At 35.1% G+C, this 72,089-nt stretch overlaps 1 protein-coding gene across 2 annotated transcripts; it reads left to right on the top strand.

The window, feature by feature from the left end:
- Positions 1–30,401: 30,401 nt before the first annotated feature.
- Positions 30,402–49,266, top strand: LOC149231515 (disease resistance protein RPV1-like). 2 transcript variants are annotated; one of them, XM_089379212.1, is made up of 5 exons: positions 30,402–30,863; positions 45,155–46,068; positions 46,167–47,295; positions 47,412–47,768; positions 47,874–49,266. In XM_089379212.1, the coding sequence occupies exons 2-5, from the start codon at positions 45,530–45,532 to the stop codon at positions 49,032–49,034; spliced, it is 3,186 nt and encodes a 1,061-aa protein (XP_089235338.1). In that variant the 5' UTR covers positions 30,402–30,863; positions 45,155–45,529; the 3' UTR covers positions 49,035–49,266. The 2 variants fall into 2 exon arrangements, with proteins under 2 accessions (XP_089235338.1, XP_089235337.1); XM_089379211.1 differs by lacking the exon at positions 30,402–30,863 and adding an exon at positions 42,036–42,374.
- Positions 49,267–72,089: the final 22,823 nt, after the last annotated feature.

Here is a 72,089-nt window from a genome sequence, read left to right as displayed (position 1 = left end):
AAAATAGGACACTAGAAGAAATTATAACTAAGACAGTGGCCATGAATAGAAAAGACTGGGTGGAGAAGCTGAATGAGGCACTATGGGCCTATAGAATCACCTGGAAAAATACAACTGGGTTTACACCTTATCAGTTAGTATATGGCAAAGAAGTTATGCTTCTAATAGAATTTCAAATACATACTTACAAATTGGCTACAGACTTAGTAATAGAACTGTCCGAAGCACAACAAGAAAGGATAATGCAACTAAATCAGTTGGATAAGATGCGGTAGCAAGCACTGGAAAGGACAATAATTATCTAGCAGCAAAGGACCCAATGGAATGACAAGTTAATCAAGAAGAAAGGGTTTCAAGTTGGAGAGTGGGCATTACTCTTTGACTCAAAATTCAAAGACTACAAAGCCAAATTTACAACCCATTGTGTGGGTCCCTATGAAATCACCAAAGTATTTGAGAATGGATCAGTCAAACTCACTACAATTGACCAAGAGGATTGAACATTTCTAGTGAATTGACATAGGCTAAAGCTCTATCACAAGCCTGTCAACAAAGAAGATTTCATGAAGAGTGTCACAACAAAAGGATTTACAAATATTATAGCAGTCAATTGTAATATCTAAGCCTTAATTGTTTTTCTCTTATCAAAAGTTAAAAATAAAAATAAAAAAACAAAATAAATGTTAAGATATGAAAACTAGATATGGCATTCTCTAAACACGAATTCTTACGAGAAAACCAAGAAATTGGCTTGTAAGAATTCCCTTTCATTCAATTTGAATTTCAAATTAAAATCATTTTCCAATTTATATTTCATAAACATGACTTGAGGACAAGTCAAATCATCGATAGGGAGGAGAAAGCCTGAACTTGTTCATGCTTTTTCATCTCCTTAATTTCATCTCCAACAGAGGAATAGATTTGTCTTTACATTTTCTAATGGATTCTCAACAAGAAATGATTGTTGTTCAGTATTTTTCAAAGGATTTGATCAAATTTTAAACTCAAAACATATCAGAAAAAGGGACCTGTTATATACAATTTCTCAGAAAGGGACTTGTTATATACAAATTCTCAGAAAAGGGGCATGTTCTATGCACATTATCATAATGGGATTTGTTAAGAGGAAGATTGCATCTACAAAGAAGAAGACTGCACCTAAGAAGAAGAAGATTGCAAAGAAGAATACCACACCTAAGAAGAAAGAGACTACACTTAAGAGAGAAATGGACACCATCACATTCTTCTATGCCTGAACATATCAAACAACAAAAGCTAGCTTCCAAACAAAGAATATCAGAGGGCTGTAAGAATTTTCATTTTAATACTTTTAATTTCTTTTATTAATTCCAATTTTTAAATAGTGGTTCATGATGTTAATTGATTTTAGTTTCTAATATCCATCCTATCCTATATCATACATGCTCATTTTTATGTCCTGTAAGAGTCATTCCTACTCTTAAAAACTAGGTTTCTATCCTATAACTATATCCTATTTTTATCCTGTACATTAGTCCTTATTTTCTATCCCGTACATATTCCTAGACTTGATCCTTAAAGCCTATCTTTTATCCTGTACATACTCTTCTAATTCAACCAATTCAACCTACAGTCATATGTGCCAATAGACCTACTAAAACTAAGCATGCATGCTCAGAACTAATTAAGTCAACAACTACAGATCAAAAGCCATAAATTAGTAGCTACAAATCAAAATTTTGAAAAATAGGATTAGATCAAAAGATGAAGGATTTATAAAAAATTTATGGTTTTCAACCTAAAAATTTTAAATCTAGAACATAAGAAAAATGATCGAAAAAGGGTATGATGACAAAATGTCATCATAATAAGGATAAACACATAGTTCAAAGAGATCATAATATCTGAAGCTCTCACGATTTGTTGCTTGAGTTCATTATAACATACCCTATTTCATCATTTCAATTATATATGACTGCTGCTCATAAGCCATCGGGACAATCATTAAGTAAACATTGTGTAGGCAAAGGTTATCATCATCCAAATACTGAGTGTAGACAGGGGCTCAACATCAATTAAAATGTCATATGAAGGAACCAGAGACTCATCATGTAAACGTTGTGTGAAGAAATCCAAGGAAATTTAGATGCTGAGTGAAGGAACCAAGGGTTCATTCCATCATTGCACGCCATATGAGAACAGAGGAATCCATCATTAATGCAAACGATGAGGTAAAGGAATGATGTGTCATGTTTATTGTTGAGAGCCGAATTTAGAAAACGTTTCTCTATTCCTTAAAAATAAAAACCCCGAATGACTGAAGAACCTTGTCTCTGGAGATTTGTGTATATGAATACAAGTATGTTGAAAATAACAATGTCAACATACGAATCAAAAGGGCCACGGCATAAGGAAAATTTGACAAGACCAGCTGAAAGGAGTTCCCAGTCCAAAAATAGCAACGTCTTCCACTTGAATAGAGACAAAAAGGCATACGAATAGCACTCAGGACATCGTAGGCTCAGTTATTTCTCGTAGAAATTTTGGTAAATTATCTTACAGCATAGGGTAAAAGTAGTAAATTTTTCTCACAACAACATTTTTCTTACAGCACACAGTAAAAATAGGTAAAAAAAAATTCTCATGGCAAATAGAACAGAGCCATAACAGTTCGACCTTTCCAAATTGCATGGAGACTACATAGACATCCTTAGAGAAAAATAGTGGTTAACATTCTTAGAAAAATTCAATGGCCACAATGAGTTAACAGCCATGGAATTGGCCTCTTCATTCACTAGAGAAAGAGCCACTATAGGGAACTTACCTTTTAGAGTCTTAGAGGATACAATTTCCCAGGCTATAGGCATAAGTCCAGAGGGGGAAAAGTATTTCAAAACAAAGAAGTTTTAGGAGAAAACATGGACACATTTGATATCTAGGTCAAGGGTATCATCAGTTAACTGGAAAACAGGGGTTCCTAGGAGTTGGCTCATTCATCCATGGAATGAAATGGTTTATGTAATTCAAAAATTCATAACTTGGGAAGGCAGATATAGTATAGTGTTTATTTACCATATCAAATTGTTAATGCATCTAAGGGGATATTGTATGATAAGCTTGCCTTATTTTATTTTGCGCAGTCTAACTAAGATTTCAAAAACAATACAAAAACAAAGAAGTAACATGGATAGGAGACTATATCATTTTGGTTTGGTGAAAATCTTGATTGAGTTTGAATTGCAAAAGATAGGTGTGACATGGAAGAAATTTTTGGTAACTAATGAATTTACAGTAGAAGAAGGAAAAGAAGAACAACCAAATCCATAAAAGGAGCAGCAACATCCAGAGATATTGATTGGTGTAGATAATATAGAGGAGGAATTTTCAAAGCACAGGTCTAGTATCTCTACTCCATCGAGCAGCAGTATAAAGACAAGAAGAATGGTAAGAAAAGAAATTGAAAAAGCTAAGCAAGATAAAATCTTTACCACCTACACAAGAAGGTCCAGAAAGACTAAGTTTGGTCAAAAAGAGAAAATGGTGGAGGAAGATGACATTCTACAATAGCCCCAGTATGATTACATACAAGGATTGGAAATGAAGGACAAGGAAAAGGAACAACAAGAACAAAAATTCTCAAGTAAGAATAAAAGAAAGTTGGAAAGGAAAGTTGAGAAATTACAGCAGCAGCTTATGGAGTCCGAAGTTTTAGAAAGAGTGGTGAAAAGAGAAAATGGAACACTCAAATTACAAAGCAAGAAATTTCAAGATGAGAATGAAAAGTTGAAAAAGAAGGTTAACAAACTCAAAGATTATAAAATGAAAATCTATAAGAGGGCCTATAAACTCTACAAGCAAAAGAAGGTAATTAAAACCAAGTATCAAATTTTGAAGACAAAATATGTATCCCAAATGGACATCAACGCTTTACTTTAGGAAATAGAGGCAGAAGGCAGAGTTCGACAGGTAAGAACTCATTTGCATGAGGGCATGCAAAATCCTCAGTTTGGGGGAATGTTGGTATCAAATTATGACTGTCCATTTCACATAAAAATCCTCTTTTGTTCATCATTTTTTACCATCTAACCTTCATATTTCATCCATAACCCTTAGAAACTAAATGATATGATGTCATTATCATTATTTTTATCTTGAAATTAATTTTTGAAATTATTGTGTTAAAAATGACATTTTCCATAAAATTACAAGATGTTATAACTTCTTGTAACTGCTCCATGGTTTGACATGTTGCATAATAGGTTGGCAAATTCAAATATTGTGGACATGGACCTAAATATACACAGATGGTGGATTACCTATCCACTTTCAAATTTGAAGAAAATAGGTGTCCTAGGTGTCTGGTCAACGCTGGTCAAACCCGACCACTTCAGCAGAATTTCCAGATTTTGTGAACAGAATTTCTATTTTATTTGATATTTTTTACTAAATGGAGGATTTGAACCAATTTCGACCTCCTTTAATGTAACTGATAATATTTCATTAGGATATTGGGGAGGATGAATGGTTTCTTTTTATTATGGAAATTGGTGATAAATAGCTCAAAGGAAGAACTAGATGGTTAGCTTTTTTATTTATGAGAGACTTGGAACAACCTATGTGTGATTTTGTTTTTTCAAATTTCAATTTAGAGCTATAGCATTGAGTTCAACCCAGCCTCTCGGATCCAATAATCATCTTCACTTGAGTTAGCTTACAATGTGCTTGCGAAGTGTGGAAGGGCCCCCACTACGGAGTTGGCACACTCCTTATTTAGTTTTCTTTCTAAATTGCATTGATAAATATGATATTTAGAGTTTGTTATTTCATTTATGTGCTGCAAGTTTATGCGATTAAAAGTTTTTAATTGAAATATTTGTATTTGTTGTGAAATATCCTTGTAAAAGGACTCAACCAATATCCATCTTAAGGGTTAACAAACATGCATGTTATCTCATGATTTTTATTTCAGAGTTAATTCATAATTCATGATTTGGAAAGCAAAATCCAATTAGTAATTAGTTGAATGAATCTTGTAAAAGAATCCCTTACTATTTGATTTCTAGAACTACTCACCTTGAATATTGCTTTGAATAGCTAAGACTTAGAAATTGTTTTGAAAGGGACTCTATAAAACAAAATTCTTGTAAAGGAATTGTAGAACCCCTAACAAAGGAATTAATACTCTATTTTTGTTACCTAGGCAATCAGAATTTCATTAGATTTGTTTTCATCTAAATGGATGCTTAAGTGCTTGAAAAGACAAAGAAGGACCTCTTGTAAGAGAGCATTGTTAATTTCATTTCACTAGGCTATCATTAGAACCCTAGATCCTTCTAGATCTATATACATTAGATGAGTGCCTCTAAGTGTACTTTCTCAGGTTGATAAAGGAATTAGAGCTTAACTTACCTTAGTAATTAAAGTCCAAACAATGAACAATTTGTGGATTTCACGAGAGCCATCTCAACCAATAATACAGTCATTTTACAATAGATTATTTTATATAAATAACATATTCATCCAACACCCTTTTCACAAAGATGCTACATTAAGCTTTCTTAAAATGTATGCTTGAATTAGTTGTTCTGATCATAGAGATTTTCACAAATACTTTCACATTATTCATCGACACATTAATTCTATCTATAATATGATGTTTGCTCATCTTCACAACAAATTACTAATAAAAAATGTTTCTCCTAAGTGTTAGTGGTATCTTTAGCTGATAAATACCTCATATTTTTTGTGTTCAAAATTTATTTCATGTCATTTTAAAAATTCCCAATTAAATTGAACTCTTATGTTATGTACCATGTGCTTGCAAGGATTGCCATTATTATGAGACACTTATGTTAGTGTAACTTTCTTCTTAAATTTAACCTCCCGCTACATTATTTACAAGATATATAGAAAAACAAATTTCGATTGTATTTCATTGTCCATATATCTCCCTTGATTATTACCTTCCACATTCCCCCACTCTTCCTATCGGTGTTACTTTGCACCTCTTGATACAATTCCTACTTATAATGCTTATACATTTGATGGTTTGGTTTTTTAGAGAAAAGGAGAGACAATACATGTTTTCATCTTCATTCATCCATCATTCTCGTGACACCTCCACTACTTGTATTCTCATTCTTATACGTTTGATGAGTTTTTTTGGCTAAGAACATTATATATATATATGTGTGTGTGTGTGTGTGTGTGTGTGTGTGTGTGTGTGTGTGTATGTATGTATGTATGTATGTATGTATGTATGTGGCAACAATATATATGTACATCATACTATTTAAATTTAAAATATTAATATAGTAGCCCCTCGGGGTAGGCGAGTTGGTAATCGCGTTGTGGCGTAGTTTTTCTGTAAAGCGGACTCCATATTTGAGGTCACGAGTTCAAATCCCTGGACTTACTTGGAGTTGTGTTATAGCGAGCAGGCTCAGTTCCCAGGGGTTATAGTGGCAACAACCAGAATCGACCCTATGTTACACGAGTTGCAAAGCTGTCCCAATTGTCGATTCCCCTATCACCAAAATATATATATATATATAGTAGTATGGAAAATATTTTGAAAATCATATCGAATGTGAGTATACTATGGACAATCTAAGAGAAAGTGTTTTTCATCTTCAATCCTCCTAGGATCACAAAGTTGACATGATGTTTTTGGAATTGACTAATGTCCAATTTCACTTTGAAGCTCATACAAATTAGTCCTAATCTTGGGAAATGTTCATTTTTTTTAACATTTGTCAAGAAAAAAATACAAATTTGATTTTGTAGTTTGGGGTTGCTCACCTCCTTATAATATCATAGTTTCTTTTTTCCCTCCAACTCTTCATTTCCCCACATTTTCTCCTTAAATTTGGAAGTATAATATTTTAATATTTTCTGAATTGTGCAACATGAACTCCTACTTTATTACCCAATGGTCTAGCCAAAAGTAGGCATCCTTATCCCACCCTTACCTGAGTCAAAGGTGAGGGTTTTGGCTAGAGTTGGAAACAATTTTTGAAAACCTCCTCGCATCCATATTGTATAACTTCTTATTATACATAAAATACCTAATCATAGTCATGCCTTCAGTGAGGGAAAAGCTTGCTTCAATCAAGAGGATATGGTAGGGATTATTTCTTTAGTTTTGAGGTTCTAGGTTATGAACTTATTTTAGATTTGTTCAATCTCCCTCTATGGCTCTCTTGATATACTACAATCCCAAACCTCACATCAATATATAATAACATTAATGAAAAGAATCTCAAAGAAAAAACTAATTTTTATGCCAAATCCAAAGATATGCCAACTTACAATTGCCTTCAAGCCCATAATAAATTTTGCAGCCTCCTTTTATGATAACTGTCAATTTCTAGATATTTATATGAAAAAATCTCCCCAAAATACTATTATCATAAATAAAAATATCATAAATGATATTTTTAAATTTAATATACAAAACTATATTTTACTTTATTAAATAAAAAAATATTTCTCAATATTCATTAAACAACAAATCTACTTCTTTCTTAATTAGATTACATCTCATTACTCCCGTACCACTAACCATATTTGTTTTTGTAAATATCGGACTATATTTATATGACGAGCATAAGTAGATCATTTTCAAAACTTCCATCTATAAATCTCACTCCTTAGGAGCCATGTGAAAATTGTGGATCTACAATCCTGAAATACTAGTACATTCACAAGTTATAAAGCACAAAAGACTGGCTTTTACATTCACCCAGTATAAGAACAAAAACTTCAAGGAAAACATTACAAAAACTACAGATAATTATTATAGGCTAGAAGCCTTCCAGCTAATAAACATGAGAGAGAGGTACAAAATGATAAAAACCAAAACTAGGAAACCAAAGCCAAGTCTTCCTTCTAGTATTCCATCTGAGAAAAATAAGTAGTTGGACTCTTCAATCCAAAATGATAACCGAAGAGGAAGAAGTTGAATTAGCTTGTGGGGATGGTTGAACAGGCACATTGTTGAATCTTGATCCTTCCTAGTCCTCATTTAATTCAGTTCTGAATTAGAAACTATATAACGCTCAATGCTATGATGTCTCTAAGAATACACTTGATGTCTTCTTGGCTTGTGAAAAACTTGTAACTATCCACCTTCTTATCTTTGATGACCATATTAAGTATTGTCTCTAACTAGTGATGATGAGTGATAGAGTAAAGAAAGTGTATCCTTCTCCGATGGAACTTTCCTAGATCCAAGATCCAATTGAGGCTACTGCCTCCTATGTTAGAGTATGAGAAATAAGCTCTCTATACAAATTATTTGGCCTCGAGTTGAATAATTTCCTTGCAGACCTCTAAGGGTTTGACATAAAAAAAAATTGCTACAGACTCCCATTTAAATAACCTCTTGTGCCTTGAAGAAGAGGATCTTGAAGAAACCACCTGATGATGCGATGAACGTAACCTCAGGGCCATAATAGTTATGTACCTGTAAGAGAAATGGGAAATACATGCAAAACCAAACCCTGCAACTAAAATCAATCAGTAGAACACCCTATGATATAGGAACCATAGAGTTTGCAGACAAAATTTAACAATAATAGCTTCAACGATGAAAAGGGACCTATTAAAACCAAATTGAAAAAGACTTGGGATACCAAATGCCACAGACAAAAACTAGACACTAGAAGGAAATCCTTGCCATTTCGATATTATCTGGAGTTACCGAGGGAAGGACTGCAACAAGCTCAAAGGAGGTTCCTAACCCAAAGTTATGTAAAAAAAGGATGGAGAACATTTACTCACAAGCCTAATAGCCACTGAAATTTGAAATAGGATATGACTTGAGATGTAGGTAGGTGAGAGTGAATTGAAACCTGTGCATATTTCTTGAGTTACAAATCTCACAACTAAAGATAATGACACAGTGAAACTAGGGCACATGTTTGTTTCAACAATATTGTGCCCTAATGACCAAAGACGTCCAAAGTCATGAATTTTATACCACCAAACAATCTTGACGAGACTCAACAGACAGTGAAATCACCAACCGAGTTTGCAATATGTCCTATGTGTTAGAAAACTCATAGCAATTCAGAACCATACATACCCTAACTTAGAGACAAAAAAATTGAAACATAAGAGCTATACCTCCAGGAAGTTACAACCCCAAGTGAAGAGGTATGCCCATCCGCAAATTGTTGATAAAATTATCAGTGTGGGAGGACACACTGCATAACATAACTCTTTGCCACCTTGAACTCCTGACCATGCATATATAATGCAATTGAGACATGAGGGTGATCACAAACCAATCGAGATTTAGATAGATGTAGGTATTTCAATCATAGAGGTTTGCTTGTAACTTATGAGGCATGAAGTGCTTATTAATGAGCTTCCTTTCAATGTCAGTCTAAGAGGCAAGACCATCCAATCCTCTCGAAACCAAACAACCTATCGTCACCATGACAAAGAAAAAGGAGTGTACCAACTTCATACCACACGCACTAGTCCCATTGCCCATACTATTAATAACTAATGGAAGCACATTAGTAAATGTGGCTGATATACTATGACGATGTCATTTTCCATCATTTATATGTCAATCAACTTTTATAAAGGTGGCCAATTAATATAATTTATTAATATTTATATTAGTACTAATATTAATATTAATATTATATATATTAAAAACATTAACGTCATTAATAACATTAAAGTAATATAAAACATAAAACCTAATTTTAATTACCAAATTATAAGCTCAATGTGATGTTTTTATATTCCATTGATAAAATAATTTTACTTTTCCTACAATCACAATGACTAAAATTAACTAAATACTAATTTTTTATATGATTGACAAGAAGACAAAATTCCAAATTTTGATAAATACACTAAAATGCTTCATAGAAAGTATAACAAAATTTTTCACTATACCTTATCTATAAATAACTATGAATAAATTATATTAATCACCAAATAAAATATATTCTATCATGAAATTGTATTAAGAAAAAAACAATATGTGAAATGTCTAAACAATATTTCAAAAATGAAGATTAGAAAATGAGTTAAACATAGAAAACACTTAGCCAAAATTAACTTTATGTAAGAATTAAATCCATGAAGTCTACATCTAAAACATCCAAAATAGAATGCAATCATTTCTAAAAACTTCTCACATTGAGTTTAACAAATTGTTAATCATAACAAAAAATTAATAAACTAAATATTATAAACTAATGGATGTGCACTCAATGGCCACTCCAAATAAAGCCTAGTTGTAGTGCTAAAATAGGAACAGACCAAAAAAAACTAAAAATCCATTCACATGGCTTCTATATTATTCATTGGATCATGTACATAACGAAAAATATTCCCAGATTATCAAATATTAATCATTCATAATTTAAAAAATTAAAATATCAACCAAATTCTAACCTTATCACTTATCTTTCTTTATCAGGAACACATGACTTTATCACCTGATTATCTTTACCAGTGGGTTTCACATGCCCATACTATTAATAGTTAGATTCAAATACTAGTGGTTGAGATGGGGGATTTTCCGGAACACTAAACTTTCTCACCTACCTTTTTTTTTTTTGTAAAGCTTGGTAGGACATTCTGTTTTCTGTTTATAAAAGACAAGTTTACACCACATAGATGAGATAGGTGGCCTCAACTTGCCCAGTGGGAAACCAAGTTTGTTGGCCACCTATCCTCATTATATGCCATCCAAAAGTAATATAGTTTAATGCAATATACCCAAGCTATATATACATCTATATCATGATAAGTGTCAGAGTTTCTGTCTATCATAAGCATACATTAAAAAAAGTAAATGTTATCCGCGAAAAACCAAAAAACATTCAGGAAACTGACTATTCCTTTTTATCCTCTAAAACTAAGTCAACCGGGGTCAAGTCTTCAGCTGAGTCTCCTGGTGCTTCTGCTAGCTCGATAATACAAGGGATATGCCTTTGAATACAATCTAGGTGAATGTCCTGCTTGAACAAATGGAACTGGATGGCCTGTAGGTCTTTCTTGTAGTTTGGCATGTCTTGGAGGGTCATTGCCATCCCCATTGACAGCTACTCCATTGTCTTCCCCATGAGGCTCTTCATGAGCCAATACAAGTATAGAGTCTGCTTGAATTGTGTGAGTCTCCCCCAAGTGTTCCCTAGGTCTAGGATTACCTCACGCCAGACCTCCATTTCCTCTTCTGAATTCGCCTCCTCTTTTATCTGTGCCTCCCAATCTTCTAAGATCTTCCTCATTCCTGCATCTGTCCCTATCCTATACGTTGTTGCTGCTTCATTGATAAGCCTTTCTACTTGATTTCTTCCATGTCTAGGATCAGAGGTGCCCGAGTCAGCTGCACGAGGTAGCTCCCTTCCCCTTCTGCCTCATCCTCTTCCATGGGCTAGTCTTGCCATTTCTCCTATTGTGTGAACCTATTCACATACATTTTGGATCAGATCACAGACATTAAGTTTCAGACTTTCCTCAATGTTGTCACTTCCCCTCTTCTTTACTTTCCTACCACACTCATATTTGCCCCGGTGACCTTCTGCCCATGGCTGCAATGCCTCTCCTCTGTCATGACTATCATCATCTCTCCCCTACCAAGCAATAGCCTCTCTGCCTTTTTGGTGTTTGCCTCTCTCTACTCTGAGCCTGGGGGTAGTGGCCTGGTGACCAGTTCAAGTGAAACTTTTGGCACGGACTGCCCTCCCCTCGAGCCAGATACCACTAAAACCATCTGCTCCTCTCTGTCACTCCCAATTACCCTCCTTCGCACCTGCTTATCTACATGGTCTCCTTCCTCATTGGTTATCGGGAAATCCAGCTTAACTACAGGTGATTCCTCATGGTCCCATCCCTGATGGTCTCTCTCTTTGCTTCAACCCCCATCCACTTCCTTCCCAGCATGCCCAGGTCTCTCCCACCTATTTCCCGACACCCCTCTCTTCTTATATCCCTCATCCCCCTCCATGGAAACTCACAATCATAATTGCAAAAGACGAGCAGAGCCAGATAACATACCTGGTGCCGCTTCGAAGGTGTCGTTGCAGGTATTTAGGTTGAAATTCCTCATGTTTCTCCATCTCTCCTCTGCATCTATGCTCTCCCCATCACCCTTCATTCCTTCATAATCCCCTTCCTTCCCTCTCTATCCCATTCATCGTCCTTCCCACCTCCATCACTACCCTAGCACTAGCTGCCACTTCTCCATGCCCCTTTATACATTATCATGCGGGAGGCCACCACACCCATCACCATGATTGTTTGGGTTGCGGTGGGTTGTACCCAGCATTCAGTTATCCTGACAACCAGATCTGTCCTGCATCCTTGGGCACTCACCCTGGTTGGGGGAACTTTCTCAACTACTTTTATTTACAAGGGAAGACATGACTAAAATAATAATAATAATGAATTGTACATTTAATGGTATTTTAAACGGTATGTAATTATTTTCATTAGTTGAAAATATTATTTTTTAATGGTAATTTTTTTAGTACTTTTAATTTAATTTATGAAAAAATTGTTAAATCAAATTTTTTTAAGAATAAAAGCTAATTATCTTCAAGAAAGAAAATCTTAACATGTATTCATATAGAAAGGCCATCTTTACATGAGAATAAAAGTTAATCCTACATTAATAAATTAAATAATATTCTATAAATTTATACATATGGTTTATTCCATAATTTACATTTGGTTTATTATTAATTAATATTTTTTTAAAATTAACAATATATTTTATGATTTAATAAAATTAATTTTTCATTTTTTAATATATGATATTATAATAATGATTATAATAATATAATTTTATTTTAAAATGATATATAATTTTCTAAATGTGTATTTATATTTAATTCAAATGGATTAATAATGTAAGTATATCATTTTTTTAATTGATATTAATAATTTTCTGAATTGATATTTTCTATGTTTACATCAATTTATTTATTCACATTAATTTACATTATTAATAATTATAATGATGATGATGATTAACATTCACCAAGACCATTATGGTCTATTGAACCTCAAAGTTAGTCTAAATGTGATTCTTCAAAATTGTGTTTCTGTGATTAAAAAGAAGAGAAAAAGAGCTCCAAGCTCGTTATAGATGGATTGGATTAATAAGTCAAGAAGATTGGAAGTGTGGCAGATGTTAGTGAATTGAGAGCAAATGTGACTAAGAGTCGCACAGTCTAAAAGGAAGTGCTTTTCATCTTCCACCTTCTTAGTATCGCAAATCTGACAAATTCTATCATCTTAGGCAGTCTTGGGAATAGAGCACTGCCCGGTTTCACTTTGAAGCTCATGAGAATTAGTTCTTATCCTAGTGGTGTTCATTTATTTTTAGTGTTGGTCAACAGAGAGAGATAATTTTATTTATCAAGGGTGGGGTTGATTACCTCCTTATGTTATCTTAGCTTCCTTTCACCCTCCAAATCCTTATCATCCCACAACTTGTCCTTAAAATTGGAAGTAATAGTATCTTTGACACTATCTTTTCTTCCCATGATCTCCTCCTTAATCCCCTAATGGTTGAGCCAAGACTAGGCATCCTTATGTCACCCACGCTTGAGGTGAAGGTGGTGGTTTTGACTAAAGTTAGAAGCAATTTTTGGGATCCTCTTGGATTCAATGTTGTAAAGCTTCTTCCTATACATCAGATGTCTAAACATAGTCATACTTTCAATGGGGGACATACCAGCTTCTATCAAGAGGATTGGATAGGGAGTATTTCCCTTGATCTTTAGGTTGTAGGTTATGAACTTCTTTTGAATCATCTCAATCTTTCTCCACAACTCTCTGGATATACTGCAACCCCAAAATTCACACCTATATAAGACAACAGGGGTGACAGGAGTCTCAAATAGGAACCTTTTTTACTCCAAATGAAAATATTGACCGACTTACAATTGTTTTCAAGTTCACAATAAGCTTTCTAGACTCCAATAATCCTTTTCTTAATGTCATAATTCCAGTTGAGCTTATAAGGAAAGTCAATACCCAAATATTTGTAAGAAGAAACCTTCTCTAAACAATGGTTATCATAAATGAAACTAACCTGGGTGGTATTTTTTAATTTAATTATCATGACTTTAGTTTTGTCGGTCTTAACTTTCATACCCATCTTGGAGCAGTAGACATGAAGAGCCTTAAGTTGTTTTTCTAGGTCATCATGGCTTTTTGCAAGAAGAACGATACCATTAGCATAAAGGAGAAGAGTAATGATTATACCACCAAGCTCGGTGCCCTTGCAACCAGCAGTTTCCAGACACTCCTCAAGCTTATTGATGTAGATGCCAAAACGGGTAGGGGATAGGGTACATCCTTTCTTAACCCCGATATTGCATTTAATTTCTTTAGACCATCCTTTGTGGATCTTAAGCTTGACAATGACAGTCTTGTAGAGTCGGATCACAATAATCCTCAGTTTAGGAGGAACCATGATCTCTTCAAGTCTCTCCTAGAGCTTATATCGAGGAAACAGTGTCGAAAGCTTTTCTAAAGTCCAAAAAATAATAAAAGAGATCAGATTTACTATTGCGACATTCCTCTACAATAGTCTTGAGAGTAACAAGATGGTCGATAGTTGAGTGATGTCTCCTGAAACCAGCTTTCCCTTTAGCTCTTTTACCATGGTTTTCAATGCAAAGGCTAAGATTCTTTTCCAAAATGAACCCATATATCTTGGCTAGGATGTGGCTAATCATAATGGTCCTGTAGTTAGAGGGAATGCTTTTGTCCCCATTTTTAAAGATAGGCACAATAAGAATTTGTGTCCAAAGCTTATGGAATCCATACTTTACAGCCAAATTGAGAAGCTTGTGGAGATGAGGAATGAGGATAGATATTCCCACTTTAAAGATCTCAACTTGGTATCCTTCAATATCCTTAGGTTTCTCATTAGCGAGTTAATCCCAGACTTAGCGCCTTCCAAGGAAAAAATATCATCCTTAATAGGAGTTTTTAAGATGATACCCATGGTGTTTGGAGAGTCATACAACTTCTTATGGTAGTTGTCCCAATTTTCTAGGGAGATAGAATGCTCATCTTTAGTTTTACGAACAAGTACATTTCGACAAAACTTTTTGGGCGCAAGTTTAGAAAGGTGAAAAAGATTCTCTTGTCTCTTATTAATATATGGCCTCTTCTTCCTCTTAATGAAAACTCTAACATAAATATATCAATTTCTTTTATTGATCTTAACAATTTTCTGAATTGATATTTTCTATATCTATATCAATTCATTTATTCACATTTATTTATAATTTTGATAAAATATCATTTTGCCTACTATTTTGGTTTTTTTCTCCATTCTATTAGTTAATTTAAATAATACAAAGAAATCATTCATAATTTAAAACCTATAAAACAATATCCATGGTAACAAATATATATAAACCAGTCACATTTTAAAATAAAACAAAACTCCACTCAAAAATCAATCAAATTAAATAAAAAAAGAACCATAAAAACACACTTTCTTTCTTTCCCATTTTTAAATCAAACAAGGAGGGCTATGAAGCAGCAAGTCCCTACCAATGCAAAAATTCAATCTTTTGAATGTAAATCGTTAGTTTTTCAAACATGCTGAGAGACTTGTACAAATATAGACAACCAAAACAGTCAGTTTTTCAAACACACTGAGAGGCTTGTACATGATATAGACAACCAATTCCAAGTCTAGTAAAACAGGCATCCAGACACAATAACTTCAAGCTCGCTGGGAAATAAGGCTGATAAACAACCCACATTCCTGCCTTTAGTGCAGATGAGAAGAGTAAGATACTGGTTCATTCAATTTGATCGCACAGTTTGTCTTTAGCAATAGTGATTGTGCATAGGCATTTTCGAGATTGTCATGGCTATAAAAATCTTCTCCCCCAACACATAAACAATCTTTGAAGATTTCATTTACAAAGTGCTTCATGGGTACTTTTCAATGCATGTCTAACTTGCTAGAAGATACAAGTCAACAGCTAATTTCACTTACCATGTAAAATCACTAGAAATCAGATACATGTGAAAGATTTGCCAAGCAATCTATACAAATTGATAACTCCAACTCTGCTAAATATTCTATTTGTCAAGAAGAAGGTGCAATATTTTACCCTATCAATAGTTTTTTGGGAATCATATTTTTTCCATGATGCTTCTCTTGGGTAGGGACTAATTGTGTTCTATGTTAGAATGGGAAAGAAATTTTACTCCTGCAAGTTGGCTTGGTTTCGACCACCATTGCACAACAAGTTTCGAGCAGTGTTGTGAGACCTAGTTAAGACCCTTGAGACTTTCTATGTGTCTCTAGCTCAATCCTGAAATGGGTAATCAGTATAAGCTTGGCCTGAAACTTGACTAAAAGTGGAAATTGCCAAAACCCATTGAACCCTTCTCAAACTTGTCAGAGTTTCTGAGTCATATGCCAAGTATTTAAGCGAGCAATGGCACTCATGCTTAATTCTATCACTAAGTTGACAGTTATAGTCTTCCCAAGTTTTGAACCAAATCTTGGGACCCTTTTGTTTTGACTAAGTAAACTAGGCTGCCTAAGGAGAAGGATAGGATTAGAAGTCTAAATAAGTGGAGTTGCATCTTCTGTAGGAGCCACTAAAGATTAGATACCACTAGATTACTATTAGGGGATGGCGAGCATAATGCTCATGTGGCATGGGATCTCTGAGTCTCACATAAATGTACCCATCAAATAGAAACTTGATGCACTAAGAGAATATGGATGGAATCCTGTTCATGTAATGTATCCACGCCTAGTCAAATATTTGAAGATGAGTGGATTATTAAGAACAGTCATTCCAGTCCAGTGTAAGGTCCTAATGTGATTAGTCACAGAATAGTTCCCATTGACATTCTCTTCTTGGATTTCTATCCACAACAAGTACTCGTGGTCACTGACATGTAATCATAAGTGTAGTAGAGAGAAAAAGGGGCTTGGCATCAAACTAGACTCAAGCTAGAATCACAATTAGATTAGTGAGTCTATTCTTGACTGAACATGTACCCACTTTTCGCTCTATGAAAAGGGGTGTGGATCCTTGACTGCGATCAACTCTTTTTTAGAAGGTTGTAGGGTCAGGGTCTAACCATTGGCATTCTAGGACCTCTCCACACAGATAGAAGAGCGAATTCCAAGGACAGTATATTGCTATGCTGCAATGCCTGTGCATGCAATTCAGCCTTTATAAGCTCAGAATCATAAATTTTTGAGGGTGGGGTGAAACAAAGCCCCAACATACCCATAGAACTTGGCTAAGAAAATAGTGGTGTTTACTTGTGACAGTGTGGTGCTTATCCCTTAGAGGTAAGGTCTTAGAATGTAGGATTCGTTGCAATCTTTTGGTAGGACTCGATAGCAATTGCAACTCATACTCATTATATCTTCTCATATGACAAACGGGAAGAGCATGAATAAGAATATTGCATTCACAATATGTGCACTCAAGGTTTGGCAATCTGATATGTAAAAAGGGTAAAAAAATTTCATGTATTCCTATTTCATAAATTATTATTTTGTTATTCGATTTTTCATGGTAATCTTGGGAGATTTTTTAACCAAGGTTTTAAGCCAAATACTTAAAACAGAACGCAAATGTTAATCCATGAACAACTATTTTGAATAGAAAGATGTATCATCGCTTACAAATATGATAGAACTACCACTGAGGTATGTTAGAACTCCCACTGATTTATTTGATCGTATTGAATGGCTAAGCAAATTGAAGTTTCGATACTGTCACTTGTACGGATACTCCGTTAACCTGAATTGTAAGGTCATAGTGACAATAGAAATCCAACATAAATTCAACAGGAATGACAATTCTGCTTCCAAAGGGGAAAGGAGGGATAGCATGTTCTCCTTCCAAAGGAGGCAGGAATAGGCTTAGATGCTCAAAGTTCAAAGCCTGAAGAAGATATCTAGGATGACAGGTATTTTTTAAATCACCAAGGGAGGGCTTTTAAGCATGTATGCTATCCCAAAGTCTTGCATCGTTGTCCAAGGAAGGAAGCCCAAATCTGTTACATCGTCATCCGAGGAAGGAAGCCCAGAATATGTTAGCAAGAAACATAAGCAAAATGAAGAAAAAGAAGGGACAAGCTATAACAAGAAACAACATAATCCACCTATCTTTTTTTCAAACTACATTTCCATGTGACTTTGAAACACTTCTTGGCAGGAAATCCATGACTAAGGAGGTAGAGCATGTGTTTTGGGAACTTCACATTGATGGTTGACAAAGGTATCGAATCACAGCTCAAAATTGAGAAAACTAATTTAACAACACGACATTGTGCTTTCAAAGAGAAAGATCAAACATGACATTATGCTTTGAAAGAGAAAGATGTAACTTATGAAGCCAAAAATTTGAGCTAATATGATAATCACCAGGACATATCAGGCCACAATCAACAAGAAAGTCATCAAAAGGCAAAATCCAATGCACATTTTTGATACCAGACTTCAAAATACCATTGCCAAGATAAAAAAGAACCTGTTGTAGGTTAGGATCAGTTATTGTAAATAAATATCAATCCAGTGATCAGTTGCAAACAACTTAAAATTAATCACTGAAATCAAGAGATTAGATACTTGTATGAGTTTACTTGTTATTATGTGTGACAAATTTAGTGCACTCAGGCTTGTTATTATGATTTTAAGTGTGGCTAGGTTCTTCAATAATGATAAATACTTTACAAACCAAATAGCCACGTCAAGAAAAGCAGAAATCTACTTATGATTGATGGCATGTTTCACTTATGGAAGCGTTATAAATAGCAAGCTAGGTCTCATGCATGGCCAACAAGTGGACTTGATCATTATGGAACAATACTCTAGTATCTCCATCAACTGGTGATGGTCCTAATGCCTATAACTGAATATATTTTGACTTTCACTTATCCCATCCATCTATACCCCATACACAAAGCTGCACACAGAGATTGATATGAGAAATTCTTATTTCAATGAGTGACTCAAATGAAAATAAGAAAACATAATGTGGACATTGTATATCTGAATTGTTGAATCCTCCATTCTAATGGCAATGATATTATTATCTTGAGGATGGAAAGCAAGAAAAGATGCTATAGGTGGGGATGGCATAAATGTTGTCATGACTTGCAAAGAAGTAGGTGTTAGTGGCCTGAAAATCTCTCATGAAGCTAATTAAAATAAAATGAATTTCAAACACAAAACTGCTTTATATCAAAGGAGATGTTCAAAGCCTCAAGAAGGAACTAGAGTTTAAATCCATGCTTTAACAAGACCATGGCAACCTATATGGATGAATATCTTATTCAATATGTGATAAATGTGAAATCATACACAATAAAACTATAGTTTAAACAAAGTAAGATGAAGCAAATAAACCCAAGCCAAAGGCAGCCCACAAGGCATGACAACAAACTGGCTGTGCTATTAGCATTGAAGTGGGGTGAGACCATATGCAATCATACTAGCAAAACACTGGATATTATAAAGATCGTGAACTCTCAACTTATCTACCCTGGATCATTCATGATGAAAGCAGATGACCATGTAATAATATTTGCAAAACCCACTAAGATATAGTGAAATATTATCGATGCTCCTATTTGTCACTTTTGAAAAGTCATGCAAGAAAATGAACAAGAACCTTCGTGAACCAAAAGTGAACTGACCTTATGAGCTCTTTTGCTAGCTTTCAAATGTCAGCAGAAGAATGTTTGCACATTCCATTCACTTGTCTACCAATATCAGTCTCCTGGAAACTCAAAGAGGAAGTCAATAGCTAAAAAAGAAATAAGCTAAAACTAAGAAGAACAAGCATAATATTTTAACAAGAAGCTAATAAGGTCTGTTATTCTACCTTCAAAGCCTCCATAGAAATATGTATGTTAAACAAACTCTGTAGTGACTCTAGCAAGACTTCCTGGGCTGAAACCAATGCAAAAATAATGTAAGAATGAGCATATGCTGCAATATCTCCAATTCAAAGAAAACGAAAATCATTTTCATGGGAAATACTAATATAGCCACCACCAAAATAAAATATCAAGTGCAGACTAAGTAGCAACATATGATTAAAAAAATGGACAAAATACTCCCTATATCACTGTGTGGCAGCATACTAGAATAGAATATGAGTGCCTCACGAAACTTGAAAAAAATCCGTTCCCCTGAGAAGTCAGAGATCATAAGTGGACATAACATAAGAATCATTCTTTGACAAGGCTATGCATGAGACTGATTCTTCTGGATTTGTGTCACTCATATCATTTGTCATACGGATTCCACTCGCTGACTGCCACAGTTGGGGCGCAGTATTTGCTGTGGCCTGGAAAATGAATTGCCATCATTCAAATGCTTGCAAATTCTTATTAAATGTAGAATTCTAAAACTAAAAACAAATAGTACGTTAGGACACTTTTAGAGTTGTACCTTGCCAGATGGATTGCAACCATTACACATCCATTTCCAAAGCTTGTGAAAAGCATTTGGAGAAAAGAGCTAGGACAACAACCCCTAAATTAGTATATATTAATCTGGCTACCTGTAAAACACATGGAACATTATATCTAGTTCAAGCATAAAAAAATTTCTAGGATACGAAAATATGGTCCAACAACTATGGTATGCAAGAAATTCTTGGTTTTGGAGGTATAAATGAGATCACTAGCAACTTGCCTTTCCAACAGGTAGCGTATCTGGCAACCTAACATACCTACACTAGGTGATATCAATTTATTATTGAATGGTCACCTTATAGGAGTGTTGAAAGACAACCCTCGACAGGGAAGAAGGTACTAATTTTCTTGAAACTTGATTTGAGATATTCAATTCTGAAATTTTGCAGCAGAGATTAATAAAAAGGAGATGCTAAAGAAGGGACAGGAGTGGAAGGGTTCATTCTATTAGCTTGCAAACAAGCATAAAGAACATTGCCCTTACCCTTATCATTAGGTATATTCCAAAGGATTGGCCTTATCTAAAATCGTCCTCAAATTTCATTGGTATATTTGTCACAGAAAAGTTTTTTCTAAATCAACTGGAAATTACTAGTTGCCTCTCATTTTTCACGTTTTATTCTTGGACACAATTACAGTAAATATTATGCTAGCTAATAGCATTTTGGCATGGGCATAGCTACTATGGCAATGCTTGGTATTGCAGCAAATGTTTTGGCAATGGATGTCTTGATGCCAAAGCCAATAATGTTAGGGGGATAATGAGATTGGGAGGAATGTCGTTTGCCTAACACTTAGAGGGGATTCTTCTTTGGAAAACTTCGATGGAACAGAGAACATGGATCTTGACTGCTTCATATAAATTCCAAATTCAATAAGATAATTAGCACTGTGAGAGTGTTCTTCAGGCCTGTTCTGGAGTGTCCAAAAAAACCATATAAGGGGGTGGACATCGCAAGCAAGAGGAAATTCAGGAATGCCTACAGCGAGGACCATGAGGATGTGCAAAGTCCAATACTTCCCAGTCGCAGCTTGGTGAAGCACTGTACAACCGTATACATAAGTATTGGTTTTTGAGATCACAATCCTCTCGATATATAATGGAGAGAAATTGAACGAATTTGGTAGAGACATATCTCATGAATTAGTTTTATTAGTCAATCTACCCAGAAGTTTATAACTTTGGGTGAACGAATTTTCTACAGATATATCTGGTAAATTCGTATTGTTAGTCATTCAACCAAGAAGCTTATAGCTTGCACTTGGCCAGATGGGTAGTAGCGTTGATACAAACATGAATGGAGGTTCAAAAGGAAAAAGCATATCAATGTTGATTATTTTTAAACATTCAAATCCTACAGATGTTTTCATGATGTTGTTAGGCACCTTGGGTTCCACTGGGGAAGGAACTCTGATACCTATTGGAAATTTTGTTATCATTAGTTCGTTACTAAATATTCTTGGAAATGATCCTCATCTATAGAATCCTCATTCCATGCCTAAAATAGACAATCCCATAATTGTAAAGCTATAATAGGTATCGGGTGTAGTTATAACGGACGAATGCCTATCCAGGTGCAATTGATTGGGAACTAGTTAGTTTAGAATGTCTGTCAATGAATGATAGGGAACTACTTTATTGAAGCTTATGTTTCCCCGTTCTCCCCGTTAGGCAAAGTCAAGTTCTCCCCAGGGTGAGAGAGAAAGGATACTATTGAAATAAAGGAAGGAAAGGCCTCCCATTGCCTAGCACTATTATGCTCATTGAGCCACAAGCAAGTAGGCGACATTCGGATTCATTCTCAACCTTCTCTTCCTCCATCTAGCTAACCTTTCTATATTAGTCAGGGAGGCATCCATACTACTGGGATTCATATTGATAGGGCTGAACATACATCCAGAATTCCTGTTACTAACCACCAACTTCTACCAGCTTCTACCGCAAGTAGCCAATAGTGCATAGGCCAAGTAACACCCAAATAAAACAGGCATCCCACTGAAGAAGAATCATAGACTGGTACAGAAATAAAACCAGTGAAGCAAGAGCGATAAGAAAACAGTATATATTAGCAGAGGAAAAGAAAATGTTATGTTCCAAAATGATTACAAAATAAGCAGAAATTTGAAAACCACTACAATACAACACCAATTGAGAAAATGTACCAGGTTTTCGAACAGGTCAACAATATATGAAACACAAGTTGTAGAGACATGGAATGAACGAGGCCAAGGAATGAACAAGGCCAAGGTAGGACTGAACAAGACCGAGGTTAAGGAGGGCACGAGGTTGAGGAATGAACAAGGCTGAGGTTAAGGATGGCAGAGTTTTGATAAATGGAACGATGAGACACATGGCCTTCATGTTAGGTCCCACATAGCATTTTGTGTAGGATGATTAATAGGCTATGTGGAAGCTATAATTTATAAAATTTTCATTTGCATGCACTACACATGCCTCTTGCCTCATTGAGAGGTGTAACCAGAGAATGATTTCCTTGAAGAAACTCAATTGCCAAACACAAACACATAGTTTTTCAGTGGATGGACTAGGAAATCTAACTGGGCTCACCACCAGAGGTATAACTAAAGAACTAGTGCCTTCAGAGAAACTCAGCAGCCAAACACAATATTTCACTGCAGTTGCTTTCCTTTTCTTTCCTACAGTAGAAGATTCATTCTAGTTGGCTACAAAGGATCACCGTGTGGGGGCTTTAAGGAGGAAGAAGATGTGCCTACCTTTCTTGGCGCCATTCCAGCTACGACTACAGGTGGAATTTGGCCTCAAGCTTTCAAAATTGCTGATCATTTGAGCTTCTTAGAATCGTACATGTAGTCAGCAGAGCAGATTTGATAGTGGAGATGCTCCATTTAGGGTTGACAAATCTCAATAAGGCAGCGATTTTCTTTCTATCGGGTTGACAGATCTCAATAAGGCAGCAATTTTCTTTAGTGTAGCAGAAGATTCATTCTGGTTAGCTACAGAGGATCATTGTGGGGACTTTAAGGAGAAAGAAGATGCGCCTACCTTTCTTGGCACCATTCCAGCTATGACTACAGGTGGAATTTGGCCTCAAGCTTTCAAAATTGTTGATCATTTGAGCTTCCTGGTACATGTAGTCACGAGAGAATATTTGATAGTGGAGACGCTCCATTTAGGGTTGACAGGTCTCAATAAGGCTAACAAATTTTGGGCTTCCTTCCTCGGACGACGATGTAACAGATTCTGGGCTTCCTTCCTTGGACGGTTAACAAATTCTAGGCTTCCTTCCTCGGATGACGATGTAACAAATTTGGCCTTCCTTCCTCGGAGGACGATGCAAGATCTCATGCCAAACCCAATTCCACACTGCCTACCAAGTTCTCTGTTACAGCTTCTGATTCAGAGCCCAAGACTTTGGGTCGCGGTATAGTGATAAAGAAGACTAGAGATGTGTTAAGTCCGAGCAACTTCCGACTCAGAGCCCGGTTCAATCATGAAGAAGACCACATACGTGTTAACGCCAAGCAGAGTCGAGACAGGATGGAGACCAAGATGTCGGCAAGTTGGAAAGACGAAGATATCCAAAGATTCATATCAAAGAGTTGTTGGCCCATCAGAAAGACCCTTTCGTCCTCTGGCAACCCGAAAATGGTGGGTGAGTTTCCTGAGTTTCCTTCCAAAATCATAGGTCTAAATTATAAGTGATAGCAAGGTAGGCTAAGTTGTTTGCAGTTTGTAGCAATTGTTGACACAGTTTATTGTGTTGCTTCATAGCTCTCCCTATTGTGCTTCTTCATAACTCTCTTCTGCCCTGGAACCTGGGTTACTGGTTAAGAAGGAAGGCTTTGCATGCAAGTACCCTGGATAATGCGAAGATAGCTCCCGTTCCGTAGATGACACCACATTAACAGGTGGAAACTTTAGCGACACCGCATGAACACGTGGCAACTTTAGCGACTAAGAAATGGCTTATGGAAACTTTATCTTCCCTAGCATTTCCAAACTGGGCTAGCATTTAATATTGCTAGACTAATGCTAACATTAGTCTACAGTTTGAAACAATTTCGAAATATGAAAAACACAAACCCAAAATAATATAAGATTATCACGCCTTCGCCTCGGGAAGAGGCGAAATAAGACCACGAAAAAAATTATAATATGGTTTGCGGACGACATAGCACATCAACGGGTAAAAACTTACTAAATATTAACACAAACTAATGTTAAGCCATCGAAATCGATTACTATAGTCCCATGCCATTGCCAGATGGCAGGGACTAATAATGTTAATAAAACTAAATGAGACTTATTGAATGAGACTTATCAATAATGCACTGCTTCAACTTAAGTATATTTAGAATAATGTAAGGCTTTGTAATTGTAGGAAGGCTTTGTGTCTTGAAAGGTTCTAAATCAGTGCACATTTGGTTGGTGGATTTTATAAGTTAAAAAGTAGATTGAGAAAAATGTAAGGCTTTGTAGTTTTAGGAAGGTTTTGTGTTTTGAAAGCTTTTAAATCAGAGTATATTTGGTTGGTTGATTTTATAAGTTAATAAAAATATGGATGGGCTGAATTTTAAAAATTATAAGGATAATTAATCCAATCTGAAGTATTTAATGAAGAGTTTGCCAGTATTGAAGATTTAATGTTGGAGTATTTTAATTTATGCAACTTAATATTTTTTTAATATAATTTTTTATAATATAATTTTTTATAATATGATTCTTTATTTTATGGTTATAGATGGAAATGATGATATATTTTTATAGTTTTTTTATATGTATGGATGAAATTCCAAACATTAATCATCTTAAATTTTTAAATCTATGTTTAATTTTTCACATTATAAAATATAATTATGAAATTATAATGCAAATTATCAATTAATAAATGACATCATGTGAATTATGTTTACCTTTTCATATTACGGAATACAAATATAAAATTATCATCTAAATGATCAAATAATAAATAATCATGTAGGTGAGTATCTTGGAAAAAATAAGGCCTATAGATGTATATCAACCACATTTACTAAAGTAATTGTGCTAGTATTATTATTTGCCTCAAAATGCATTGGATTAGAATAGTGAATTAATTGCTCGCCAAATCATTGCAATGAAGTTGAATAGTAAAGCAATTACTCTCTCAGTAGTGGAGGAGCTTCTAAAGATTGAGAAAAAGCTTCTAAACTATATAATACCTACTAATTTTTAATTTTGTTTCTTTTATATATTTTAAAAATCATTACTGCAATTTCTAAAAATCAAAAAGGAAATTGTAAACTCCCTATTTTATAATTAATATTATTTTTAAAAAAATTAGCATTAAATTTCATAATTTATCAAACTTTATTTTATTTATCTGTTTATTTTTAAAATTATATAATTAAAATAATAAATTTTAAAAAACATAATTATAAATATTCTTTTTTCAAATAATTTTAAAAAACATATTGAACATCTATATTTTTTAACTATTTCAATAGAATTATAGCCAACAACTAAACATAAAGAAATTGTATAGAATATTAACTTGAATAGCCAGCGCTTTATGCCCATAACTCTAATAATAACATAATAGATATGTCTAAATATTTATATAAATGAAAATTTTAAACAATAAAAAAGTCATTCAAGCCCATTTATGTAAATTAAACTTGAACACCTACTATTTTACAAGTTTGAACAATTAAAAAGCATTCAAGTGCGTTTATGTAAATTAGACTTGCACACATACCCTCTTTAATCTTTTTCTAGATGCAATCCATTGCATCCTCAAGTTCCTCTCTGAACTACAATTCAAGCAAAAAAAAAATTATATAATGCATGCCTCCTATTAAATGAATGTATGTATAATTTATCTATTTATTTTTCTTTTAATTATTATATATATAAATATAAAAGATCATGATAAAAAATATAGATATATATCAATATTTATTACTACTTTGGTAAATTAAACTAGTAACATAAATACAAAATTTTATGATGCTTTATATTATTTTCTACTTGAAAGTTCAATACAAAAAGTTGGAACAATTTATAATACAAAAATCTAGAACTGAACCTAATAACATAATTGAAAACATGAAAATGAAACGTTATTGCATAACATTGCTTTGTTGATCCTCATTCTACAGGGGATTGGGCCGATCTTCTGAAGTTTCCAATGGAAGCATTCTTAACAAGCAAGCCAAGTTTCGTTCTATTTTAGTTCTCACATTGATGCATTCAATTTTGGTCTTTTTTGTTGAAATTCTTGCCTATTACAAGGAGAATTTACCACTTTCAGTTTGTTATTTCTTATTTTTATTTTTTTTTTTTGGGGGGGGGGGGTGGTGGGGTCTAGGTCCTCGTGATTTGGCATCCCTGGTTATCATTTCTATATGGACTCTTTCATCCTCCTTCGGTTGCATTCAATTACAAGGTCCAATGTTAACACTGACTTTAGAGGGAGCTTCTTTTCCTTTAGTAGCAACATTCAAGAGGTTATGAAGTCATAGGGGTGTCATTCAACGAACCCATGCCATAGCACACGCATTCATGGCATAGTAAAAAATACCCTTAATTTGACTGCATATTGGAAAATACATCTAAAAATCAAATTATTTAACCCCTTACCAATATGAACCCAATACACCTTCCCAATTTAAAAAACCCCTAACTGCATTAAATATTGTAGGCATTGATTTTTTCATTAACATTTTATATATCCCGTTATATTTTTTCATTAACTTTGAGCTCTATTTTTTATACATCCTAATATAAAACCCCTTTATCCCCTATTATATACTCAATATATTATGTCAGTTTCCCCTCAATATATATCCCCCACTATGAATGCACGTGTTATGGTATTACTCCCCCAGTGAAGCCCCCGTGTAGGAAGTATGCATTCATAACCCATCGCATGGTTTGCTTAGCCTAAGAGGGAATCCTTCATCATGGCAGGCACATCTAAGTATACAATTCTCAATATAGAACTCTGATTTTCATATTCTGTTTACTCAATGGTACTTTACATGCACAAGAACAATTTGATGGGTGGACTCTTTTGGTATTAATATACTTGATATTTTGGCATTTGAATTTTTCTTTTGGAGCATATTCGTGGTCTCTTGTGGTTTGTCCGCTTAGGCGCCTTAAAGCCTTGTGTTTCTTTCATTGTCTCTAACCACAACCTTATCCATCCTCTCAAGTTTACCTGACAATGTAGCTTTCACTGTCTTTGTCACTCACTCCATGATCTCATCCCTTTCACTTCCTCCATTGTCCTCTTCATTGCGCCTCTACCAACAACATGACAAAGAGCATAGAGTTATAGAAGCTTAGCTAGCTAGGTGGAAGGGAGTGCTCACGTGCCTTTGCGCTCATAGCGGTAGTAAGCGTTATTAGGATTAGACCCTCGAGCTTGCTGACAAGGAATTGAGCAAATAAATGTTGAAGTTGATGCAAACCAGGACGGGTATACTAATGCTGAAATCTTCACTTTGGTGGCTGAATGGGTGCCTAATCATACTCGGGGAAGTCGAAACCAATGTTTGTGCACCATTGAGCTATATCGAAACATTAAATCTTTACTCAACAAGGTCCTTTTGGAACACAATGAAGCTAAGAGTGAGATTGTGTTGTAGCTTAATGAACTCCAACTAGAGCACCACGATATGGGCTTGGAAATAAAGACATAGCCTTGTGCCTAGCAAAAATTGAAGCCCTCTTATACAAGGGCAAAGAATCATCCTTCGAATATTTCCTACTAATTTGATAAAGGTTTCCACTTTATCTTAAATCACTCAAGTAACTTTAAGTTTTCTAAATTTTGTTTTTGATAAATTTTTTTCTATATTATTTAAGTATCCATATAACATTACTAACACTGGGAAAGTTTGATTACTAAATATTTCATCATAAACCTATAATTTAATATTATCTTTTAAGATAATAATTAAAATTGAGCATAATTTTTCCAAAACACATAATAGTACTCTCGCTAGATTTTCACTTCATTATTCAATATTTGTTTGTCTAACATTTGTATTTTCTTTCAGTAACAAAATTACGTTTTAATATTCCATAACACAATTAATATTCAAATACCAAATAAATATTTTTATTTTTTCATGCTAACAATAGAGGTTAATACTACATTTATTATGAATCCAAATAACACTGAGGGCGGGTTATCATGTGACCTCCAGATCTGGGGAAGCGCGTTCATGGAGATCACAGATGGATCATGGTGTTTTTCTCCCAGGAATTTGTTGTTTTCTGTGTGTACATTTCATTTTGTATTTATTTTTTTAACAAAAACTTAAAATAAAATTAGATTTTTATTGGTCGTGACTCACCGCCCAAATTTTAAATAATTGAATTTTTAAACACTGGTTGAGGTGGTTGAGATGGGGGAATTTTCGAGGCAACACCTTGACTTTATTACCGGTTTTTCTTTTCCAAGAAATACATTGAACAATGAGAAATAATTGAATTTTTAAACTAGTGGAAAACTTAAAATAAAATTAGATTCTTATTGGTCGCACCTAAACTTTGAATAATTGAATTTTTAAACATAGTGGAAAACTAAAAATAAAATTAGATTTTTATTGGTCTTGACCCGCGGCCCAAACTTTAAATAATTGAATTTTAAACCCCAGTGTAAAACTAATTGAATTTTTAAAACCCAGTGGAAAACTAAAAATTAAATTAAATTCTTATTGATCTCGACCCACCGCCCAAACTTTAAATAATTGAATTTTTAAACACTAGTGGTTGAGATGGGGAATTTTTCAGACAACACCTTGAGATGGGAAATTTTCAGGCAACACTTTGACTTTATCATTGGCTTTTCTTTTCAAGGGAATACATTGAACAATGAAAAATAAATAAATCTACTTCTTTCAATAAATAAAGAAAATATTAATAATCTACCTCTTTCATAATTAGATTCTGTTCACTATGTTCTTATTCACGGAATTTAAACACCACTCATTGAGATAGGGGATTTTCCACGCAACATCTAACTTTATCGCCGACTTTTCTTGCAAATTGCGGGCAGATCTGCCAGGAAGGAAGGAACAACCTGCTAAGTAACTCTATGAAAGCAATTTGAACACAAGTCGTTGACTTTATTGCCTGCTTTTCTTTTCAAAGGACCCATTCACATGCAAATTGCGGGCAGATCTGAGAGGAAGGAAGGAGGAACCTGCTCAGTAACTCTATGAAGGCAAGAAGCGGGACAGGGGGCAGAGGAATCATTACTTTACAAATTCCTATTGTGTGCCCACCAGCTGGCCGTCGCTGGCATCCTATTTTGCAGACTAGGTATAAGGCAACGGAGTTGTCTATAATGCGACTTTTTGAAGATTCCGGTGACGGAATCCGGCGAAGAAATTGAGGTCAAATCTTGATTTCTTGCAGTTAAAATGGTTTTTTAACTGCATATTTGGATTCAGCACCCTGAAAAACTCCTGGGACGCTTTCATTGTGCAGAAACTAGCTATCAAACTTGCGATTCCAATAATTCTTGTCGGATTTCGACCGGAAAAATCCACCGGAAAAGCTTTCAAAAAGTCGCGTTATAGACAACTCCTAAGGCAACCCTTATCCCGATTAAAAATTCTCGGGCCCACCTCTTCGCCTCCGTTTATATAGACGGACGTTCGCTGATATTACTAAAATATTAATACTTTCAGAGCCGGAAACAGTGCCGTAACTTTCGCACGGTACGAGACCCTATGAGAAGGTAACGGGCACAGCGCTATCCACTGCAGAGCATATAATTTAATATTACCTTAGTTTAAGTCACAGGGTTCGGCGAACCTGAAGCTTCACGTTCAAAATTTGACGAACCTGAAATTGGAACTTAAAGGCGAATTCGAACCTGAACGAATTTGATCGAACCTGAACGAACCTGACCAACCTGATCGAACTTAATCGCGAACTTCAACCAATTTGTTCAGGTTCGACGGTTTTCGTTGGACGGGTTTGTTGATGGTTTTAGAGGATAACCAGGGGCCGCATACCGCCTTTTAACGATTGTTCCAGCCAAATTATATTTTATAAACCATTGCTGGCTAGGGTTTTGGCACACATTGTCGGCTGAGCGTTTGTTTGTGCGGCTGTGGCATTTGTGGAGTTCAGTTTGCGACTTTGGGTTTGCAACTTTGCAGTTGCAGTTGCAGTCAGTTTACTGTTTGACAGTGTTTGAAGGTTTGAAGTTTGAAGACGTGCCTGAGGGCCGAGGCAGTGGGCAGTGGGCCGAGGCTTGCCGCGTGAGGACTGAGTCCTTGAGCAGTCGACGCAGAGTCCAGACCACCGACGCACCGCAGGCGGCGGCACCAGTGTCACAGTGTGCACGCAGTGACGGCGGACGCAGCACCTTCAAGTTCAGTGACCAGTCTAGTCTTCTGTGTTCAGAGTCCAGACTCCAGAGGTATTTACAATTTTAAGTTTTAACATTCACTCTCGAGTCTCACAGTCACTCCGAACTCGTTGTTTTTCTGCACATAAGTCTCGCGGGTTTTGCAGCTTTGCTATTTTTGGTTTTATTAGAGGGGTGCATGTCTGCTCACTCTGGTTGTCGTCAACCTGATTCCTTTGTGGTGGTATTTGGCTTGTTGATTGCGACTATTTTTTTGTCCAAGCAGAAGGTTCAAAACTTCAATCTCTGCAATTGCTTTGGTCTAGAGTCTAGACTCTAGCCTCCCTGGCCTGTCATAATCGCCTGTGCGCAGCCTCGCAGGCACTTGTGATTGGTGTGACGTGTCTATGACTCTACGTAATGTTACATTCTTTCTTTAAGTTTATACAGTGACATAACTCTGTTGTTGGCTTGTTGCTTGCTACCTTTTCGTGGTCCAAGCAGAAGGTTCAACTTCTACAATCGCTTTGGTCTAGCCTCGGCCCTCTTCGGCCTGTCATAAATTCATAATCACCTGTAGGCTGTAGTCTCAAGTTCTGGAACTTCATGGATTGCACTTCAGTGCTTAAAAGTTAACACTGAACAGTAACTCTGTATGCTTCTGTGACCTGTCTCAGCAATTTTCTTTCATTATCTATCCCGGAATCCGTGTTTTTGTAGCCTAAGATCCTCTGCCTTGTACCTTAGTCAAACTTGAAACCTATATGGCTATATGTTAATGTAACTTGAGGACCCGAGGCCTAAATAGAGACGGTGGTAGATAATAACTTAACTTCCAGAGCTTGAATCCATTACCACCTATAGAAGAAGCAGACATGCGATGCCAAAACAGGTTGATGGTAATTATTGACCTCACCTCTGTAACTCTCTTCTGAATTCTGCATGAAAAGACATATAGCAACAGAATATTCTTGCATACTACCTTTCTAGCATCTCTGAAATGACAAAATACTGCCATCCAAAGGAGGGTTGGAACTTGGCACACAATGGCATATGGCCATTTGGCCCTGAAGTAGCGTCCAACATACATTAGAATTAATGGGATCCTATTGGACATTGCGAAGAAATAGTTTAATATAACTATTGGTTGAACTCATTCAGAAACCTTTGAAAGTTTTATATATCAAAGTTTAAACTAGTCCAACAGTCCAACTAGACCATCTATAGAAAGAAGCAGATAATGACGCCAAAACAAAGTGATAGTAGTCGGTTATATCACCTCAATTTCCCCCTAATTCTGCTCCTAAAAAGTACAGCCACAGAATGTTCTTGCAATTTACCTTTCTAGCATCTCCAAAATGGCAGAATACTGCCACCCAAAAAAATCCAGATAACTATGATCTGCACATATCAACGATTCTACCCTAGGGCCTAAAGTCATGTCCACACGATATTTGAAATTTTGAATTAATGAAATGCTCTTGGATATCACTGAGAAAGGGTTTAACAGTTATTTCTGCAACTCATCCAGAAACCTTGGAAAGTTCCATAACTTAGACCAGTCCACAATTGTGTATGCCTTTGAGAGTCCTATAGATGCAACTGTTTTCTGAATATCCTCAAGTAGAAATTAGAATTGCTCGCCAAAGGGGATGCTTGTAAGTTGTATCATTCCTCAGCATTCTAGATTATTTGTAAGTCAATAGTTCAACCTCTTGTCAAGCTTTGGATTTAAGGAGAATCTTGATTAGGATGACAGGCTAAGTTGCTAACTTGCTGAAGAGTTTTTCGCATATTTTGAGTTTATTATTACGCTGAATTCTTCATATGTTTTCATGTAAAATACTGATATTATCATGGGCTAGTTCAACTGCCTTTATACTTTTCATTAAATGATTTGCTTCAAGCAAGGCCCATTTAAATTTGTCTACTGCGATGCTTGTAGGCTGTGAAACCCTGAAAACCAGTAGCTTGCCTACAATTTTCTGTTAATTAGGTTTTCTCCCAGGAAGTGCATGTCATGATGACTTCCAGATTAACATGTATTTTATGCACAACAGTCATATATTTATTAAATTATAAACTGAAAATCGCAATTTATTATTTTTTCCCATAAACGAATCCTTAAGAGGAGCTGAGGAACACTTCTAGACATTCATGAACGGTGTTCATGGCATCCATATTAAACCACTAGATAGTAAAAGATTAGAGTAAATCCAATCCAAGTGAAAAATAAGACAGGGGGTACTTAAACTAACTTCCAATCCAAGTGGAAAATAAGACAGGGCAGTACTTAAAACAGACTAAGCAATCCCCTGGGGCTTACAAAAATTATTCATAGGCAACTGAGTTACCTCATAACCTTGATTGATATTGTGAAATTGAGTCCCATAGTTATTTCCTTTTCAAACATTAGGATTATACTGCAACTCGATTATATCAACATCAGAGTTATAACGAAACCAAATTATATAAACATATGGGTTCGATATGATTTTCATGCAAAACAAATTATCGAACATGGATCATGATTCTTAAAACATTTCTATGCCCTGTGAATGGTTAGAAGATATTTTTCCCTAAAAACATGATTCACCATAAAACTTTGGATTTCATACTTCTGTCAGAAGTATACCATGCCATTTTGTTTTAATCATGGAATTACTGCTACTAAAAATATCTGAGGCTAAAATTTTGGGAAATTATTTCAAGCAGGTACTTCCATACTTGCAACAGAAGGCGACAGTAGGCTTTCTTGAAATCTTTCTCAGCAACCCCGAGGCTCAATCTCAGATCCTCATACTCCTCTTTCATCCCAGGGAAAGCAACATAGGTCATCATAGTTACATTTCTTATGCCTTCCTATTCTTCTTCTCTCCATTCTTTCTTCTTATGAATGAGTTACTGCTAGCATCAACAAGCCTTCCAAGTTTGACAGCCATGATATCTAACAAAATAACCCCGCTAACCTACAAACATAGTTGTATGTCCAGATGCAAACCAATCTAATCCTCTAGATCCTTAGATGAGTGCAAGGAAACCCAACTACTAACCTTCAAAAAAATACAAAATAATTAGTAAGAATTGATGCAGATATGGGTCTCAAAGAACATGAGGAAAATAACATGAGAGGACCTATAAGGTAAGAATGCATACGTTAAGAGAAGATAACCTATCACTCTTCCTACTACCAAGGTATCTATGGAACGAGCCATTGCAGTAGAAGTGAAATCCAATTTCTTCCTTCCCACATTTGTTTCAAAAAAATTCAAAATTGAAGTCGATTCAAGTGATGTGATGAATGTAGTGCAAGTGTCTTATGGCATGTAAATTAATGGAATGAACTAACCTGACATGTTGCCTACCACATGTATGATAATGAGATGAATTTCTGCCACATATGAACCGAAATAGAGGACAACCACTATAATTTTGAGATCTACATTTACGCTTTACTTTGCCTCTTTCAAACGCTCTCATAAATACTATCTCTTAAATTTTAGAGAGAAGGTTGATTAAGACTTGATTCTTGAGATTGTGTTGGCCAAGATTTTGAACAATGTTGTCCCAAGAAATAGAAGATTCTTTGAGTGACCATTATCCTACAGTATTATGGCTAGCTAATGAGTAATGGACAAATATGAAAAGAGGATATGATTGTACTGTTTGTTGGACATGTACTTCCCCAGAGGTCGATATCTACCTTGGTAATGTTGGTGGAAGCATGTTGGAAGTTGTTTTGAACCACATCAATATGAAGGCTCGAATTCCAGTTTGTGGAATGATCTCTCGCTATAATTAGGTGGTTATAAATGATGTATTGTTATACCAGTGGAGTTTATATGCTATAGCTTAGGTTGTTATAGTTTATTAATGTATATTATACATGTGTGAGTAGGAATGAAAGCAACGTTTTGGATTGGGAAACCTGCTCAACTTGGTGGGGAAAGGTGCCAAAATGAAGGCTTCCTGTGTGGGAAATACCTTCATCTAATGCCAAATTTGTTTGAGGAGATGACAGGGTACATCAAGCAAGGATAAATTAAATACAAGGAAGATGTTATAGTGAGGTTGGACAGTATTTTTAAAGGTGTCAATTCCATGTTTAGTGGAGAGAATATTGGTAAACCTGTCATTTATTTCAAGCCTCTGCAACCCAAATAAATTTTGCATGAAGGCATCACAATGAATTTTGGATGGATATGAGAGGGCATGTTTCTTGAAGACGATCATATCTACAATGGAGTGTTTTTTCCTCAAACAAGTGCAATAAATTTTGATTGAGCATGAGAGGGTGTGTTTCTTGAAGTGATGGGAATGGTTAGAGGTTTTTACATATCTATAAGGGATATGTAGTCATATTGCTCTTCATGACACAAGCTATTTTCACTTTTTATAAATGATAACTATTTGTGGATTTTGAATTTTGGTTTTAAATAATTTTTTTGAAATTTTAGTTTTTTATTATATTTATTTACACATTAATCTATATAATTTTATGTAAATATTTCAAATATATTTATTAATTTCAAATTTTATTATATTTATTTTAAATTAGACTATATATAATATTATTAATCTTATTTCAAAGGTAATTAATAAGTCCATAAGAAATTTAAATATTTTAGAAAAAAAAATTTAATAGATATTTTATTTATGTACAAATTTGATGCGTGGAAAACATGATGTAATCAGATTTGTTGTGAATTTTTCTAATCCTGGGTCATGGCCTGCTTGATGGTTAAAATGTCCGAATAGATGGAACGATAAATTACAGGTAGTGCACACTTTTCTCTTCTAAAAAACGCTCATTCTTTTCATTTGTCTTCTCTGAAATGGATGTATCACCAGAAGCCGTGTCACGAAGCTATAATGCTCCCTGCAATGTAGGTGGCCATCATTCTATGTGGGGCTTCTAAGTCACAGAGTTATAAATAGAAATGGTGTTGTTTATTGAGGTGTCAATTTGTGTGGAGTTAAAAATTATCGGAATTTGGTTTATTGTTTTTTTCTTAAATTTATATTAAGAGAGTTTGAATTGTGTTTTTGGAAAATAGATTTAGGAGAAAAAGTGTACGTCGAGGTCAAAGTAAGTGGATTGATACGGGAAGGGAACTAAAGCCAGAAACTACGAGCAGCAATTCTGCAGGACCCATTACCTTGTTGTTGCAATTACTGATTCACCTATTATTCAAAATTTTAAAATCTAACTATTATAATTTGCATTTCCCAAAATATCTACTAAAGTTTATCAAAATCATGCAAAAATTAAATTACAATATTAAAAAATTTGTAAAATTCAACTATGCTCCATTTATTAACTAAATACCCAATACATCTATTTCTTTTGTTTTGTAATCATACATTTTAGATTGAAATCTAATAATAATTTTTCTTTTTTAATTATAATATTTTATTTTTATATTTTAAATATAAAAAAAAATATTTGAAAAAATATTTTATTCTTATGTTTTTAAATATAAAAATAATTTTAACATTTTACACGAATTTAAAAACATTTAAATGATGAATTAATAATTTTTATTTTTATTTTTTTTCATTTCTAATAGATATTTCAATGTAATTGATCAAAAAATTTATAAAAAAAAAAAACCAAAAGGTCCCCGCATCATACCACTACAATCCATAATAAAAAGAAATGTTGTGACTAGCAATTCACCTAAGGTCCCCGCATCATACAGTTACAATCCATAATAATAAAAAATGTTGTGACTACCATGTGAATGTGTAGGTGGAGTCCAAAGTTTCGAGGATTAATCGAGAATATTGTAATTTTATTTGTTTTATTCCCTATTGTGCGTTTTGTAGTACCTCTTGAAGCAATTGGAATAAATCATGTCTGAATTTGAAGTTCAATGGTAACAGAAAAGCGTAGGGCCTCACAAGTGGTCCCCTCCGACCGCCCAAACATTAAATAATTGAATTTTCCAGGGGACACCTTGACTTTATCTGCGAGGAAGGAAGGAGGAACCTGCTAAGTAACTCTATGAAGGCAAGAAGAGGGACAAGTGGCAGAGGAATCATTACTTTACAAATTCCCATTGTATGTCCACGAGCTGGGAAAGAGCTAACCAGCGATATATTGGGTATTTAATGCCAAAATAGGAGCACGCAAGTTAGCGGGATAACACGAGAGCGGGCAAATATTATTTAATGCCGAAATTGCCCGCTCCCGTGTTGTCGCGTTAACTTGCGTGCTCTTATTTCGGCATTAAATACCCAATATATGGCTGGTTAGCTCTTCCCACCAGCTGGCCGTCGCTAGCATCCTATTTTGCAGACTAGATGTAAAGCAACCCTTTAAATAATTGAATTTTTAAACTCCAGTTGTTGAGATGGGGAAATTTCCAACGACACATTGACTTTATCACCCGCCTTTCTTTTCAAGGGAATACATATAACAATGAAAAATAAATAAATCTACACCTTTCAAGAAATAAATAAAATAATAATAATCACTTCTTTCATAATTAGTTTCGGTTCAATTTGCTCTCATCCACGCAATTTAAATGCAAGTCGTTGAAATGGGGAATTTTCCACGCAACCCCTAACTTTTCTTTTCAAGGGACCATTCACGTGCAAGTTGCGGGGAGATCTGCGAGGAATAAGAAGCAACCCGCTGGCCGTCGCTGGCATCCGGCCAGAGGAATCATTACTTTAACAGAAGAGGGACAGGTGGCAGAGGAATCATTATTTTACAAATTCTCATTGTGTCACCCACTGGCAGTCGTTGGCATCCTGTTTTGTAGTTTAGATGTAAGCGCCGTGTACTGTGAAATAGGTTTAGGTTTTGACTGTGAAATACAGGAGCATCTCGGACAACCACATAGAGAGACAATAACTTGCTTCTTTTTAACGCAGAAAACCTGTTATCACGGATTATTTTTCTTATTTTATTTTAAATTTATAAATAAAAATAAATAAAATAAGATATTGAATCGTAAATTAAATGCTAATTTAATTCATGAAAAAATGTTAAGTTATAAAAGATTAGCTTATTTTTATTCTTATTGATCATTTCATAATTCATATTAAATTATTATTAATTAATATTATTGTTTTTTAAATTTAATAATATTTTTTAATTTTTATTTTTGAATATATTATATGATGATAATTAATTTCTATTAAAATTAATGTGGTTTATTGGATTTTAAGAAAGTAAGATATTAATTCTGATTTTTTAATATTTTATTTCTACGATAAAAAAGAAGAGGAAGAAATGTTCCTAAATTACTATAATTTTGCTGACTTAACCAGTCAAGAAGGTTGGTAGGTGTTATGGGAATAATCCAACACTGGGTTTCACTTCAAAACTCATGATAATTGGTTCTTATCTTCGCATTGTTCATTTTCTTATTAGGATTGGTTAAGACACATAATTCTAGTTAGTAAGAGTGGGGTTAATTGCCTCATTATAATATCTCAACTTCTTTTTCCCCTCTAGCTCCTTATCATCCCACAACTTATCTTTAAATTTGGAAGTAATAGTATTTTTAATATTATCCTTATTCTCCAAGATGATGTCCTTTTTTGCAAATTTTTAATTGTTTTTGACAAGCAAATCACTCCTTGACTCACGTGCAATTTTCTTGTCAAATTACATCCTTAATGGTCACTACATAGATAGATCCACCTAAAGGGATCAACTCTCAAATTACATCCTTAATGGTCACTACATAGACAGATCCACCTAAAGGGATCAACTCTCAAATTGCATCCTTAATGGTCACTACATAGACAGATCCACCTAAAGGGATCAACTCTCATTGCCTCATTAGCAGAGCCTAACTCTGGGAACATCAAGAATAATTGACCCTGTGAACTCCCATTAGCGAAGTGCTTTAATGATGGAAACTAACCCTTTTTTTTCCTAGAAAAAAACAAGTATTTTCATTTATAAATTGGATTTGAAAAAAAAAAACAACATCATTCTATATATGAAAAAAAACAACAACATCATTTAAAATGTAATAATTATATTATGTAAAAAACAATATCCACATATACAATGTGAACAATATATAAGAGTAGACAATATAGATTATGAGTATCATTGTTTTTGTGTGAAATGTTTAAAATTTTAAATTTTGACATAACATCAAAAGAATTGTGACTTTACCTTTTGAATATGATTTTTTATTAAAATTAAAATTTTCTTTATGTAGCTTAGCTTTTCTTTGAGATAAAAAAATAAAATAAAAATTATGATTGTAGTAACAATCAAGACCATACTTTTAAACACAAATTTAAAAAAAAAAATAAAAAAAATCAAAAAGGAATAAAAGTAAAGAAAATAAAAATAATGGTGAAAATAATAGTGTGACTAAAATAAAATATCGTTTTTCTATTAAAAAAACCAAAATAAGTAAATAGAAATAGTGATTGGAATCATACTCTAAGATTACTTCTTTATTCCATACAGCATCGTCACTTACATACTCCCAAACATCCTAGAAATTCCATTTACTCAAATTTAAAATTAATATGATATATCATCCCAAAGTTGATGATAAAGTAATATATTTTCAAACATTCCAATTTCTTTCCTTATGTAAATTAAGGAACTCATATTAAACTGCAGGCGTTGGAGGTGTTTCAGGAAAAAAGGAATCATTTTTAAACGATACATACTCCAAAGTCAAGTAGCCAGCTATGGGTGGCAAATTAGTTTATGTCATTGCAGTCAAAAATTCATTGAAAAGTGGTTGTATTTTTAATTTTTAATAATGTCTAGTTTGCAAATTAAGTATTTATAAAAAATTGAAAAGTAATAGCAGATGAATTTTTTATTTTTATTTTTACATTGTATCCCTGTTCAATCAAATATTTATTGAAAAATGAAACTGGTGATACTGAGATCCAGCTTGCAGTCATAGACTTTCTACACGTTTCTCTTTAGCCATCAAGCTCTGATTTATTGAGAACAAGGTGCATAGTAAACCCTCAGAACTTTGAACCAGAATTGCTTTGCGACAAAAGGATGTTAGGGCCTGTAATAATCATTGGTAATAGGTATTATGGGATGACATTTTTGATAATTACTGGGATGACATTTTTGATTTAATGTTTACATTCAGATTTAATGTCTATATTATATATATTACGAATGGTAATTATATTAAATTTAATTTAAATAAATTGGATTAGCTCATTTTGATAAGAGGAAAGGAATTCTAAGATATTAAGATATTTATACCATTATATATTTTAATTATTATTATTAATATATATATAAAGAAATATATATATATATATATATTTAAAAATATTTAAATTTAATAAATTTTTATTTATAATAAGTATAAGATATTTATTATAATTAAACACTTAGATATATTATTAAAATATTTATCTAAAAATTCAAGATTAAAATTTTATATGTATTATAATTTAATATATTATATATTATTATTTTTTATGTGTGGGTTACAAACATGCTAGGGTTGGAATTTCAAAATGGACTCACCATTTAAATTTCACCGTTTTCACACCTTTGTGATCTGTCTTCACAATTTTAAAGAAGGATCTTGAAGGTTTTGCAAATTTTTAATTGTATTTGACAAGCAAATCTACTCAGGTGCAATTTTCTTGTCAAATTCCATTCTTAATGGTCACTACATAGATAGATCCACCTAAAGGGATCACCTCTCATTGCCTCATTAGCAAAGCCTAACCCTAGGAACATCAAGAATAATTGACCCCGTGAACTCCCATTAGCAAGTGCTTTAATGATGGAAACTAACCCTTTTTTTCTTAGAAAAACAGAAGTATTTTCATTCATAAATTGGATTTGAAGGAAAAACAGCTACATCATTGCAACATCATTTTGTATATGCACCTATAGTCCATTCCTTGGGATTTTCTTCAATCCCACATGAGGTTAATATGTTCAATCAATCAAACAAAAGGCCAACTCACAAAACCAAAAAAGGCAGGCATGCCTCACAATGAAAAAACTCTAAAGGGGCCATAAAAAAAAATAGCCCAAAACGACTTCAAAGGGGCCATAAAAAATATCGCCCAAAACTATTAAGGCCCCAACTAAACAAGCATAAAGGCCTCCATGAGTCACCCAATAAAAACTCACAACACAATCACTTAGGTAGGAAATAGTACAAAAGATCAGCGAACTACCCCAACAGAACAAGCATAAAGACCTCCATGTAAAAAGTCACCCAATAAAACCCCACAACACAATCACTTAGGTAGGAAATAGTACAGAAGATCAATGAACGATCATGGTAACAGAGGACCAACATATAAAGAGGCACAAAACAAAGACATTTGTGACAGGAGACAACCACAATTGAGCCTACTCTCTCAACTCCCCGCACACACCCCCAAAAAATGACGCAACCTAAAACAACACCATCCAACCCAAGTATTGGATGCAAATAAAGAGTCACGAGAACTACCAAAGCCCACAAAAAAAAAAATCTAAAAAAACCAATCAACAAAAAAAAGAAAATTGTCCAACCCTAGCAAAACTTTCCAAAAACCCTCTATCTAATATTTTTCATTCAATTAAACTAACCCTTAAAATTACATATTATATAATTCTTACCATTTTTAAATAAAAAAATTAATATTAAATATATCCCAATCCAATGCACTTCAACATATTATAAGTTTGGTATGCATTTAACGTTGAATTAATTTCCAACACAAAAATAATACAAATATGTTTTAATTTAAATTAAATAACATGAAATTTGATGAAGAATATAATATATATGAAATATTTTATAAAAAATAAGCTTTTTCATCCATTAAATTAACCTTTAAAATTACGCATTATATAATTATTAAATTAAAAAAATAAAAAAAATTTCCAACGCAAAAATAATACAAATATGTTTTAATTTAAATTAAATAACTTGAAATTTTATGAAGAATATAATATATATGGAATATTTTATAAAATATAAAGCTTGTGTACAGTTGTGGAGAATGTTGATGTGGATGTATTTGGAGTTGAGTAGGTCAGTGGGAATGTCAATGTGTCTGGATTTGGACTTGAACTGCCAATGTGTCTGGATTTGGACTTGAGCTGGTCAGCGGGGAATGCGTTTTCGGGAAGCTTACGGTGACCGAAAGATATGGCCACGTATAAATCACTGTTTCCTATGTCTTGAATTTCAGATTCCTTGAATTAACAATTGGATTTCTAATAAAGGCCGTGAAGAGTACTTCATTTGATTTCATGATCAATGATTCAGAAATATTGGGTATTTCTCTTAACCATTTTCGCTTTGTTTTTGGAGGTTTGGAACAACTTTTCAAGGTATTTCACGAAGGGTATCTGCGTTGAGTTCAGAGAGTCTAGCTAGGGTGAGGCGCACACTGTTTCTGGGTTCCAGAGAATTGCAAATCTAGAACTCAATATCAACCATTTGAGAGCTGCGTTGATTTCAGAGAGTCTAGCTAGGGTGGGGCGCACACTGTTTTTGGGTTGCAGAGAATTGCAGATCTAGAACTCAATATGAACCATTTGGGAGCTGCAACTCTGGGAGAGCATGTCTATGCAGTGGCTAGGCCTATGGTCTGTCTAGAATCCAGGTTAGTTTTCAGAATTTTCACAATCATATAAAAGTTATGGTCTGTCCAGGTTAGTTTTCAAAATTTTCGCAATCATATAAAAGTTATATTATGTTATAACAAGATAGTCCTTGAAGCCCAAGAAAAACACCCGTCACGGGAGAGATGTGAGCAGAAAGAGTGGTAAAATAAGTGCTATGATATTTTACATTATCTTCAACATTTGGTTTAGCTAAAGCTTGGTTAGCTGGCACAATCTGGTATTCATATAAAAGTTCATAATCACATCAAACCGTTAAACAATTTCATACATATTTTATTCGCGGAAATTAGATGGCCTCAACTAAGACAGGAAAGCCCTACGAATTTATAATAAGAGAGGTGTTGAAAGACACAATCTTTTTCAATTAGTTTTGCAAACGACTATATGATCCCTCCAAACAACGAAGCTGGAAAGAAATTTTGATTATACTAGTTCTTAGAACATTGGACTGGTGATGTTTCAGAGTTTTAAATGGATTTTTAAATTAAGATAAAAATCTAGACATTTTTTTTTCATTTTTATTTGTGACTGAAGAACGGTGAAGATCAATGAAAATGTCTAGAGTATTGAATCCATGAGATTTTTGGGATTTCTGAAGTTTCAGAGTATGACTTTTTGAATCCATGACTTTTCGGATTCCTGAGATTTCAGAGTATGACTTTTCAGATTCATAAGGTTTCAAAGTTTTTAATATAAAGCTTTTTCAAATTAAGATAAAAATCCAGATAATTTTTTGTATTTGAGGTTGAAAGACCGTTAAAATCCGTGAGAATGTCGAAATTACTGAGGGTGTAGGGAAAGTTGAACCCATAAACTCTTGGACTTTTCAGAGTTTTAAAAGTTTAGCTTTTCAAATTTTGCACGAAAATCAAGATATTTTTATTCTCAAAGGACTCTGAGATCCGCGAGAGTGGACCAATTGATCTAACCTTATAATTATGTAATATAGAAATTTACAGTTTGTATCACTTCTCAATTTTGACTCTATAATTTGGGTTGTTTCACAACTTTTTTACAACTCAGATGGTTTCAAAATTCAAAATCTTTTTAGGATATTGTCATAATAAAACCCTATTCAATCGTGAAATTTCAACTAATTTTTTTATCAAATTTCTGAACCAATGCATCTCCCTTTATTACAAGATGATTAGGTTATTCAATCGGTACTTGGATCCCTTTATTACAGGATTAGGTTATTCCAATATTATTCCGCCCTGACAGTCTAAGACCCAAAAGAAATGGGTTTAATATATACTGGTGTTGCAAATTGGGTGAGCTTCATGACAATGTTTCTTTAAAAATTTTGAAAAAGAAAATCAAATGCTGAATATTTGCTTCCAAACGTTTGGTTTAAACGAACTTTTACTTTTCCTATTACCATTTTCAGTATTCAAAAAAATTATACAAAGCCCTGTCCCGTGTGAATTTCTGTAAAGCTTTTATAATCCGGAAAGTCTGAAAACCAATGGTTGGGCAAGGCAAATCAAATCAAGGGCTGGGCTAGGCAATTTTTGCAGTGTTTACGCTATATCTATAGTCACAATTCAGCTTTTTTTTGAAAAAAAAAAATTATTATGGTAAAAAAGTAAATATATGAATAAGAGTAAATTTCAATCACTATAGATGTGTTGGTCTTGTTTAGACTAGTCATTATCTGTCTGCTGACACAAATCTACTTAGACTTAAAATGTGATAACATCTTTGTTAATGGTAACTATGGTGAGGTCAAAATTTGGGATGGGATGTTATTGGTATTCATTGCAGAGAAAGCATGCAAAGCACCAAAAAGAGAGAACTCTCTTTCATCCAGGCTTGAAAAATCAAATTCTCCACTTAATAGCTCAGAGTTATTAAAATATTTGAGAGAATAACACTTTTTCAAATATGAAAATATTAAAGTAACTTTTATTTTCATTTAATTAGAGTAATGTCAAACATAGTAATGTGAAACTCTTGTCACACTTTCTTTAATATTAATTATGATATTTTTAATTGATTTTAAATTTTAAAACTTCTTAAATTTCAAAAACAATGTGAACCATACATAATAAGGCATTATAGACTGTAAATAATATGGATTTTGAGTATCATTGTTTTTATATGATATGTGTAAGATTTTAGATCTTGATATAACATTAAAATAATTATCATTTTATCTTTTCAACATGATTTTTGAGTAAAATAAATATATATTTTTTTTTATTTAGCTTTTATCTGAAATAAAAGAAAATAGAAATTGTGGTTGGAGTGATACCAATAAGGACCATATTTTCAAACACAAATTTTAACTGGATAAATATTTTCCTGACATTTTTCTCAAAAAAATAAAAGTAAAAAAAAGATAGTGATTAGAATAATCCTATAGCCCGATTATGTAAAATATCATTTTCCTGTAAACAAAAATAAAATAAAATAAAAATAAATTAATAAAAATAAAAGTGAGTTAATAAAGATAATGATTAAAATATAAAATAAAAGTAAGTTAATAGAAATAAAAAAAGTTAATAAACATAGTAATTGGAATAATAGCATAATGTAACTAAGATTACTACTTTATTATCATTATTCCATATAATATATCACTTATCTACTGGAGCAAATCTTAAATATTACCTTTAATCAAATTTAAAATTAATATGGTCAATAAATCATTGAAAAGTGGATAACAAAGTAATATGTTTGGAAACATTTCAATTTCTTTTGTTAATGCAAATTAAAAAGGGCATATTAAACTGTGTGGGTGTTGGTGTTGTGGCAGGAAAAAGGAATCTTTTTAAAGGATACATATTCCAAAGTCAAGCATCGAGCGACCGGTGGCAAACGGAATATTATTGCAGTCAAATATTCATTGAAAAGTGAGGGACGGGTGGCTTTATGTTATGCTCCTAATAATATCCAGCTTGCAATCAAGTATTCATAGAAAATTGAGCTCTTCGCAGATGGAATCTTCCTTTACTTGACAAATTCCCATTGTGTGCCCACCAGCTGGCCGTCGCTGGCATCCTGTTTTGCAGACTAGATGTAAGTGCTGTGGACTGTGAAACAGGTTTAAATTTTGCTGCGAAGGGCCAAAATACTTTCCTTCACTTAATCCATCCATCTCTGCTTCACTTCTGCCTGTATCTCTGTTTCAATGGCAAACCTGCAAACATCCACGGTTCATCCCACCGAAGACACCCCCTCCACATCCGGTGGCTACTACTACGAGGTGTTTATCAGCCACCGTGGCCCGGACCTTAAAAACACATTTGCCAGCCACGCTTACCATCGCCTTCTTTCTCATGGAGTGCGACCGTTTTTCGACAGGGAAGAATTGCGGAAGGGAGAGTCTTTATCTCCTCAGATTGAAGCCGCCATCAGAACCGCCCCTGCTCATATCGCCATCTTCTCTCCTGGATATGCCAAGTCGAAGTGGTGTCTTGATGAACTTTCTCTTATATGCAAGTCTGGGGCTACTATAATCCCAGTCTTTTATAATGTGGAACCTTGTGAGCTTAGATGGACTAAGGGTGCTGAAGCCTTAACTGTGCATGAGCAGAAGGGAAGATATGCTGAAGCCCTAACTGTGCATGAGGAGAAGGGAAGATACGAGCCCAAAAGGCTTGAAGATTGGAGAAAAGCTCTCAAAGACGTCTCGGAGATAAGCGGTTTTGAACTCAAAACCTACAATGGGTTGGAACTTGAACTCTTAGCCCTCTCTGTTCATATTATTAATCTAACTGGTATTGATATACATCTAATGTTTTTTTGGCTGTATTTTGAATTTACAGTGACGAGGGGAAGCTGTTGGATGATCTCGTGAAATGCGTCCTTAAAGAACTCAGAAAACTCAGAAAAACAGGTTTGGCTGAGGTAACAAATCCAACAGGTCTTGAAGAGAAAGTAGCAGACTTTGAAAAGATCCTGTCATTGCAAGAGGGGCAGAGTGGAAAAGTGAAGGTCATGGGAATTGTGGGCATGGGTGGAATAGGCAAGACAACACTAGCCAAAAAACTCTTCAATAAGAAGTGTTCTAATTTTGGTGAGTCTTGCTTCTTATTTGATGTTAGGGAGCATGCAAGTAGAGGGTCTTTGAATTCCTTGCAAACCAAACTAATAAAAGACTTAGTTCATGAAGAGGTGCGGATAGATCACATTGATGAAGGCACAGAGGAGCTCAAAACCTCTCTCAAAACTTCTCCACACGCTTTAGTCGTTATAGACGATGTAGATGATGAAGATCAGTTGAATGCTTTTAGGCCATTAATGGACGTCCTTCGATCCGATAGCCTAGTTTTGGTTACATCTCGTTACAAGGATGTCCTCATAAGCTCAGGATTAGTAGAATCGTCAATCTATAGATTGACTGGTCTCAATGAACAACACTCTCAACAGCTCTTTTGCTCTTATGCCTTTCGCGATCCTCATTCGCCTTCAGAATTCAAAGATCTGGTAGATGAATTTTGCAGGGCCTGTGATGGATTGCCCTTGTCTTTGAAAGTCTTTGGCAGTCTTCTGTGTGGAAAGAGGGACATATCTTATTGGGAATGGCAATTGAATAAACTTTCCCAAATAGAACTTCCGAATAAGATTCTGCAAACGCTGAAACTCAGTTACGATGCACTGGAGGAAGAGGAAAAGCAAATGTTCATAGACACTGCCTGTTATTTCATTGGAGAGAACAGGGATATGGCAATAAGAATATGGGATGGATCAGGCTGTAACGGTCAGTTGAGCCTTGCAAATCTCCAGGACAGGTGCCTCGTTGACGTTGACACAGAAAATAATACCATAAAAATGCACGATCACGTGCGAGACCTGGGAAGACAAATTGCGGATGAGCGGAAGTCAGGTGAAGTAATCCAGCATCGTGAATGGCGTGTGATGAAGGACATTGCTGAGTTGTGGCGACAATATTCTGTAAGTGCTTGAATTATTCATAGAAGTTTATGGTTTCTTTATTATGCAAAAGCAGAAAAGAGGAATCCTGTTGCTGTGTTTAATTTGTTTGTTGATTGTTTTTAACGAATGAACAGGTGATAACTGAGGTGCGCGGAATTAGGACGGTTCATCGCCTCAATGCGGACCCAGGACTTTCAGCAGAAGGGTCGTCATGGTTGAAAAGTTGGTGTGAAGAGGTGTTCGGAAACTGCCTGAGGAAGTTGATCGATCCTTCACCGTATCGTTTCAGTAAGTTACAACTTGTTGCAACTGAAGGTGATGATTTAAAAATCATATTGAATAGGGTTAAGTCGCCAGATTTGATATGGCTACGCTGGAGTGACTGTCCGGACAACTGCCTGCATCCCTGGCTTCTGAATCTGATGAAGAATGTAAGGGTCTTAGAAGTGAGCGGAAAGAAATTGGGTACACTATGGCGAACAAAATCTCAGGTGAAAGTTAACGCTGATTCCTTCGTTTGCATGTCTATTATTCTTATTATTTGCCGCTCTATTTAATGAGATGAAAATATCTTATATTTCACTATTGCGTTGCAGGCACCTCTAGAGTTGCGGGAATTGACTGTTCATTGTTCTGATTCTCGTCTTTTCGAGTTTCCTCTTTTCGGGTCTCCTCTTTTCGAGTTTCCGAAGTCCATTGGTCAGCTGAAGCACTTAGAAAAGATTGTGGTGTACTCTACACGTCTCGAACTGTTACCAGAGTCCTTTGGTTGCTTAACAAATCTCGTGCACCTTGATCTCAGTTCTTCCTGGAGTTTGCAAATGCTTCCAAATTCCTTCGGCAATTTAATTCGCCTTAAATATCTGAATCTCTACAACTGCTCAGGGTTGACCATATCCAATGAAACATTTGCACATGTCCGTTCTCTTGAATATTTGAATTTGAGTTCTGTTCGTATGGAAATGTTGCCTTGGCAAGTTACACATCAACAGTCCCTGGAAGAATTACATCTGCAGCATACAAATTTACAAAAATTGCCTGAGGATATCGGAAACCTCAGGAATCTGGAAGTCCTTACTGTGGGAAGCCATTCCTTGAAAGAACTGCCATGTTCGCTGGGTCACCTGAGCAGATTGAAGCACATGAAGCTCGTCTATTGCAGAGAACTGAAATCTTTGCCCGATTCGTTGGGACTGCTGACTCAGCTGTCAGAGTTGGAGATAGAGGAATGTGGAATAGAGTCCTTACCGGCTCAAATGGAGAAATTGAGCAACCTGGTAAAGTTAACAGTAAAAAGATGTCCGATACGCGAGCTGCCATTGAAAAGCGGGGTGGAAGGAGCACTGTCCCGACTGGAATACTCAGAGCTGGAGAGAACAAAAATATCGAAGATATGTTTGGTTGAGGGTGTTTGTCCCAGCCTTAAACATCTCTACATCGATGGTTGCAATGATCTGGTGGAGGTTGGAGCACTGCCACCAACACTCATAAAACTGTTTGTGCAACAATGTGACAAACTGAGGAAAATGGAAGGGCTTTATAATCTTACAAGCCTTCAAGAATTAAGAATCTCTAGGTGTAAAGAGTTGGAGGAGCTGCCGTGTCTTGAAAGGTTAATATCTTTGAAGAAGATCAGGGTTGGTATGTGTTGTAAGTTAAAAAGAATAGAGGGCCTGGGGCAGCTGACACAGCTTCAAGAGTGTTTCGTGTTTGTATATATAGACGGACAACCACAGATACAGCAGCAGCTGGATTGAAGTACACCGTGGCCTCAACAGGTGGCGTGAAGTACACCGTGGCTTTATGCGATGCACCAGCACCAGAAGTTATTGGTGATGAGGGCTGGAAATGTGCAATCTGTGTTGAAGTCTCGATACAGCTAATGATTGTAACTTGTAATTATTGAAAAGCTTTATTACGAATTATTTTTCTTATTTATTTTAAATTTAAAAAAAATAATAAATGTCTCGAACTGTAGATTGAATGGTATTTTAAATGTCGTATTCTTTTCTGCTTCATTCATAATACTTTCAATTTAATTTATGAAAAAGGGTTAAATTATAAAATATTATCTTATTTTTATTTTTATAAATGATTTCATAGTTAACATTAAATTTATTATTAATTATTATCAGTTATTTTTTAATCTTCGATAATATATTTGATTTATTATATTATTATTCTAATATATTATATTATCAAAAAATGTTAATTTATAAAAAAAAAAACTTATTATCTTTATTTCTATATATAATTTAATAATTTACATTAAATTTATTATTAATTAATATTATTGTTTTTTAAATTTAATAATATATTTTATTTCGTATTAACATTTATGTTTTTATTTTTAAATATATTAGATGAAGATGATTAACTTCTACAAACACCAATGTGGTATGTTGGATCTTAAGAAAGTAAGAAATTAATTCATAATCTTTAATATTTTATTTTTATAATAAAATGAAGGGGAATAAACGTTTTTAAATCACAATAGTTTTGTTTAACAAGTCAAGAAGGTTGGTAGTGTGACAAATGTATTGGAAATGAGAACCTTGTAATCCAAGATAATGTGCTTTTCATCTTCAACCCTTTTAGTATAAAAAATGCGACAAATTATTTCATCCCAAAAGTGTTATGGGAATAGACCCACACTTGGTTTCACTTCGAAGCTCATAAGAATTGATTCTTATATTCACAATGTTCATTTTCTTATTAGGATTGGTAAAGAAAAACATAATTCTAGTTAGTAAGAGTGGGGTTCATTACCTCTTTATAATATCTCAACTTCCCTTTCCCCTTTAGCTCCTCATCATCCCACAAATTATCCTTAAATTTGGAAGTAGTAGTATTTTTAATATTATCCTTATTCTCTAAGATGATGTCCTCTTTTATCCGACAATGGTCGAGCCAAACTTGGACATCCTTGTGCCATGCTCGCTTGAGCCGAAGGTGGGGGTTTTGACTAGAGTTAGAAGCACTTTTGGGGAACTTCTTGCCTTCCATGTAAAACTTCTTCTTATACAACAGATACCTAAACATAGCCATGTTTTCAATGGGGGAAAGACTAGCTTCAATCAAGAGGATATGATAGGGAGTATTTCCTTTAATCTTAAGGTTGTAGGTTATAAATTTCTTTATTCAATCTTCCTTCGTGATTCTCTAGACATACTACAACCCCAAACCTCACAACCATATAAAATAGTAGGGCTGACAAGAGTCTCAAAGAGGAGTTCTTTTTTACTCCAAACCTAAAGGTCAATCGACTTACGATTGTTTTCAAGCTCATAATAAGTTTTCCATCCTCAAATAATCTTTTTCTCAATGTTATAATTCCAGTTGAGTTGATGATTAATGTCAATACATAAATATTTGTATGAAGAAAACTTATCCAAGTAATTTTTATCATATATGAAATTATCATGATTGATCTTTTTGGATTTAACTATCATGACTTTAGTCTTGTTTGTATTAATAGTCATACCCATTCTCGAGCAATGATCATGGAGGATTTTATGTTGCTTGTCGAGATCATGATGGATTTTGGTTAGGAGGAAGATATCATCAACATAAAGGAGAAGAGTAATGACCATACTAGCAAGCTTGGGGCCATTGCATCATGTAGCTTCCAACCACTCTTTTAGCTCATCAATGTAAATGCCAAAAAGGGTATGGGATAGGGGGCACCTTTGCATAACGTCGATATTGCATTTAATTTCTTTAGACCAACCCTTGGTGGTCTTAAGCTTAGCGACAACATTCTCGTATAGCCAAATCACAACAACCGTCAACTCGAGAGGAACCATTATCTATTCGAGTCTTTACCATAGCTTATCCCAAGGAAATTTGTTGAAAGATTTTTGAAAATCAACAAAACAACGATGATAATACTATATTTTTATATGTATGTATGAAAAATTCTTTGAACTGATATTTTCTATGACTACATTAGTTCATTTATTCATATTAATTGATTTTTTGATAAAATATTATTCGACATTATTTTAGTTTGTCTTTTCTTTTTTATTAGTTAATTTAATAATACAAAAAAAATTATAATTCAAAGCATAAAAAATTATTAACATTATTACAAAAAAGAAAAGAAAAAGTAATATAGAAAGGGCTGCCACATTTTCAAATAAAACAAAACACTACACAATCAATTAAACAAGTGGGATAACTACATAGCAACATAGTCCCTGCCTCTTTTGGTATTTATCGGTATGATAGCATTGTTGAGGAAGTACAAGGTCCACGTTTTGTCATTATTTGAAAATATTTTTTCCGTGTTGCACCTCCTGTTTCTGCAAGCTACTATGAAAAATATTGATTGCAGAGCTCTCTACACCTTCTTCATTTGTTTACAACTAATAATTATTACGAAATGATTTAGAGTAAATGTTATTAAGCACTCAAACAATGTCTTGACTACATGTCGATTCACCCAATAAATGGCGAAAAAAATACATTTATCGGTAGGGGAGATTTTATTAATCATAGGATTAAGCCTCAATAAATTTTGTAATATGCATTAATCCACGCCATGGGAGGTTGATTGAGTTTATGTGACATTTTGTCGAATCGTTGCCACAAAATAGGAAAATATGTGTGTCAACTAACGTGAAAATTGACGGTTTACACTTTTTAATTAACCTGAGTTAGCAGTAGCCATTGTGGCAAGCATAGTGTGTAAAGTGATGACATATCGCTCCAAAATAAGGAAACATGGTAGTTGCAATATCTGATTTATGCATGTTGATATGGCCAAAATAGGTGACATGTGGCAGTACAAAGCTTGAGGTGTCGGGTGTAGCATAATACCCACATTAGGCTTAGTGATTCATTTCTCGATGTGAATTCATAGTGTATCACTTAGAATTGGCAGGGAACATGGCCTAATAGAAGTTGTGAGACAAAGATCTTTATGTCATTTAACATAAGCATTAATGCTAGTCCTTTTCCAACTAATACATGTCACTGTGTGGTCTATATTGTTTGTCCATGTTAGTAGCTAGAACAACTCATCATAAAGCACTAAGTTCAAGGATTAACAGAAAAAATAAATGTCTTATGTTATATAACAAAAGCGAATTCCCATCGTGGCACAACATGAATGTTAATCCTTGCAATTAAAGAATTAATCTATGCACTTTAAGTATTAACATAAGTAATTAAGGGTAATTAAATTTATTATGGTTAATGCGTATATTGGAGGCCGTTGCACATTTAAATGGAACTAATCGTCACATTTGTTCAACGAAGACTCAGGTGTTAGATGTATTTTCAAGCCTTAATGGAAATTCATAAACTTTAGAGTAATGGTGAAATGATCATGTATTTATGGCTTAAGAAAATGTAAACCTATTAAATTTTGATAATGATTCTTTTTTATTCATGTTGCATAGTTGTCGCATTGTTACATTGTTTAGGCCAAAGACACAAAAAGATCTAGGGTAAATAAACTCAAATTTGCAGAAGATACAAAGAACAATAATCGAATGCAAGTCATTCTACTGTTACTGTTGTATTAAAAGCAAAAAGCGGCAGTAAGAAGAAATTGTAGTGGGTTCTTCTCATTTAAATGCTCTCCAAGTCAAAATGAATGAGAGAACACAAGCTAATGAAATGTGTACTCTTGTTCAAAATCCAAAATTGAAATGGAAAATGAAGCCTAAAAATTATTGTTTTAGTGCTACAGGAAGAAGCATTGGACAACCTACATCAAGAAATAAATCAAGAATCACTACGACACCAAAGGCCCAAGTTCAACACACAAAAGGGAATGAGATAAAAATTTCAATTGAAAACTGTGAGAAACTCATAGCTTATAGATGTACACTTTATGGCAAGAACATTTAAGGTACCCCATCTTATATGCTTAGTCATCAACTTATTGTGAATGAGGATGACAAAGAAGCTGAGAGACCTTTGTAATGAAATAGGAAAAGAGGTATGTGACTATGGTTGTAGCTTATCCAATACTCAAAGATAACAATAATAAAAGGTAACACATTATGGAGTGGGGTGACAATAGCTCCAAAATTTCTTTCAAGAAATATGTAAGTATGTCTAAAGTAAAAGTTTAAATCTCATATTTTTGTTTACTTAACTTGTATATATAGTAAGTTAATGTTTAGAGAGAAATAAAACAACAAATGCCCATATGAGAAAAAGTTTTAGAAGCAGTGGAATAAAGGTGGTCACCTTAGGAAGATTGTCTTAAAACCTACTTGAAAATACTTAATTAAATTCCAAAGCCTTCCATCGACAATTGAGCCAATGTTAAAAAAGTGTCATCTAACACAAGCCATCCATATAGACATAACAATCAACTTAACCAATAGGATGATGCCAAAATCATTATGTAGTTGCATAAAATATTTAATTTACTTTCATTATGTGGAACTATTTAAAGGATAAATGATATGCTAAAAATGATTACAATTTTCTGAGAAGAAGATTTTGCATTGTTATAAAGCAGAATTTTGAAATTCTGAAGACTACACAAGCTAATGGTCAGATTCGATATCTGGTACACCATCTGTTTACAAAGAATTATATGAGATATGGTAAATGTTGAATAGTGTAGCAAGAAAGTCTCAATTTGACTTTGCCTTAGTTAAATTGAAAAAAATTGAATTTCCACACCAGCAGACAACTTGGAGGTAATTAACTTGGGTGACATGGCTCTTGTCACTCAGTGAGCTCAGTAAATTCAAGTTAGAGGGATTGAGTTCAGTTAAGCATGTGTGATTGATAAATTATAGTAATCCAATTCAGTTATATCTAGTTGAGTTAAGTTAAACTAGTTTTAAAAGTTGTAGGAACTAGTGGAAGGTCAGTTGTGCAGTGGGACAATAGTCTAACTCAATGATCATCTAGTTAACTGATCAATCAGGCTAAAATAACTAATGCATGCAGAGAATTTGAGTTCCCAACTATGGTGGAGATTCCAGGGCAGTGTAACAAGAAGTTGTAAACTATTTTGAGTGTACATGTGTTGCATGGAGTCAGATGATAAAACCTTGGGAATTGCACAATCAATTGGAGGAAAATTCCTAAAACATAGGGGCTAATTCTCTAGGATTTGCGCAAGGAATAGGGGTTCAAGCAGAGGCAACAATTGAATAAGTCTGGGTCAGAGATTCTCATTGAGTAGAGAGATAGGTTATTCACTTGTAGGTTGAGGTCAGACATAGCCAGAAATTGTAATACATCTCTATTCATATGATTAATGCAAAGAGGCTTGAGGGTTTTTTCCCAGTTGGGTTCCTTCAAGAAAAAAATACTGTGCATGTTACTTATAATTGTATGTTTGCGATTATTTTTCTAAATTGTGAATTGAATTTCGCAGAGCAGTAGAGTATAATTGTGTTTCTTGATTTAGATTAAAATTTCTTGAGCAGTTGCAATTCTATCACCAAATTTCTACATGGTATCAAAGCATGATTCACATTAGAACATGAATTTCTAAGTGTTCTCTTAGGATGTTCAAATTTGCAGCTTCAGTGTAGCAGGATCTCTTCAAAGTTGGGAGAATGGACTTCAATGGAATGAGACTAAAGTATGCCTTGAAAGGCAGCTTGAATTTCATTTCATGGAAGGATCACATGGAGGTAGTTCTTGATGACAATGGCTTACTAGAATACATCAAGACAAATGTTGTAAAACTGACAGAATTGATGCCTAGAACCTAGCCCAATGAAAGAAATATGTATCCAAGGTGAGGAGAATAATATTGGAGGGAGTGTGAGACCGCATTGTATCAAATCTCCATGGGAGAGAAACTCCTTTCACAAAGTGGAAGGCACTTGCAGAGTTTTTCGAGAATAATAGTCATCATAGAAAATTGGCCCTCAAAGACAAACTTCGAACCATCATGATGCAGAAGAATGATACTATTATGCAGTATCTCACAAGATTTATACAAGTTCGGGACGATCTTGAACGGGCCAGTGTGAATGTTGCAAAATATGACCTAGTGAGCCTAGCTCTCATAGGCCTTCCCAAAAGTTGGCATAGCTACCAGGATTCGGTGAACGAGAGGGAGAAATTACCAAATTGGGAACTCTTGTGGTCCGATTTGGTACAAGAAGAGTTTAGGCAGAATACCAGAGATGGAAGTTCATCCAAGGGCAAGGATGAAGAAGCTTGAAGTTCAGATTCTAACTCCGCAAAGCAAGTTCCAGTTTGGGAGTAACAGGAGTAACATAATTTGGGCAAGTGCCCGTTCCAGTCGTTGGGCTAGTTGTTTTCTCAGCGGGGACAATGGATGTGGAAGTTGGATCAGCTGTTCCTGTTCCAGTGGTTGTAGTTTGTCCTGTGGAAAGGGAAAAAAGGTTGAAGGGAATAAATCTCAAACCAAACAAGAATCTAACCAAGGGGGAAAGAAGAAATACTTTTCTAACATAAAATGCTTCAATTGTCATGAATTTATGCACCATGCTATAAAGTGTCCACATAAAAATTTTAGCAAGAAGAACTCAGTAGGAGCAGTAGGTGAAGCTTTGACTTCATAGTTAAAGTTTGACTTCACCCTTATCGTACGCATGGTCAGCACTATGATGGGGAGTGTGTGGTAATTGGACTCTGATGCCTTGTTCCACATGACAGGGTGTAGAGATTTTTTCAATGACCTAGAGGAAAAAGATATCCATAATCATATTGAGCTTGGGGACAACAGAGGGTACAATGCTGCTGGGATTGGTATATTAACCTTTAAGAGGGAGTCAGGATCCCCTCTTCACCTCAAAGATTTCATTTTTTTTCCAAGCCTAAAGAAGAAACTCATATTTGTAGTAGTTTTGGACGACTATGGTTATGTTGTGATCTTCAACAAAGGGAAAGCATTCTGGAGACGCATAGCCACTGGAAAGGTGAAGTAGATCAAAGTTCGTGTGAAGAGCCTATATGAACTTGATGTGGAATATTGTGCTGGATTAAGAAGTAAGACAGAGAAAGTGAAAAGTTGCAATGTCGGTGAATTTTGGCACAAGAGATTGAGCCATTTGCATAATGACACCTTAAAGATTATGCAACAAATAACCATTGGCCTCCCTAAAGGATCACTTGAGCAGTGGGACTTTTGCAAAGGTTATACCTTAGGGAAGTAAGAAAAATCCACATTCCATGACTAAGACAACAAAGCACATGCACTCTTGGAAAAAGTTCGCTTTGATGTTTGTGGAAATTTCTCGACAACCTCCATTGCCAAACATAAATATTTTGTTATTTTTATTGATGATGTCTCAAGGAAATGTTCGATCTTCTTCATGTGAAAAAAGGATGAGGCATTCTCAAAGTTTGTAGAATTCAAGGCACTAGTTGAGAAAGAGATCGATAAGAAGGTGAAGGCTCTCAGGAGTGATAATGAAGGTGAGTATGTTTTGAATGACTTCAAATATTTCTGTGTGAAAGAATACATTTGAAGAGAGATGACAACACCCCAAAACCCACAACAGAATGTGGTAGTTGAGACAAAGAACCATAGAATTGTTGGAGAAACAAGAGTTATGCTACATGAACAAGGCCTACCATTGCATTCATGTGCAGAGACATGTAACACAACAATCTACTTGTAGAACCAGAGTCCTCATTAGATTCTTGGTATGATTACACTGGAGGAGGCTTTATTGGGGAGAAAGTCAGATGTATCTCACTTTAGGATTTTTGGAGCCTTTGTTTACTGCCATGTCTCCAAAGATTGAAGGAAGAAGCTTTAGCTAACAATAGAGTTGGGAGTTTTTGTGGGTTAGAATGAAACTCTACAAAACTATTGGGTGTACCCACCTTCCCTCAGAATGACAGTTGTGCGAAGGGATGTAAATTTTGATGAGGAGAAAGCGATGTAGTGCTCACTTGAGAGGAAACTTTAGATACCACAAGAAGAAGAGATTTTAGCTCCAAAGGAGGAACCTTAAGAAGTTGCGGAGTAGCCAAAAATAGAGGAGAAGAAGGTGGAGACATCCACTCAAGAAGAACCATCTAGAGAAGGCAAAAAAAAACCAGGGAAGCTGATAGATTAGCGCAAGACATTGTTAAAAATTTTCAACTATGGTCAAATTCCACTTTAGATAGCTTAATTGATGGAGATAATGATTGCATTTAATTCCTCTTTTCGAGTTGCAGTCACTCGCATAGAATCTCATCCATGCAACTAGAGCCTTCCAGTTGCACGGATAACTCTCCATACATGTGATTGGGGGTTTAAGGTTTCCGCAGTCCAGATTTGACCCCAGTCGCTCGCATGCTAGGATTAAGGGAGTGACTGGGAATCTATAGTCGCTCACATGACACCCTCCTCCATGCAACCAAGACCTTAAAGATGGAATCTCAATCTTCCGAAGATTTCACTGAGTGATTGCAGAGTTTGGAAATTGGCTGCAAACAATAACAGTTGATTACAGACTTCATAATCATATTTTTGAGTATATGTTTTGTTGGGTTCATTTATGGATGTTTTTTATGGTTAGTTGCATATATGTATATATGGGTCATTTTACTCTCTTTTTCTGAATCATTTGATGACTATCTAATAAGAAGAAGAATTTGATAAGGTTTTACCCATAGTGGGTTTTTCTTTGGTCTTTGGCCAATCGTGGTGTCTCTATGTGTGAATGATTTCCTTCTATTGTTCCTTTATGTTTCGATGCATTGATGATGATGATATTATTGTTTCTACATAGTTGCATATGATAATGAATAATGATGTAATATGAATAATGTTATGATGTTATGGGGGTGAACTTAATATGTTAATAAGGAAATGCAATTATCAAAACGAAAAACAATATAACCCTATGAAAAGTTAACATGGTATGAAAGTTAGGATGAAGAAAAGTCATGGAGATCACCCCCATTGAGACACCTTTGATGGAAGCAAGAGAATATGGAGGAGACCTACAATAATTCTAGGGTTTGAAGATAACCTTAGGCAATTTGTGTATTAGGGTGTGATGGATATCACGAGGTGAGAGTTTGAGATAAACCATAGGCATGGTCAAAGTAAAGATGCTCAAGCACTCGAGACAGATTTGATGAAGCCCTAGATGGAATAGTCTCTAGGAGGCTTGGTTGTTGATAAAGTTAATTGAAATAGTAAATACATCAATTTGACTATGGATAGTGATGGCTCTTAAAGGCTAGTTCAAGAGGGAGAGGATCACCTCTCATTGAAGATACGTTCTTTCCGATTTATGATGCTTATTTATGTCCTTACTTTTGTTTAGAATTATTGATCTGATTATTGTTTTGATAATTATTTATACTTCCATCATGTATATTTAAGTATATGGATGTTTCTAACCTCCTTAATGATATGTGTTAAGTGTTTCCTTATTAAGGATCATTTGAGATGCAAAAAAGATGGCTAGAGTTGGAAAATGTAAAGAGGCACTTGATGAAAAGATGACAAAGTGATACAAGCTTCCTATGTCAAATGAAAAGATACACAAGTATTTGAATACTACAAGGTATGCATGGTATATTGTTTCAATGTTATGTTTCAGCTGTAATATTCGATAGAAATGAAAGCCCTAAGGTATGATTAGAATGTCTCCTTCTCAAATGGTTCATGCATGCATATGAAAGAAATTTGGATTCATACTTGATATTGAACAAGTATCTTACCTTCTAGACATGATGAACTTCTTGATTCTATGAGACTACTTAAAAGTTGATCTTTGATGTTTGACTTACATCTATCATTTTTTGGTATCTTGATCCCATGAAGAAGGCTAGCACCTTGATTCTAATAGATGGTAACTTGATGCTACTAATATTGTTTGTGAAAAGAATGATAGTCGTGATGATAGAAATATAACAATGATGTTGATATTCAGGATCTTTTGTTGACCATGGTTATGTTTTCATGTGCTTAGTAATTATGGATTATGGTAAAATTGAATGCCCTGAATTGATTGAGCTATGTGACAAAGAAGTAATGCATGTGACCATGATTCTTGAAGTATGATCCTATTAGCTATTTGACAAAAACCCTTGATGAAATATTGATGTCATGATTCCATGATGAAGTAGTTGTTAACATGATAAATATATGTGATATAATATGAATTTATGGTCTAACAGATCTGCTAATGCATGATATGATCATAGTGAGGTTGATGGCATGAATGAGGATGACAGAAGTGGATTCCCATTCATAGGGAGAACCTCTCCATAAGATCCCTTCTCCTATTTTCATTTGCATTATATACTCTTTACTATTGAGGTATAATTTATGGGCATGAATAGACAAATATATGACAATGTTGATTTGCAACAAAGTTTTGATATGAGGTGAGAGAGTTTTCTATTACTCTAAGCCTAAGTCGGATGGAAGAAATCCTACAGGTGCGACTATAGCCTCCCAGTCCCACGGAAGCAAGCTAAAGGGTGCGATTGAGGCACTGAGATAGTTCTGGGTAGATCTGACCACATTCGCTCACTTACAGTGCTTCAGAGAGCGACTAACAAGCCACAGTTGCTTGCATAAAATCTTGAAGGGTGTGACTGTAGTATCCTGACCACACAAAGGAAGGCCTATGGGTCTGACTATGCCCATAGGACACAAAAATGAGGTTTTGTGCATGATATTATATGTTCACCTAAAAGATGTCTATCCTACAAATGTGGAGTAGACAAAAGAAAGATACGTGAGATGTAAAGTTTGAATTTTTACTATAATATGAATATATAGATTGAACTTGTGTTTACAGGTGTCCAGGACATGCATATAGATATGTCATTATGATTTATCTATTGAAGTTTGTGCTACAAGAGTTTGACATGATTTGGCTGATTGATATAGATGAGAAGTGTTTGGAGTCTTAACATGATACTTGATAATGACTTAGAACTTTGCCTTGATGTTGAGATATGTTTTGGACTATAGATATCACTATGATATTGAATTTGGGATTTGACCTGATGACCAATGATTTGATTTGATGACTGATGATTTTCCTTGATGACAATGCTATGTGGGAAGGATGACTTTCAGTGACTAATATTGGTATTCGATAATGGTTTTGTGTTGGACTCCTCATTCTTAGCACATTGGTTGAAGTCTTGATAGTTGTGTTTTAGTATGAAGTAATCTCTCGATAAGTGGATGGAATTTGCATGACTTATTCTTAGTGTATGCATTTGCATCTAGTGACTTATATTATGAGCATACTATTTGGAAATGACTACTTATTGACATAGATAAATTCATAACTTGACATTTGGATGAATTTTGGGTTGATATTTCTTATGACAACTTGTTAGCACAATAATAGATGAAGTAATGACTTGATGAGAGCTCTACCTGTCACTTGGTCTAAAAAATGTGATAGTATGATGAATTTGATATTAGTTTTGATCTGGCTTCTAAACTTTGATGAGTTGACTTATTTGATTTGATTGTACAATATTTATTTATATGAGACTGAGCATATTGGTTTGGAAAAGTGTTATGTTCGCAGAGAGATTTAAATGGAGCTAGCTCTGTGATCTAGATATGCCTGCATTATCTGTTATCCGGTGAAGCCAAGAAGATCTGTTGATCCAAACCTCTAATTCAAGAAGTGTTCCAAGGTATGACTTTGGTTTTGGTTTTATATACTGATGGTCTACTTCATGAGGATTACTGAGCTCAAGAATGATCTCCTATCTATTGGAGAAGTCATTGGTGGCAGGGAGCTTATTCTTATCACACTTGGAGGCCTTACAAGAGAATGAGATTTGTTCAACACTACCATCCTCAACAATGATAAGATTCAGTGATTTGATGAATTATTGGCTAGATGCACTCAAGAAGAAATAAGGATGATGGAAAGAGACAAGCCCTCAAATGTAAACAATCCTACACCCTCTTTGCTCATTCTAAAAGGAGGAACAATGATGGTCCAAGGAATCGAGGACAAGGGTTCAAGCAAGGATTCAAAGAAAGAAGAAGAGGAATATGCTTAAATTATAACAAGTTTGGCCACTTCACTAGAGAGTGTCATCACAAGAAGGATACTCCAAGAGATGATGACAACCATAACAACAACTTCAAGGGAAATGACAATCAAAGGAACAACAGATTCAATAACAAAGGAAAGAGAAATTCTCTCGCTACTTGAAATGGAAATGGTTGTCCTCCCAAGAAGTCGAGAAACTCTAGGTATGAATAAGTTAATGTTGTAAAGCACAAAGAATTTTATTTTATTTCTTCCCTCACCACTGCCTCTCCTTTGGATACATTGGATCATTTGTTGATTGATAGTGGTGCCTCAAGGCACTTCACTGGGTACAAAGAATCTCTCTCTAACTTGACTGAAAAGAAGACGAATATGGAGATTATACTTGGGGATAATGCCACTGATCCCATAAAAGTAATTGGGATTGTTACTCTCCACTTAAATCAAGTTCAAACTCTTCATTTACAAGAAGTACTGTATGTACCTGATTTGAAAATAACTTGGTATCTATTTATGTGATGGAAGACAAAGGTTTCAAGGTGATATTCATTGATAAAAAAGTTTTTGTTTGGAAAAGGAACCCAAGATATGCATTCACTCTTGGATTCAGGTTTGAAGGTCTCTATTAGGTTGGAGGAAGTTCGTTGGAAGCAATGATTTGTGATACTTCTCTTCAATCCGAATTGTGGCACTTGAGATTTTCTCACGTTCATTTCAAAGCCTTACCTAATGTAAGTAAGATGGTTATAGGTATGCCTGAATTCAACTTAAATCATGAAGGTGTTTGTCAGGGATGTGAAGCTGGAAAATATACAAGGGGAACATTCCCCTCAAGTGAAACTCAAACCACCAATATTATTCAATTGGTCCATTATGATCTATCAGGTATGTTTCTCGTGACATCTTTGGGTGGATATTTGTACTATGTTATTTTTGTGGATGACTTCTCTCACAAATCATGGATCTATTTCTTAAAGAAGAAGGATGAAGTATTCAAATGGTTCCACTCTTTTAAAGCCTTGGTTGAGAATCAAATAGGGAAGAAGATCAAAATATTGAGGACTGATAATGGGACAAGATATGAGTCAAATGAATTCAAAGACTATTGTAGAGAAGATGAGAATAGAGGAACACCACTACTGCATATACTCCTAAAAGAAATGGTGTTTTCGAAAGGAAGAATCATACTTTCATAAAATCCATCTGCGCTAGGCTTCATGATCAAGGTCTTTCAAAATTCTTATGGGGAGAAATTTCCAACACCATTGTGTATGTCCAAAACAGATGCCCACATCAAGCTTTGGACTTCAAGACACCCAAGAAAATTTTCACTAGTAAGAAACATGATGTTTCTCATTTTAGAATTTTTGGTTGTCCCATATATTTTCATGTGCCGGAAGAGAAAAAAAACAAACTAGATGCATCCAGGAAGAAAGGAACGTTTGTGGGCTACAATGAAACTTCAAAGGCATATAAAATCTATGTGCCTAGTCAAAGGGAAGTGGAATTAAGTCATGTTGTCACTTTTGATGAAGATTTATCTCTTAAAGGTTTGAGATCTTCCTATCCCTAGGAAGGACAATGATGATGCTGATGCAGAAAAGTAGGATGAACCTCCATCTGATGAACCCATGTCTGATGCTGAAGGTCCGATGGATCCCATTGATCCACCTCCTAGTGAGCCCACTACTTCAAGAAAAATACCTTTGTGGCTTAAAGATACTCTTGAAGATGTTGATAAACATATTGCACTGAGGAGGACATTTCGTGAAAGCAAGAATTTGAATAGGTACCAAGGGTACCTAGTTGCCATGAGTACCATTGTACAATATGAGCCTTGCACATTTGAAGAATCCATGAAACACCAAGTTTGAAAGGATGTGATGAATGAGGAGTACGATTCGATCATGATGAATGATGTCTGGGATGTGGTTCCTATATCGAAGGATAAGTTAGTGGTCACTTCAAAATGGCTCTACAGATCAAACATTCAACTGATGGGAGTGTTGAGAAGTTCAACTAGATTTGTTGCTCAAGGATTCTCTCAAAAGGAAGTAGTAGACTATGATGAGATATTTGCACCAGTTCCCCGATATACCACCATCCGTTCTATGATAGCCCTTGCCTCTTCGCAAGGATGGAGCCTACACCAAATGGATGTCAAAACTTCCTTCTTGCATGCTTCACTTAAAGAGGAAGTCTATGTGGAACAACCCGAGGGGTTAAAAGTTCAAAATAGAGAGACACATGTATGCAAGTTGAATAAATCCCTCTATGGGTTGAATCAAGCCCCTAGGACTTCGTATGAGAGGATTGATAGCTATCTTATGAAGTTGGGATTTACAAGGAGAAATCCTGACCCGAACCTATACTTCAAGGTTGAAAAGGAAAAGCCTTTCATTCTGGTTCATTTGTGTGGATGGTCTCTTTATGACAAGTGATGACCCTCTCATTTATCAATGCAAGAGGGAGTTGGTTTCCTAATTCGAGATGAAGGACCTAGGATTGACGCATTAGATCCTAAGGCAAGAGTCTTGACAAAAACTAGGTGAGATTTCCCTTTCTCAAGGAAAATACATTGTGAAGCTACTTGAGAGATGTGGAATGGTGGATTGCAAGTCCGTGACTACTCTGATGGAACTCAACTTTAAGAAGCTATGTGGAAGTATTGTTGGGCTCAGATTAGTGAAATCTTCTGAGTATCGTCAACTTGTGGGGGCCCCGATCTTATTGGGCAACTCCCATCCTGGCATATGTTTTGCTGTGAACACGTTGAGTCAATTTATGGTTGAGCCTCATCACATTCATTGGATTGCTACTAAGAGTTTCTTGAGATATCTACAGGGCACAATCCATTATGAACTGAGATACACTGCCAGAAACTTGAGGCTACATGGATATTCAGATGTTGTCTGGGCTGGAAGTGTGGTGGATTGTAAGAACATATATGGGTGTTTATTCTCTTTGGGTTTTGATTCTATATCTTACATGAGAAAGAAGCAAAAATTGATTGCACTAAGCACCACTGAGGACAAATACATTGTTGAGAGTATGGCCTGTTGTGAAGTCGTTTGTTTGAGGAAGCTCTTCAATGAGCTATTTGAGAATGTGTTGGGTACCACCATGATCTACTGTGACAAACATAGTGGGATTCACCTATTAGAGGATCCTGTGTTCCACGATTGCCCCAAGAACATTGATATTAGGTACCACTTTATCCGGGATATGGTACAATGGGGAGCAATAAGGCTCCAACACATCAGGATGGATGAGTAGGACATAAACATTCTCACAATGCCTTTGAGAAAGGTCAAATTATTAACCTTCCGAGAGAGACTTGGAGTCATGGAATGACCCTCATATGAGGGTCTCGCATGAGTTGGACACAGAGCTCTGGGAGCTCTTGGGGGGTTGGGGTACTTCTTGGAGCTATGAGCAACCATAGGGTGATTTTTTCACCTTCCTCTAATGGTGCTCTAGATATAATGTGAGTGGTTCACCTTCCCTTGTGATACCCCATTATGGTTGACATGTGTATAGGATGAGTGGTTCACCTTCCCCTACCCGGACACATGTATGTAGGTTGAGTGGTTCACCCCTATGATTGACATATGCATAGTATGAGTGGTTCACCTTCTCCTATGGAATATGAGCAGGATGAGTGGTTCACTTTCTCCTTTAAATTTCCTAGTGCACATCCTACCCATAGAGTCTAGGGCTCATGGGAAGTACCTCTCATCTAGCCAATGAGTTGGGAAAAGATGGTTAGGGACCATAACACTAGCAATGGATGCATCGTGTATTGGCGTACTCCATATGACTAAGATGCATGGTGTTCAACAACTTGATCTGAGATTAAGGAATAAAGTTTATCAGTGGAGAGTGGTATGATCTTATGACTCACTCTCGATCACTTCTTCTTCATTATTACTTCATGGTTCAACAGAGTAGAGCAAAGAAGTGCACAACAGAGCAAGGCAATAATGACAAGGATGGTATAGGGATGACATAATGGCATGATGATAACAAATGGATTGGCATATAGAATTCTCCCTAGTTGAGAGGGAGTGTTAAAATTGGTAACTAGGGCCAAATTCCACCTTAGGATAGCCCATATGATGGAGATGATTATTGCATTGGATTCCTATTTTTGAGAGGTCTAATTTTGATATAAAGATCATCTCATTCTGACAAGAAGAAATGGAATTTTGAATTTATTCTCTTTCATGCACAAATTTTCAAGGTTAGCCTTAGTCAAATGTAGGCTCATAAGCCCAATAGATGTGTCTCCTCACCCTCAAAAAAGTGCATAAATAGGAGTGACCTCTCTCCTCATTCAGACATCACTCATCTCATCACATATCTCTCTCTCTCCTCTCTTGATTGGTTCTTACATCTTGGAGGAAGCCCTCTCTATTTCACATGTGTGAAAAGAGGATGAATTTCTAGGTTAGTTTACTGGCCAAAAATTTCAGGAAATAGGACAACGTTGACCAACATTGACTTGGGTGATTTTGACCAGCATTGACTTCGTTCTAGTGGGAAACATTTTGATTTTTGGAGGCCGCATTGATTGGCACAGTTTTTGAGGTGATTGGGATAGGTTGACTAAGTTGACTTCAAATTTGACTGCATAATTTACAACACAGTTTTCTCTCTCCTTTGAATGGTTTGACCAATCTTTGGGCTGATTTTGACCCTCTTGGAAGGACGAATTTATTTGCTTTTTACCAAGCTGCTTGGAGGACATTTTGGATTTTTTTTACAACCGTTGACTTTCTGGTTAGGGTTGCAGTTGACTTTTGATTTGATAGGATTGTTTTGGGCAAGCTAATTTGACATTTTTACTCTCTCTCTTTGTTGAACTATTGAAGAATAATAAGAATATTTGATCAAAGGGTTTCCCCATATTGGGGTTTTTCCCAGGCATTTGCCATATCTTGTGTCCTCTTGTCTTGGGTTGTCTTCTACACATATTTTTATGTTCTATCTGCATTTACTGTTGATGTGTTTAAGTTAATGTGATTTTTACTGGATATAATTGGAAATTGTCATTGGGCTGATAAGAAATTTTGAAGTAAATTGTGCTAAAGCATAGAACATACCATTGTTATCTCAAATTAACAAAAAGTCTCCACCATTATCTATCCTCAACACCTTAATATTCTTCTTTATCTAATTTTCCACTAGAGCCTTAAATTCTTTAAACCTGTCAAAGACTTCATATTTCTTCCTGAGAAAATATATCCATGTATTCCTCGAGAATTCATTTATAAATGAGACATAGTACATAGACTTACCCAGTGATGTAACTAACAAAGGTCAAAACACATCATTTTGCACAAGCTCTAATATCCCTTTAGCCATCTTAGCACCCAAGGGGAAATTCACTCGATTCTTCTTCCCATTTACGCAATGTTTATAAAAATAAAAATCCATAGATAAATTAGACATACCTTCTACCATACCATTAACATGCAATATTCAAAGGCATTTCTCTCCAGTATGTCCAAGCCTTTGATGCCATAGCATGGTCTTTTCTCTAGAGGCCACTAGATTTTCTACTCCACTTTCAGGAACCAAAAGATTGTTACACCTATCAATAATAATGTTATCCAAAAGCTTGTACAAAGTTCCAATCCGAACCCCCTACATCAATACCAGTGCTCCCTGAACCATCTTACATGTATATTTCTCAAACATTGTTTTTACTCTTGTATCATCCATCTTACTTACAAAAATCAATTTTTTTGCAAATGCAGATATATGCAGAACATCAGGAAGTGTTCTAATCCTTCCACCTTGCAAAGTCAGCTTGACTTTTCCACATCTGATGATTCTGGCCTTTCTGTCATGTCCTAGGAAGACATCACCACCATCATATTTATCGTACTCATAGAACCACTCCCTATGGGGACTAAAGTGGAAGGATGCACCTGAGTCAATCAACCATGCCTCATGATCTACATGTGTACTTGAAGAATAAAGCAAGTACGCATCCCCACCTTCATTTGAGGTGGTTTTCTTCTATGTAGAAGTAGCATCATCTGATCCCTTTCCTTTCTCAGGAGCCTTAAATTTACAATTTTTTTTGTAGTGCCCTTCTTTTCCACATTTCTAGCATACCTTTATAGGTTTTTCCTGGAGATTTAGATCTCCCACTTGAGGAATTATTTATGTTTCTGTTCTAGGACCGTCCTCTTATAGATAGGGCACCCCCATTCTAGCTCTCCATATTTTTCTGTCTTATCTCCTCTGACAACAAGAATGAGACTATTTCATCAAAATTCAAGGTAGTTGTATTGCTACCTATTGCAACAACCATACTATCCCATGAATTTGGTACAGAACATAGCAAACTCATGCACTTATCTTCGTCTAAAATTTTAACATCAACATATAACAATTGACTTACCACAATATTAAATCCATTTAGATGCTCTGTCACCATGTCTCCATCCTTCATCCTTTGGTTATACAACTTTTCCCACAATCATAGTTTGTTTACCAGAGACTTATAATGGTACAAAGTACCTAAATTGTCCCAAAAATCCTTCATCGTAGCTTCCCTTAATACATTAAATAATACTAAATCTAAGAGACACAATCGTATTGTGCTCCGCACCTTTTGATCTAGCCGCACCCAGTACCAAGATCTATAACAATCCATTTCAGATCTCGATCCACCAACAATTCTGTCATCTTTAGCTTCCACAAATAAAAAATCTGACCATTAACCGAGAAAACTCCTCAATAACAAAGGTATCCCCTTGAAGCCAAAATTGTTCTAATACCAAATGTAGGTTTTAACCTTGCACTTAAATTACCTGCAAATGTAGGTTTTAACCTTGCACTTAAATTACCTGCAAATGTAGGTTACAATACACACACACACACACACACACACACACACACACACACACACACACACACACACACACACACACACACACACACACACATATATATATATATATATACATTCATAAACCCCAATCCATAACCCTGGATTAAAACATAGCCACAGTTCCCTTGATCGGATCTACAAAATACCATGGGCTAAAAACCATCATGCGCAAAGCCATGTGCAAAACCAATGCACAAAACCATGAGTACGTCTGCCCAGCATTTGTGGGTCCACCCCGATCCTTGGGTTTGCCTAACTATTATTGGGTCCACATAAAAATAAAATTTCCTCAGGCACTGCCCTGGACCTTGTGCAAAGGGGGCTATCGCCCCCTTGCAAACTCCCCCAATATAACACACACCCAACAGATTTGAATCTAAAGCACTCCACAAAAACTCATAAACATGAGATATATAAGTGCATATCATAAAAAGGTGAGAGTGGGACTCCTCCTATGCTTTGCATAGGGGGCACCGATTGGGACCAAATCAATGGTACCTTCTAAGCGTGTCTCGGGAGAGTAAATTGTCAATGAGAGCTAGCCATGCAGAAAATTTGGCCTTTAGAGGGGCGTTGGATCCCCATATATATCTCCACAACCAAATTCTTTCCTTATTGAAATATTCTTCAAACCACACCTTATAACCTAAATTGGTAGTGAAAGCTCATGTGTGGGGATTTTTTTTACCAATTTACACATGATTATCCATCAACAAGTTGATGTATCGAGCTCATTCTACTACTATTTCGCCTGCTAGACCCAAGTTTGTAGCTGACTTCAATCCGCTCCAGATTTTATGTCCAAGGGGCTAGGCACTAGCATCTATTAGAGTAGTAATATTCAAATGATCAAGAGAGGATAATAGAGGAACAGAGAGGTTGTAATCATTACCTACACCATACAGGGGGTTACGTCCTATTTTTATATGATGGCCATCCCCTACACACCACACAATCCATTTTCCAACCAAGGGAAAGGCTCTTACCATTGCTTTCCAAACTATTGAGCCTTTAGAGAACTTATTTGGTACTTTGAACGATTCCACAAATAATTCCCTAAGAAAATATTTAGCTTGCATTACTTTTTTTCATAACACAAGACCTAATTTCCATAGGCTAGCTATATATATATATATATAACTTAAAAAATCAAATATTTCTATATGAGAGTTTTTGTTAATGTAAAAAACTATATGTGTGTGTGTGTGTTAATATTTATTAAAAAGTAATATGAAAAACTATTTTTACTTTTTAATGAATATTAATGCATGTGCACACATATATAATTCAAATGTATTAAATAAAAAAATATTGAAATTTTTAAATTCAAATTTATTGAATTTAAAATTATTAAATAAAAAATAATTGTTAATATTAGTTAAACAATGTCTCTTATTGGGGTGAGGGTCCACACTTAGTAATTATGACCTCGACCACAATGAACAATCATATTATGGAGAAGAGGGGGTGATGCCACAACCGTCACCACACTCAATGGAGGAAGGAGGCATGACCATCCCATCCTCCATTTGGTAGCCCGGTTTAAATGAGAATCCAATACACATGGATTAATGATGTTGCAATTAAGGATTTGGGTGGTTGATCTTCCAAAGTTTCTCGATAGAAGCATGCTTAACACACAAGCCAAGTTTCATTCTATTTTAGTTTTCACATTGATGCATTGAATTTTGGTGCTTTTCATTGGAGTTCTTGCCTACTATAAGGAGAATTACCACTATCTCTTTATTGTTTCTTATGCTTTGGAGGGGGCAGGTCCAAGTCCTCCAGAATTGGCCTCCCTCACTACCATTTCTATTTGGACTCCTTCATCGTCCTTTGGTTGCATTTGATGCTTCTGAGTTGGTCCACTGATAAAAGTAGCTTTAGAGGGAGGTGTTTTTCTTTTAGTAGCAACACGAAGGAGGTTAGGAGGTATGCATTTGTAGCCTAATTCTTAGTATGCTCAGCTCAGGAGGGAATCCTTCATGGTGGCAGGCACCTAAAAGTATATAGTTCTCAGTTTAGAACTCTGATTTTCGTATTTTATTTACTCAGTGGTATTTTGCACAAAGAGTTGGATGGGTGGACTATTTTGGTATTAATATAGTTGGTATTTTAGCATCTCAATTTTCTTTTGGAGCATATTTTTAGTCTCTGCTAGCCTGTCCCCTACAATGATTTGAAGCCCTATGTTTCTTTCACTGTCTCTCACCACAACACTGTCCATCCTCTCAAGTTTAGTTGGCAATGTAGCTTTCATTGTCTTTATCATTCACTTGATGATCTCATCCCTCTCACTCCCTCCATTTCCCTCTTCATCGTCCCTCTCCTAATGACATGACAAAGAGCCTAGAGTTGTAGAAGCTTAGCTGGCTCGGTGGAAGGGAGTGCTCACACTCGCCTCTATGCCCATAACGATCCTAGGCGTTATCAAAACTAGACCCTTGAACTTGTCGACATGGAATTGAGAAAACACATGTTAAAGTTGATGCAAACCAAGACGAGTATACTAATGTTGAAATCTTCACTTCGGTGCCCAAATGGGTGCCTAATCATACCCGAGGAAGCCAGAACCAATGTTTGTGCACCATTGAGCTATATTGGAACATTAAATCATTGCTCAACAAGGTCCTTTTGGACCACAATTAGGCCAAAAGCGAGATTGTGTTGTAGCTTAATGAACTCTTGCTAGCGCACCATGATATGGACTTGGAAGTAGAGGCATGGCCTTGGGCCTAGTGAGAATTGAGGCCCTCTTATACAAGGGAAAAGAACCAGCCTTACTAGTATTCCTTATTGATCTAATAGAGGTTTCCACTTTATCTTGAGTCACCTACATGGTTCTAAATTTTGTACATTTTGTTTTTGATCTAGTTGTTTCTATATTATTTATTTAAACATATAATAATAATAATGCTCACAAAGTTTAATTTCCTATTATATATATATAGATATTATCATATTAAAAAACATTGAGTTCACAAAATATAATCTTCATGTTATAGGGCAAACAAAGTCATTATTTTTCTAAAGCTATTTTAGTTTTCCCAATAATAATTAAAAAATTATGATAACCATGATTCATGTTTTCCTCGAAATTTCTCAACCTCAAAGAAAAATTCATCAAAACCATGAAAAAAGATCAACTATATTCTCTTAACTATGCTCTTATTGGTCCCATCCCACAACCCAAACTTTAAATAATTGAATTTTTAAACACCAGTGGTTGATGTGGGGAATTTTCCGGCCATCACCTTGACTTTATCACCTGCTTTTCTTTTCCAGGGAATACATTGAACAATGAAAATTAATTAAATCTACTCCTTCCAATTAAAAAAATTAATAATAATATACTTCTTTCATAAATAGATTATGTTCACTATGCTCTTAGTGATCCCATCCCACGGTCCAAACTTTAAATATTTGAATTTTCCTAGCGACACCTTGACTTTATCACCCACCTTTCTTTTCAAGGGAATACATTGAACAATGAAAAATAAACAAATAAAATAATAATATCTACTTCTTTCATAATTAGATTCTGTTCAATATGCTATTATCCACGCGATTTAAACACCAGTCATTGAGATGGGGTATTTTCCATGCACCACCTAACTTTATCACTTGCTTTTATTTTCAAGGTACCCGTTCACATGCAACTTGCGGGGGAGATTGCGAGGGAGGAAGGAGCAACCTACGAAGTAATTCTATGAAAGAAAAAAGAGGGATAGGTGGTAGACTAATCATTACTTTACAAATACCTATTGTGTGCCCACCAGCTACCCGTCGCTGGCATCCCTTTTTGTGGATTGTGAAATAGGTTTAGATTTTTGCTTAGGAGGGCCAAAATACTTTCCTTCAGTCAATTTATCCATCTCTACTTCACTTCTGCTTGTATCTCTACTTCAATGGAAAACGTACAAACATCCACCGTTCATCCCTCCATCGACACCCCTTCC

Source organism: Pinus tabuliformis, chromosome J (assembly GCF_031772625.1).
Source record: "Pinus tabuliformis cultivar Carrire ecotype Pingquan chromosome J, CPIR1, whole genome shotgun sequence".
Lineage (NCBI taxonomy): Eukaryota > Viridiplantae > Streptophyta > Pinopsida > Pinales > Pinaceae > Pinus > Pinus tabuliformis.
Note: the sequence above shows the minus strand (reverse complement) of the source record. Positions and strands in the feature narration are given on the sequence as shown.

What these genes read in the sequence shown, in the direction of transcription:
- LOC149231515 (XM_089379212.1), top strand. Translation starts at nt 45,530, where the DNA reads ATGGCAAACCTGCAAACATCCACGGTTCATCCCACCGAAGACACCCCC. An exon ending in GAACTCAAAACCTACAATGG is followed by an intron (nt 46,069 to 46,166) that starts GTTGGAACTTGA and finishes TTGAATTTACAG; the next exon opens with TGACGAGGGGAAGCTGTTGG. An exon ending in TATGGCGAACAAAATCTCAG is followed by an intron (nt 47,769 to 47,873) that starts GTGAAAGTTAAC and finishes ATTGCGTTGCAG; the next exon opens with GCACCTCTAGAGTTGCGGGA.